The 72089-nt window shown below is 38.7% G+C and overlaps 6 non-coding genes across 6 annotated transcripts; all 6 read left to right on the top strand.

Annotated features, from left to right (window-relative positions):
• Positions 1-40476: 40476 nt before the first annotated feature.
• On the top strand, positions 40477-40550 carry trnat-ugu. Its single transcript has one exon. It is a non-coding gene; the product is annotated as a tRNA-Thr (tRNA).
• A 1157-nt stretch (positions 40551-41707) lies between these two features.
• trnat-agu lies at positions 41708-41781 on the top strand. The gene has a single exon. It is a non-coding gene; the product is annotated as a tRNA-Thr (tRNA).
• Positions 41782-41896: 115 nt separating this feature from the next.
• Positions 41897-41970, top strand: trnat-ugu. The gene has a single exon. It is a non-coding gene; the product is annotated as a tRNA-Thr (tRNA).
• A 1155-nt stretch (positions 41971-43125) lies between these two features.
• Positions 43126-43199, top strand: trnat-agu. The gene has a single exon. It is a non-coding gene; the product is annotated as a tRNA-Thr (tRNA).
• Positions 43200-43314: 115 nt separating this feature from the next.
• trnat-ugu lies at positions 43315-43388 on the top strand. The gene has a single exon. It is a non-coding gene; the product is annotated as a tRNA-Thr (tRNA).
• A 1156-nt stretch (positions 43389-44544) lies between these two features.
• On the top strand, positions 44545-44618 carry trnat-ugu. The gene has a single exon. It is a non-coding gene; the product is annotated as a tRNA-Thr (tRNA).
• Positions 44619-72089: the final 27471 nt, after the last annotated feature.

Below are 72089 nucleotides of genomic sequence, written 5' to 3'. Positions count from 1 at the left end.
AGAGACTTTTGGAAAACAAGCTCTTTGTGAAGGCAGAAAAATTTGAATTTCACCAACCATCTGTCACTTTTTTAGGGTTTGTGCTCGAGGGCGGGCAGGTTAAGCCATCCGAAGACAAGATAAAGGCAGTTCTGGCCTGGCCGACACCTGAAAACCGCAAACAGCTTCAGAGATTCCTTGAGTTTGCAAACTTTTACAGACGCTTCATAAGAAATTACAGTCAAACAGCTCTACCTCTCACAACTCTGACTTCTGTAAAAAAGACTTTTCAATGGACACCTGAAGCCCAGAACGCTTTTGAAAAATTAAAGAACCTGTTGTCTAGAGCTCCCATCCTTATCCAGCCAGATCCCTCTAAGCAGTTTATCTTAGAGGTGGATGCATCAGACTCCGGTGTTGGAGCTGTTTTGTCTCAGCAATCTGACTCAGACCAAAAGATTCACCCCTGTGCTTTTTTGTCACATAGACTCTCACGTAGAATTATAATGTTGGAGACCGAGAACTTCTTGCAATCAAACTCGGCTTGGAGGAATGGAGACACTGGCTCGAGGGGGCCGAGCATCCAGTTTTGGTCTGGACAGACCACAAAAACCTGGCCTATCTCCAATCAGCCAAACAATTTAATCCACGTCATTCAAGATGGTCATTATTCTTCTCCTGATTCAATCTCACTATCTCTTACAGACCTGGTTCCAAGAACGTCAAGCCCGATTCTCTCTCTCGTCTGTACTCCGCTAATCAACCTGAGACACCCGAGCCTGTTCTTCCTGCCTCCTGTACTGTTGGAGTGGTTTCCTGGGAGATCACTGATCTCATCAACTCTGCCCTAGCCTTGGAACCTGACCCAGGTAACAGCCCTCCAAATAGAATCTATGTTCCATCTTCCGTCAGATCCCGACTGATCCAGTGGATGCATGCTGCTAAATTTTCCGCCCATCCTGGAGTGAGCAGAACTATTGCCCTGATTACAAGACGTTTCTGGTGGCCGTTGTGTTCTGCATGTGGGTTTGATATTAAACAAATCATGACAAATTGTGTATAAACGCAATGTTGCATTTGACACCAAAGTAGTTTAATATAATGATGTAACACCAGAAGTAGTTTTAGTAGAGCTAGTCCTTTGATATTCATATTGTGCTGTAAATCTTTATTTTTTGTTTTTACGAAAATAAACAATGGCCAAAAACAAATGTATAATCCTAAAGATTCAGCGTTGCTCTTGGTTCTGGCCTCAAAAAAAACGGCATTGACTCAATCACTGAACCTGACTAGGCATATATTTCAGGCTTTCATACATGCTATATTTGTCCGAGACTATTCTTCTTGTTGTGCGCCTAACTCTAACAAACAACAATGAAAAAAAAAAAAATTCTTAAAGAACAACAAACAGTGACTCATAATCTGAAAACACTTGAAGGGCAGATAAAGAAAGCGATGGTCAGACTGAGGACTCAAGACAAGTTCTCTGGCTCCTCCTTTGACATGTAGCAGATGGAAATGGCATCTTTCCAGGTAAGCCTCGTCTGTCACATCAGCTCACTGTGGACGCGGTGATCCATGTTGCAGCCTCTGCCCCATCCTCATGCCCCCATGGTTCATCACTTTGCTAACCTTCTCATAACTCAGTGCTTTTTCTCGCTCCCCGGAGCTGCACACTTTTTGCACACAGAATTCCAAAGATTTAATCATTGAGCTTGCTGGAAAAAAGGCTAACTGATTTATTCATTCTTTATTTAAAAAAATATATATATCTATTTTTATATTTTCATTTTCCAATTTATTTTGTTTGTATCTCATATATAAAGTAATCATTTATGAATTTTTTGGGGGAATAAATCATAATATTAGGATGTACACAGTGTAGGTTCATGTCACAAGCAAAGGCCCAAATCTGGGATAATTTGCTTTATGTTGAGTAAAATGATTCGGTTGCGTTGATTATTAATGCTCGGTCTTTGTGTCATTCATTAGTTTAATTTAGCTATCAAAACAAATACAATCCGACAAAAAGGTATTTACTGCCTCCCAGATTTCCCCCTCTTATTTTCAACTTGCATCTCAGATTGTGAAAGTACATTTTGTTTTAGACAAAGATAATTTGAGAGGAAATACATAATCTAACTTAAAGGTTGTATATCCAGCTTTTTTAAACCATTCAAAAGTCAGCTATAGGCATAAATATGGAAAAATGTTGCCATTAGAAGTAAAAAGCATAGCTGTACAGCTTGCTCTCAAATCAAAAGTGTATTTTGGATTTCTGCCTCCCCATTATTAAAACTCCCCTGGATGGTATGGCGGAAGGGCCCAAAACTGCAGGCTCTCCCCTTCCCCTACCCGCGGACCCCTGTGGATGCATTTAGAACTATAGTGGCAGTTGATTCACTACGATATTATCAAGGGCGATGGCCTCTGGACAGTGTTAATGGACAAATTAAACACACTCATACACACACAACTGATGCTCAAATACCAGACAGACTCACCCAGGACTCTCAGCCTACAAGGTTTTTCTTCTGCTGAAATGTTGGTGCCATGTTATATGTGCTTTTTTTGAGCTGAGGTGTTTTTTGATATCTCAAACTATACCCTGTAAAGGTTAGAAGTGTGAAATATGCTTTTTTTCCCTCTTCCTCCTCAGTGTGGCTCCTATCTTTCCACACAGAAAAACGACAGCACCCTAAGGGAACCTCCTCATGGCGGGGCCCTTTACAGCCAAAAGAATGCAACAAATGGCAGCATACTTTGGCATGCATGGCCTCAGTAAATCATTCCTCCATCCAGCCAACTATCACCCCAATGTATATGATGAACGGTTTGTACTGAAATTGAATCTTGATTACAATTCTAATTGTAAGTGAGTTTTTCGAATACATGCAGAACACACTGAATAGGTAGGTTAGTGGTTTCAACAACATTTATTTAATGAAAGCAAGGATTATGCAGAGATTTCTTCAAGGTGTCAGGGAACATAGGGGTCATCGGAAGCTCTGTAAAAGAGAGAGAGAGTTACGGGGGACCGAAACAATGATTCAATTAACAAAACCAGTGGAAGAGGTGGCTGCCGCTCAGGGACTGCCGACAGGTGGAGGGCAGGCAGGTTTCCGGCGAACGGACCGTGGGGCGCTGGCAGTGAGCTGTAATATGCATGTTTCCATGGAAGGCTTGATGTCGTAGTAGGAGCAGAGCCCGACAATGGGAGCCCAGCTGGGCTCAAAACTTGAGTGGTCATAGAGGGACTCCGACACGGAATTTGGAGCTGTCCACCTGAGACCCAAGAGACTGGGATTAGTCGGGGACGAAATGTTGCAAGATAGAGATAGTGAGTTGCTACCACATGGGAATAGTGGCTAACACTATTTCGATGATGTGCAGGCAGCCGCTTCTTCTTAAGCCATCCCCACCGCCACGCAGATGGCAAACACCTGAGTTCAGCACCACCTCACTAGTCAGCAGCTACCTGCGAGACCGCGAAGGAAAGAGAGAGAGGGAGAGGGACCTACACCCTGACAACATGAAATTGATTGATTGATTCATTGATAGACAGAAGAAATGCACAATAGGGGATTATCTCCCCCTCCTCATAATTCCTAATTCATTAAATTCTAGCCTCATTCAATTTCCCTGTCCTTAATGTTTTAATGAGTGACACGTGTGTCTAAACTTAGTAGACAAACACTAAAATCTGGAACTCAGTGTAAAATACATGTGAAAGGTCACTTCTCAAATAAAACCATTGCTGCCTAGATAAGGCAAGTACCAACCTAATACAACATTGTTGAATAGATCCACACTCTTATGATACCCTTTGAGGAACACAACAAATTGAAGCTCCATAAAAACAGTCTACACACAACACAATTGTCTGAATCATTAAACTCTATAGTTGTAGATGGCTTCAGTTGCGGACAGATTGTCTAAAATGGGTATTGTCCCCAGATTATGTGCGATAACGAAGCACATATAACCTAACTTGAAAAAACCTATAATGTCCTGACAGAACAAAAGCAAGGTGGGAAACTTTGCTAAGCATTTCAGTTGTTGTTCATAAAAATCTTGTACACAACGGTACAGAAATGGAATCAAACATGCACTGGGAACAGTACAAACTAAATTTGTGCACAGACGACTGCTGCACTTTATAGGAACCAAATGGCCCCTAGGAAAGGACGCTCAACCCCATACTCATACTGGATCCCCAACAGGGCACCATGAGGGACACCATCAAATGCCTTCTCTACATCCACAAACCACATGTGGACCAGCTGGGCAAACAACACTAGGGAGTTAGGCCATTAGGGGAAGTGTGGTCCATCCATAGTTGTATACACCATCTGGTTCCCCTTGTTATTTCTATTTTAACACACTTTACTACTTATATGGTATAAACTATGAGGCAACATGTAATGCTCTGCCCTTTAAATGTTGGCCAGTAAGGATGGTCTAAAACAAGCTGGTAGCCTATTGAGCATTTTGGAGACTTTGATGGATCTTGTGGAGCAAACACAACTATATTTCTGTTTAGAAAACAGACCAGTGCTTCAGTGAAAGACCCCTTGAGCATGTTCACATTTTCCTTTTGAAAGCATCTCGGTGTCTAAAATCTCATGCTTGTGTGGGCCCACTGTGTCCCACTAAAGCACTGTAGATGTGACTCATGAATAAAGCTGCCATTTGGCATCTGGTTTATTTGTGAAGGCCCTGCAGTGTACATCACATTGACGTCAGTTTTAATGTAGTAAAATTCTCCAGAGATCACTTAGATAACACGGTAACCACGAGCCAAAGTACATAAGTACAATCGGTGGAATACATGAACTGCTGCTTAGTTCCCTGCTGGCTATTCACCAATGGAGGGAATTGAATGCACTTTTTGCTGAAAGCTGCAGGGAAATGTGTGTCTGCGACATGTGTCAACTATCCTCTGTTATGTCGTGAGCAAAGTTCTGAGAGACTGTAGTAGAGACTGGAGCTGATAAAATAATCCAGGGGAGATTAAAAAGCAGCATTACTCTTTAGAAAAAAAATAATAGTTACATTAGATTAAACACATTTGAACTGTTATAAAAAGTAGTTTAACCTTATTTAAAGTCAGACCTAAATGTGTCCTACAGATTGGGAAGGTTCTAAACTGAAATAAAACTCACAAAAAAACATGAATTAATTAATCAAAGAACTAACTCTTCTACCCGTGTGTTTCGAAAGGCCACTAGGCATACAACAACAATAATAATAATAATACCTTTTTTTTTCTTTTTTAGCCAGGTTTCCATTTGGAAATGCACAATGTTGAACTTAATTTTAGAGATTCTGCAGGCTCTGTGGTCTTCAACACCTAGAATTAAAGTTTTTGCCAATGAATTGAAGTTTTTGGAAGGTGCATGTTTATGCAGAGGGGCTGGTGTATTTCACAAAATAGATCACAGCAAAAGTAAACAATGAAATTAAATTGATAATCTGGGTGCAAATAGCTCATTCTATAGGACAATGTTTCATCCATTTTCTCCCACCTAATCCTTGTTATGGTCACAATGGGGCCAGTGCCTATCTCCAGCAGTCAATGGGCGAGAGGCGGGGTACACCCTGGTAAGGTCCCCAGTCTGTTGCAGGGCAACACAGAGACATACAGCCATGCACACACAACCTCACACCTACGGACAATTTAAATAAGCCATCTAACCTACCAGTCATGGTTTTTTTTGTCTGTGGGAGGAAGCCAATATATGCGGAGAGAAGGGGGAAAAAAAACGCAAACTGAAGCTAACCCAATTTAACCCAAAACCTTCTTGTTGCAAGGCAACAGCACTACCCACTGCTACACCATGCAGGCCAACTATGTTTTAATAAAAAAAACCTGGAACATTTAAAAAAGGTGATTAGAAGGCTTTGAAATCAATGCCTTAGAAAAGTGGCTGAAAATGCGGAAAAACTGTGTCTTAAAAATAATTTCAAAGAAATTTCAACTTGAAAAGACTCATTGTAACAATGGTTGTCACTGCATGAAAAGAGGGATTTTCGTCAATATGCGGCACTTTAGATTGTCGTGGAACTTCAGGTTAGCGGCAGTTTACGACAATTTGCAGGCTTCGCCGAAAACTCCCGTAAATTGTCAGAAATTGACGTGGACTCTCTTAGGCAGTGTTCCCCCCATGCCTCCCCCCTATGGAATTCTAGGGGAGGCTTTAACATGTAAATGAACATGCTGTGAGCTATACAAATGCAAATCAGGGTTGCAGGGGGGGTTTTACTCCAAGTGACATTTTTCTAAAAGGTAAGAATATAAAGAGATCAGGCTCAGTATAGCCTCTTACATTTTAGCTTGAATTGATTTATTTAATTAAAGTATAGAGACCAAAACAGATCTTTAGCTGACAGAGCAATACATTTAGAGCAGTAATTATAAAAAAAAAATTGCATTTAAGATAAAAAATAAAATGTTGTCTGTCAATATGCTCAATTCACAATTACTTAAGTGGAAAAGTTTCAAGAAATGAGTCTGAGATGATTCACTTTATAACATGGCGCATTATCCTGTTGGAAGTAGCCATGAGAAGATTGGTACACTGCGGTCATAAGGTCCGGCCAGGTCAAGATCCGCAATTGCAATCGCACCAAACAGGAAAAAGAACATCGACAAATTCCGGTTCGTCAAATTAAAATATAGCAGCAACAGATCGGTGACTAGAAATTATAGCACAATTCTTACATATATATATAAAAAAAAAAAACTAACACCGTTTATTTAAATGATTGGATCCAAACTATCTGTTATTCACCAACGAGGAAGCAGATTTCTCATCTCCATCAAAATATTTATTTTATACCGAGGGACTTAAACTTTAATCAAATCCATTCAAAAGAAACTTCTTATTACAGGAATGAAAAGAGATGCTGAGTTTGGAAGTAGTGAACAAGTTCATTAAAAAAAAAGCAGTTTTGAATTATCCTTATCCCCGTTACAAAAATCTACAAAAATATATATATATATTTGGGCAGAAACTGAACATATGCTGGATGATGGTGGGATTTTTTTAATATGTCATATTAAATTAAGCGCTCACAGGGTTCATACAGGAATGAGTGACTCTAATTTAATGCTATTTTAATGCTATTTGAAATGATTTTAATGCCATCAACAAGAACCATGTACACAAGTTATTAGTGTACATGAAATATGAGGCGCTGTAAGCAGAGTTCCATGACTCCTGTATGTATGTAAACACACACACACACACACACACACATATATACGTATATATATATATATCCTCTAGCTTTTTCTCCGCCTGGAGCGATATAATATATCTGACGAAATTGTTTTTATAAGCATTTTTTATTAAAGAATTATAAATACTTCGATAAACATATTTAAATAATTTTAGTGCCAATTAAGGCCTTGATTTAAAAAAAAAAAAAGAAGAATGATTTTTAAATTATTTTTATTGATCCGCGGACACCCTGGTTCATCTCGCGCATGCTCTCTACGATCTCCAAGAAACTCAGAGCGGCGGGGCTGGATCCACAGTGGAGGATGTATGATTTGCTTAGTGCAGGCGGTCAAGAGCGGAGAATGGGGGATTTCGGGGTAAAACTCCTCTTGGACGCGTTGGCGACTCTGCATCGAACAAGACGAACTCAAAGAAGAGATGCTAGCGGTAAATATATGTTCGATTACTGCCTGCTAGGCTAAAAGCAGCCTAGCCTAAGCTACGGCTAATAGCGGCTAATAGTAGCCTTGCAAGAACAAGCTTTATTAAAGTGTATTTTTTGTGATTCACAGGAAGCAGTACGCCGTCTTCACAACTCGGAGACTAATTGCAGGCGCTATGAACCGGAGCAAGGGTAAGATTTAAAGAATATGCTTTCATTCTGCGGTAAAAGGAAATGGATACCGATCATAGCTGTACATTTTGTTTTCACAGACCTCCTATTTGCTCGGAGCCATATCAGCAGGTCCAGATTTGCACGATGTTGATAAAGACGACATTGTGTGTAAGTGACTTGTTTTAATATTTTCTCCTTCCTTGTTACTGTGACTTGCGTTTGATTTTTTATTCATATCACTCTCATTTAATTGTTTTCCAGCTGCCTGTAAGACGTATTTTCAGACGGTACGCAGGAGCTTCAGATATACGCAGCCAGCCAACACGCTGCGTGCGGAGGCTATCTGCTCGGAGTCGGGCCAGAAGAAAGAGGGTAAGACTTTATTTGGTGACTATTTTTCAGGTGCATTGATAGATGTGTTGTGTCCATACGCAGTGCGCTGATTCATTGGTTTTTTTTTCAGCTGCTGAAAGCGAGGCAGAGTGTGCTAGCAGATGAGGAAGTGGAACTCTGGATGGATTGTACGGTCGCCGCCATTTCGTAGGCCGGATCTCACTGAACTCTGTGTTAAGCTGCAGTCCCGGTTAGAAGCGATGCCGAAGTACAGGGCCACGCACAGTAGGCGTCTGCACATCGGACCTGCCTCGGAGGGAATGCTGCCAGTTACCTCCAACCCCGAGGAAGCAAACGGACCGTTCACGGACTTTTAATTTTTAGAACCGCATGTGTTTGGATACGCGTTGTATATAGTTGTGTGTGTTTTAATAAAGCTCTTTCTTTGCATAAAAAGCTTCCTGGCAAATCTTCATTTCCTGTATAAATTCATTCATGTCCTTGATGGTAGCATAATAATTGTGTAGTAGTGTAGGATAACATAAATACACACCATATGAATGAATAAATATATGAATGAATAAATATATGAATGAATAAATATATATATATATATATATATATGAATAAATATATATATGTAAATTTATATGTAAATATATATATATGCCAACCAATCACGAGCGACTTTACTTGTTTAAAAAGAAGTGGTTCCGTCCAATACTCAGTAAGAAAGTTAAAGCCTGGCCTGGCCACGTGTGGTTTTGCTGCCAATCACGAGCGATTTCATTTGTTTGAGAATAGTGGTTTCAGCCAATACTGAGTAGGTTATTCAAGCCAGACCTGGCCAGCCGCGCGGGTTTGCTGCATTCATATGCTAATTAGGGCCATTAGTACAGCTGATCGCTCTCCACATACGTCAGAGTCCGTTTCCGACAATTTGTGGCACGACAAACGCGGACAAGCACGGGTTGCAAATTGTCGGAAACTGACGAAAATCAGGCAGATCTGCGGGAGTTTACGGGGTTTACGGGGACGAAAATCTCACTTTTCATGCAGTGTGTGTGGCTCGTGACTTTGTACATAATCACCTGATGTATGTATATGATTTAGTACTATTTAGTCCAAGCCAATCCACAAGGTTGAGATAATTCAACCAGATCATACAGATTGGTTCAAAGTTTTCTATTCAAGGAAAACTAGTTTATTTCATCGACCCATTGACTGTTTAGCATTCCCTCACACCAAACATGCTTGTAGTGACAGTGAAGAGGGAAAAACTCCTGTTAAACAGGAAGAAACCTCCAGTTGCCTTTGGCTGTGCAGCTGGGTTGTTTGAGTGCATCAAAATGGCCTTTCACTGAAATAGCTGAACACACAAACTGAACACACAAACACAATATATATATATATATATATATATATATATATATATATATATATATATATATATATATATATATATATATATATATATATATATATATATATATATATATATATATATATATATATATATATATATATATATATATATATATATATATATGTGTACAATATTTTTCTTATCAAAAAAATAGGTCTACACATCAGGTCTACACATAGCCCGGGAAAAACAGTGCCAGACAATAAAAAAGACAGAAGAAACAACCCGTAATGTATTTTCATCAAATTGTTCTTATGTGATAAAATTCTCATATTCGTAAAATGCTGTGATAATTTATCTCTGAATTACCTCTCCTAAATCTTTTTTGGAAACAAGAGACAAAACATTAATAAGTACAGAAGTTGAGTTCAGAAAACTATTTGAACAATAGCTGAGTAATGGAATAAACTTATAATCTGGCCCTGATCTCCGTTAGGTCTAAGTTACTTTAAAGGAGAATTAAAGAGCTTAACATGAGCTTGGACATTTGAGTTTTTCCCCTAGAAACCTTTTTTTGACAGGATATTTGAATGAGTGAGAGAGGGCGGAGACATGCAACAAAGGTTGACAGGCCAAGATTCTGGACACTTAGGATATAGGAAGTAAAAAGTACTTCTGTCTGAATATGACAGAAGCTAAAAGCGCCACAAATTCATTTTTAAAAGGGACCATTAGTTATGGTTTCTCCACCATCACATATCATTTTTAGAGACTTATTTAGTATTATTACCTTGTTGGCCCCTCTCTAAAACCGCCCATGGTGCCACCACAGACATAACTGTGATGGTACTTCAAGGTAGAGATATTAAAGGGAAACATGTTCGAAATCAGCACAATATGTCTGATTTCTTTCTAAGTGGAGGTCTCAAAACAAAATAGAGGTGAGAGAATTTTTAGCCTTGTCACAATATTCACTCTGAGATATTACTCAGGAGAGAAATTTTAGATGAATGAGAACGACTTTGGTCTCTATTGGTGCTCATTTATATCCAGATGTAATTATGAAATACAGTAGCATATTTTTTTTACTCTGACTCCAGCCTTTCACTCCATTACAGGGTCTGACAAGGAGATGATGCTTCTCTTTAGATCTTAATGTCCACAAATCATGACAGAAAGAATAGTTTAGTACAAAGATTGGTGTTTAAAAAGGAATTGTAGGGGACCAGCCAAGGGCATATCAAGGTAAGTGGGGAAATTTCGATTTGCTACTACTGTAAAGGAGATCTGTAAATAATTTAACCTTGTTGAACTCACATTGGAGAAATTTACCTCTGCATTTAACCCAACCCCTTGGGAAGCAATGGGCTGCCATCTTGGGGTGCTTGGGGAGCAGTGTGGGGCTTAAAGGAATAGTACACCCAAAACATGATTAGCCTTCATTTTCTACTCACCCCCATGCTGAACAACACTCTGGAGTACTTTTTTGATATTTCAACTGCATCTGGAGATCTGGGAGGCTTCTTGCTGTCTGCTGACATTCAAATAATGGAAAGAAGCACTTTCATCTGGTTTGGTCTGCCGCAGTTTCCGTAGACTCGTGAACGCGCTTTTAGGAAATCCTATACACTACTGTTTATGCTCTAAAAACATTCTAAATGACTTCGTTTCGAGTAAATTGTGGACGCTACCCACTCAGGACACTTGGAACACATTGGACGAGCAGTATGGAGGAATATTGACACGTTTTTTGTGTCAGCAGACAGCAAGAAGCCTCCCAGATCTCCAGATGCATTTGAGATATCAAAAAAGTACTCCAGAGTGTTGTTCAGCATGGGGGTGAGTAGAAAATGAAGGCTAATCATGTTTTGGGTGTACTATTCCTTTAAGGGTCTTTCTCTGGGACCCAGAGTGTAGTGGGTTTCAAACTCACAACATCAGCATTCCAAGATCTATGCACTAACCACTAGGCTGTCACCCCTCACCCCCTCCAATATTGCAAAGCAATATTGGAGGGGGTGGGGTTATTTCTCCTGTGTACATTATATATTTTCATCATTAAATCATTTTAAGCCTATTAGTATTTTGTTTCACATAGACATGCTACCCTGTGTTTGCCACATTATTATTTTGTAGTGTTTAAAAACAGAAAGATGTACCACAGAATATATTTACAAATCATCAATTCCAGTATTCAGCATCAAGTAAACATTTTTTAGAGAATGGGCAATGCAAGGAGTTCTTTGGATTTTCTGCTTTTTATCTAAGGGTGATGTAACAGCTGTAATGTTCAACAATTTTCTCCAATTCCTCAGACTGTCTCACCTTGATGCACTAAAATGAAACTCAAATCAAGCCAGTCTTTTAATTTTTTTTTTTAATTTTTTTTTTTGCGGATTTGATTTAACAAAATTGGCTTAATTTGTTTTCAGTTCTTCAACAATACAGCTCAGTGGCATAATTACTATGGATATTAAATATACATTACTCAAATTATACAATTAAGCTTTGGGCAAATTGACACAGTCATACTTTACATAAACATGTAAAGCTCCTTCATAACACAGACTCCTCTGTTGACTTCTTTTTAACATAGAGCGAATCAGAGATAAAATCCTGGCTTATATAAAGAAACAACTGGAGGGCAATATTTGATCAAGTCAGACAGCTCCCTGCCTTGCTAATATTCAAAGGATTCTGTTGCGGCAGAAATGAGAATATGTAATGTATTCCCATGTAACAAAACAAATAGAGCAGAAGCCTGAGAGCCGGAGCGGGCACAGGCAGCTACCAAGCATCATATCCCTTTCATGTTCCCATCAAGGTCCCTTCATTGTGCCGCGAACAAGAAAAATACAATCAAGTGTAATTTCTTTCTCTAATTCTTACCCTCAGAAGACACATTAGGAATGCATTACTTTGTTGGATATTTTCTTTTAATATATGGAAACTATTCTAACTGGAGTTACTCTTTTATCATAGGTCACACTCCACTGAGAAAAACAACTCTGGAAGAATTTTCAATATCTTCTTTTTAAATTAAGGAATACGTATAGTTTGTTTGTTTAGTTTGATTTCTTTGTAAAAAAAAAAAAAAAAAAAGTTTCTACATTTGCTCTCAGAGCCGCATGTCATGTCGAGCTGACTGAAGTGTTTGTTATGGAAATGTAGAGCTCGTCGCCTTTGAACAACTACACGGTTCATCAAGTGGAGCAAGCAAAAGTTTGATTGATACAGTATAATGCTGATGCTGGTATCAAGGGACCGAAGAAATGAAGACAAAGATTACAATAAACAGGTTTTCTTCCCATGGGTGTGCTGTGTCAAAAAACATAAAAAAACTATTTTATTTATAGTTGAAAGCACATAATTATATATATATATATATATATATATATAAAAAGACCTGTGATGTAATTTCTCTTACTGTCAGACATTTCAATGGGACAGTGGGATTATTAACTAAATCCCAGAAGAGAGATCTACTTAAAAAAAACATCATTACTTTTATTATTGGCATTAATTGTTCTGAAGCCACGTTTATAAAGATATGTAAAAAAAAAAAAAAGTGCATATTTTGTACTTTGTATTTTCATAGAGAAAAGAGAAAGCTTTATACATTGCAGTATTATACTTAAAGGGAATTTTTTTTAAGTTTTCTTTCTTGAAGTGTAATTATCATAAATTACTACATGAAAGCCGTGTATCATGCAGGTTATCATTTCTGTAGAGGTGTATAGGGTGAGAATGCTGTCAAAAGAAACATATGACTTAGTAAATGTTAGTCTGCATGAATACATTTAAGATTTTGTTCTTTAAGCAGGGGGACTTGTCTGGCACTGCAGGATGTGAGTCCCTCTGGGGGTAGTGTGTTATTGGTGGTACCCTTTGTTCCTTTAGTCCCTTTGCAGGTCATTCATCAGGTCGCTTTATGTGGATCTGGTATTTCTGCTCAATGTTGTAATGATGGCCGCAGATGGAGGGAGCTTATCAGTGGTGTTGTATGCCTTCTATTTTCTTCCATTAGCTCCTAAGGTTGGTTCAAACAGATCTGCTTCCAATTGTAGACTCACTCCTCCCAACCTGGTGCAGGCCTATAAACGTCTTCCCCATGTCCTTCCACAGTTCTTTTGTCTAGGTCACTGTTGAGGTTTGAGCCTGTCTGTTTGAGGTTGTGGACAGGTGGCATTAATCCAGCTGTGAAGTAAACAGCGACAGAAGAGCTTCTTTAAAAGACGTTTTTCGACACAATTTACCTGTAAAGTCTTTAATACTGCTACAATTGGATTTTCAGATTTTTTTTTGTTATATCTCTCATAGTTGAAGTGTCTCTCATCTTTCTAAATAGGAGAACTCGGTCAATCAAAGGCGTCTGTTCAGTTGTGTTTGTTTCACTAATGCCTGATGCTAAAGCTAGCTTACCTATTTTTTAAATGTTATAGACTTTACCTTGAATTTAGCAAATAGTGGTGGGCTATGCTCCAACATATACAAATATATAAACTTAGTTAACCAAGGTATCCAATATAGCCTGCTATAGCATGATATACCCTATGTGAAAGGGTTAAACTTCTTTTTGCCTCCTCTCCCTTGCCCATGCAGCTACTGTAGGGTCTGCTTTGACCCGGATCTCAACTGTGGTGGAGAACCAAGGCCAGGGGGGGACCCAGATCTCCAGAATCATCAAGGATGGTTCATTGTGGTAACCTTTCAGAACCAAACTGCTACACATTTCTCTCGAGTTTCAGAACTTATAGAGCCAGACTGGATGAGAAGCCTGCCCTGCTTGGAGCCTGAGACAAAGAGGACCCTGGCTGTGAGCCACTGAGACAGAGAGAGACTGCTTTGCAGTTTAGCCTGCCTGTTAAACTCCAGCTGGATGGAAACTCAACCTTTCCAAATGGACAGAACAAAAAAAATGTTTTTACTGATGAGTAAAGACAACACTAACAGAATGGACGGCATGCTACGCTATGCTACAGGAATATGTGTTAAGCTGTTGCTGAAGCTTGTACAAAGGGTTTAAACACTGATATAACATTAGTGTTCATGTGTTCCTCAAATGCTCATTAAATTTCCATTACCAAGTATGACCAAGAGTCATTTAGAGGAACCCTGATGTTTATTCGCTGCTAGCTATTTCAAAAAGGCTAAAGGATCATTAACTAAAGGTAATTGGTTCTTGATTAGGTCAATAATTTAATAAAACATTATTTGCCCAAATAATATTTTATTCACAGCTAATTTGATCATATCCCAAATTCTTCCAGGTAAACTTTGGTTTCAAACTCAAAATCCATCTTAAACTGTAATATGCTTTTCAGCCCTGTTTCCCTTCCTCTCTGTACATTATAGTTTAGTTTAGTTCAGTTTCACTAGTTGTAGTTAGGAGTGTTACATTGAAATAGTTTTCACCTGGAGCTGAATGATTTTTGTTAATAAACTCTTATTTTTTGAGCAGAAGTTGTGGTGAATTTATTCCATATATTTGGAGAATTAACTGTTTGACCATGATTAATGCTTGAATCACTCTTTCATTTATTGTTGTAACACACAGCTAGGAGGGTGTGTGTTCATAAACAATATATAGCAGCCAAAATAACATCTGATTAAATAAGATATTTTACGACCCCTACCGGGGAGGGCAATAAACATCTTAAAGTATCAGAAATATAAATTCCCAGCTGGCTAGGAATAGAATAGAATATAAAATCTGAACATTAATATGACATCCTACCTCGATGGGCATTGAACATAAAATCACAACATGGACGTGTTTTGGTTGGGAGGAGTTAATTGAGTCATGAGGAACCAGGCAGGAATTGCCTTCCATCAGAGCAGTGCTCTCTAACCCTGAAATCCCATATCCTTACTCACCAGCGTTCCTTGGTGTTATTTTTTTTTTTAAGGATTAGGGGAAAAAACTGAAGAAAGTTCCCATCCCTGCATCAGAGCTCTACCTGTTTGATCTGAGAATGGTTTTCCATGCTTGCCTCAAAAATAGCATCCGTAGGAGTTTGGAGATGCAATCCACTTCTTAAATCTATCTTTGCTCTCCTCTAATTTGTCTAGAAGTCCAGCAAATGTGATCCTGCAAATAGGCATTTAGTTGTAAACTCTACCAGATTCACATTGCTTTTTATCAACTCATGTTCTGCCTGAACAAAAATAGAACCCCCTTCTACTGTAGAGAGGCAGCTGGTGCGCCTAGCATGCTTTGGACACTCTGATTAATGACTAGAATTGCTGACTCCAGTGGATACAATTGGTTTGACTTTTAAGCATCACTGATCTTAACACCCTTAATAAGTTTTAACATCCATGCTGTTATTTACAGGTCTGCAATTTGTTTTTTTTGTTTTTTTTGGGGGGCAGTTTTGTTTTATAGGTCCAAATGTTTCTGTATTTCTGTAGCTGCACATTCTCTTCTGTTATATGGTAATATGTTTTTATTTTATTTGTTTACTTTTTTGCTTTAATTTACAGTAAATCCTAATTATTTATTCAATACTTTTTACAGTGGGCTGCTCGGGTATGCAGTTTGTAGCAAGGTTGTGTTGCAGCAACAAGATTCTAGGTTAAGTTTTTGCATGTTCTCTTCAGGTATGCATTGGTTCCCTCCAGGTACTCTGGCTTCCTCCCACAGTCTAAAAACATGACTATTAAGTTAATTGACTTTTCTAAATTGTCTTTAGGTATTTGCATGGATATGTGTTCCTCTGCGATGGACTGGTGACCAGTCCAGAGTTTACCCTACCTTTTGCCTATAGTCTGCTGGAAATAGACAGTAGCCCCACCATGGTCCTGATGGATTAAACACGGGAGGATGGTGTTTTTCAGTTATTTGATTGTTTTGTATTTTTATTATTATACAAAATCAACAAATCAGAATTTCTCCCCTTTCTAATCGGTCTAGTCTATTTGATAGAGTATGCAATAGTTTGCTTTTATAAAATAGTAACAAAAAAACTAGACATAGTCATACGATTCAGTTTTTTTTTTTTTTCTTTTGAAGCTTTTTTTGTGTTTTTTTTTTAGTTTCACTTGCATCTTTAAACAATCTGGGAAAGCCTAAACTTTGGTTAGGTTACAAAATATGTGCTGAGGTTAATGTGTTATATCTTTTCAAGGCAAGGGAAGGGAAATATGGACCTAAGATATTTTTTAGCTCATATTTTTACATAGACTAAACGCTTGTAGCACAAGCAATACATGCTAGATGCCAAAAACCACACACAATAATCGAACTTGAATGCTTACTTGAAAATATTTCAAGTCAACATTTTACTTATGGTGAAACTACTGATTATTTATTTATTTTCATAATGTGTGTGATTTTGAGATTCATGTGCAACATTTGAGTTTGTAATAATTTTGTTTTAGCTCCACGTATTTAAAGACAACCCCCTCCTCTAGCTCATCCTCATTTTTTCGACACTAGCAGTGAGGCGTTGAACACAGTGAGTGGGTACCATCTGTCAATGCAACATGGGTAATTATAAAACCAACGTTTTAATATGTTGAGTTTATTGTAGCTTGTTATCAGCAGAAGGCATGCCTCTGGATTTATAATTGTTTTGCAACTTACTTGGTTTAAAAAAGTCACTTTGCCTTCACATCCTTCTGAAATCTAAATTGAAGGTTTCAGGCAATCTATGCCTGAAATCTTCAATTTACTTTAAAGTGTGTGTTTTTATTGTTAAACAGATGCAGTCTGAAAGAAGATCAGTCAGTTAGGAGGGGGGTGTCTGGAATTACTCGCAGACGTGTCTAAAAAATGTAGTTATATGTCTTTGAGTGTTTCATTCAAAGGAAGAAATAATTTCTGTGAACAAAAAAATATTTGTTACCCTTTTCTTTTTAGGTAAAATGAGCAGATGTGGTTTGGAAGTAAAATCTCCACCTTCAATTCAATTCAATTCAGTTTATTTCTATAGCGCCAATTCAAAACAAATGTCATCTCAAGGCACTTGACAGTTCAGCTGATCATACAGTCAAACAAGTTGAAAAACAAGTTGATTGCAGGACTCATTGACTCGAAGGCAATCCCTCACACTAAGCATGCTTGTAGCGACAGTGGAGAGGAAAAACTCCCTTTTAAAAGGAAAAAACCTCCAGCAGAACCAGGGTCAGTGTGAGCGGCCATCTGCCGAGGCCAACTGGGGTTGAAGGAGACAGAAGCAGAGAAACAAAAAGAAACTGTAAAAGGCGGCCCCGTCCAGGAAACACACAGCAAGGCAGACAAGCTTCAAGTCAACTACCATGTCAGAGGATGAAGAGAGCACATCCAGCAATTCACAGTCAGGGAAACAGGACTATACTGCAAAATAGGCCAATCTCCACCATCTATAAACAAAGGTGTTGATGGGCACAGCACAGCTTCTGCTACTAACATAAAGTAACATTTCTTAGAAATCTTAGAAAACAGCAAAGTTACTCAAAACCATAAATTGATTTAGAAGTTTCATTGCTGTATTTCTTATTTTTTCTTTAATTTCCATTTACAAAACATTTCTATTTCATGATCACTCTTGTACAAATCGAGAATTACTACCAACAAAATAACTTGTGACTACCGGGGATCCATGTACGGTAAGTAGGTTTGTTGTTATGGCGGACCAACTCTCCCATATTTAAAAATAAATACAGAAATAAATAAATGCTCAATAAATAAATAAGCATACAATTAATTGCCACCAAAAATACAATAAACAAAAAAATGTAAGTGGAAATTAAATTATACAGTGAGACATAAATGTATATAACTGTTTTAATTAGCTTCTTTATTTATTTGCCTTTGTAATATTTACCTTATTTATTTTTTTGTCCTTTATAATCTTCAACTTTATTTTTTAATTACTTATATTTTTAAGTATTTATTTATGTGCATGTTCTACTATTTTTGTCTGTTTTAGTCTTCCTTTGTATTTTTTTACCCTAGTTATTTCTTCACCGCTATTTTTTTCTGCCTGCCCTTTTTACATTTCTGTAAGCATTTTTGCCTCATTATGCAAATGAGGAGGGGGTGTGTCCTAGAGAGTCAACTTCTGCTAATTGGTTAGTTAGCATTTTACTGCACTGGTCGAATCTACAGGAGGAGAGGGGAGTCTGAAGTCTGCTCCAACACCTCTCAGCTGCAACTGCCATTAAAGCTGCTTTTTGCACGGTTGCAGGTGGACTCATCACTGGTCTAGCCTGCTACTTTTTCCACCTTTCTCCTGTGCTATGAGAGTAGGTCAGCCTCCTCTGTTGTCCCACCTTCAGGGGAGTACATTTAGGAGGTCTATGGCTGTTGAGCTGATACCAGGGTTTTTATTTTTATTTTTTTTCGCCTGATGTTAGATGGCAGGGCCCTAACTGCAATGCAGGAGGCCCTTAACATTGGGTGTGGACAGATGCCGGATGTGTAACCTGACATTGACTCCCTCATCTTTCCTCTAGAAGAGGCCCTCCAGACTGGCGCCTGTTGTCTGAGACCGCAAATCTGCCTCAGAGCCGATCTGCTTTTCTGGGCCTACAATTTGGGGTTTGAATAAAGAACAAGGCTTGGTGTTTAAAGGTATAAAGACATGGTGCAGTTTCTGAGAGGTGCCAGATGATTGCATCTTCTGAAGCACGCGGTGGCTTCTATATGGGATCTGCATTTGGTGCTTGAGGTTCTTCTTTCTCGGGGAGCCCTTCTGCACCTCTGTGTCCAGTCAAAGCATTTGAGGACTATGTCCGATCCATGGCCTGCAGAACCAAGCTGAAGATAAGTATGCAAACCTGGACAGGAATGTGATGTGACCTGTAATACAGTGGCTTCTATAAAAAAAAATGTTCTGATGCTTTCTGGAAATGGATCATTTCAAGTAAGCCAGATTATTTTCTTTAAAGGTTGCATTTTAAGTGGTATTTTCCCTTTTTCCTTCTAACCAAACCACCCAACTAACTTTGAATTACCAGAACGTCACAAAAAAGATTTGGAAAAGCACCTTTTGATCTTTATTACTTATTTTAACTGTAAAAGTGCAGAAACATCTATGATCAACAAACTAAAAGTGAACAAAGCTGCAGTTATTGGAGATAATGAATTATTGTAAATGATTTTATAAACACCTTTAAAAAAAATGATTCTGGTGATTGACTTCACACAGAAAAAGTCTAGCTCAGAAGTGCCGGTAAAACGGACAATATCCCTTTTCCATTTGTGCTAAGTCATACTTAGTCATACCATCTTTATATTTTATCACAACTTTAGGCAGACTAAAACAAATAAAAAATTATCTGCTTATTCACAAATCAATCAAAACGACTCTTTCTAGATAATAACAAGTGGTTCCAGATGAATAGTTAGAGGTTCCACTGAAAAAAATGCAATTCTATTTCTCACCTTTAGAATGGCGTTAAAAGGCTTCATGTACCACTGATGATTATACAGTTATTCTTGATTTTCTTTAGTTGTGTTTTTTTTTAGGCAAACAATCCTTCTGAAAACACATTGTTTTAGTACTGATCTTACTTTTTGATCCTTCTTTAAAAAAAAGAAATGGTATCTACAGTATGAGTATCGTACAGTATATGTAAATTGTCAGTCTTCTACATCATGGCAACCACAAAAGAGGCTTATATTGGAAGTGCATGTTGTGCAATGGCTAAAGACTCCAATAATCCAGAAGAAGAATGGATAGCTACTTGAGTTACATCTGACTTAGACTGTGCTTAGGAGGATGGACATTTATGCAGCTTAAATACATCAGAACTCCAACAACAGATTGCACCATTGCGAGCCAACAGAGGTGACAAACTCTACCGGGTAGGTGTCAAAAAGTCTTTAAAAAACTGAGCAGAAGTCCAGTTGCCTTCCAATTTGCGCCTGATTTGTAGTTTGCCATGTCAAATATAGGTCTTAAAAATACTTGTTGAGCTCATCGCCACCAAGTCAGAATATCCACTCTAGGTGGATTGGTGTTGTTGTGTCTGATTACTGTGTTGTAAATTCTCATAGTAATAACAAATGTCTCTTGGGGTTGCTAGTCATATCCTGACAACCGTAATATTTCTATATGTCCTTTTTTTTTTTTGATGAGGGCCTTTCAGCTTTTTTTGTTAATGATATAAACACAAAGGGCCGGATTTATCAAGATCCAATTTTGCGTGCAGTAATTTGCGCTCGCAAACTGGAATTTTGCGCGAGGGGCTGAACCATGGTTTGCGGGTGATTTAACAAGAGTGATTGCGTAACTGGTGGAAGGTGCAAAACTGTTGGAGACGCCCTATTTAAATGATGGTTTTGCGCGTTTTGTGGTTTGCGGCAAAGTAGTTTGTAGTCTGTACAAACTAGTGCATTAAGAAATTTAAATCTTACAGTGACCCCCAACAAAAAAAATAAATAAGTAAATAAATATATAAATAAGTAAATAAGTAAATAAATATATATATATATATATATATATATATATATATATATATATATATATATATATATATATATATATATATATATATATATATATATATATATATATAAATTGGCAACCTTTATTCCCTAAGGTGGTATGTGCTGCAGTAAAAAAACAAAAAAACAAAAAAAAAACAGGTGTTTTGTATTGGCCTGTGACTGTGGATGAGATTCCCGCAGCATTTGGCACGTTGCTCCACAGGCGCAGGGGGAGAGCCCCGACCCCGTCGGACAGCACTTCTGAAAAAACGAGATTGGGAGATCCCAGCTCTCGCTGAACCGTACGCTGGAATGACCCAGATGCAAAAAAGTGCAATGTTGCAAGGAGTTTTGTGATATCTGGTATTGCGTGGGTCCTCCTTGTGGCTGGCTCCAAATCCATTCGGAGTTCCCCCAACAGCTCCAAAATGGCAATGCTGGATAAACGATATGTTTTGATGATCGTTTCCTCGTTCATTGCAAAAATATTCACACAGAGTGAAAAAATGCGTTCTCTGCGTCTCCTTGCTTTATTTCCATGTCTCCTTCTTGCGACAATAACCGCTGCCATGTGTGCGCAATTACGCATACAGACCATTTGCACCTTCTTTTGAAACGTGTTAAATATAGAGTCAGATACCGTTAGCAAAATTGCGTTCAAGTTTGATAAATCACTTTGCGAGTGCTAAATTAATATATTTACATGTTCTCCTCCCACAAGACGCACTTTAGCGTGTAAACGCCCCATATTGCATATTCATTGCAGAAAAAGTACTAAATGGATAAGAGGCGCTATTTAGCACGTTTTAAAGACCAAATCCTTTTAGCACGCTGTTGATAGATCAGTTTGTACTTTTTTTAGCGTGCGCAGTGAAATAGCTCACGTTTTAATACACGCAAACCTTTGATAGATCCGGCCCAAAGAGTTTAAAATATATAAAAGCAATACATCATAAAGTCTATAATAAATAACCTATACTAACTTGCGAAATATTTTTCTAACATCAAACAAACTTCAAAACTTTGAATTGGACTCTAAACTGGCAGCACGAAGATAAAGGCGGTCAGATCTTTTGAGGTAAAAATATACAATCCATAATGATTTACTTGCTACCTTTAACTGATGTGTCATCTAAAGTTTTTATAACATACATATACATTTTCTGTAATTTCTGTCACTCAAGATTTTTCTGGAGAAGGTTCTGTAATTGAATGGTGCTGAGATATGCAGACTATTGCAGCTATAAAGGCCTTCATGGTTTTCCTTTACTCACCATTCTTAGATAGGCCCCACAGCTGTCAGATTACTTGAAGTTACATTATATTAAAGCTTCAAAATTTACATTTAACCACAAATTTATACCAAAGCGTTAGTTCTTAGAGTATTAGTGAAATGTATTACACAAATTAAAATAGTGACGTTAGATAAAAAGCCAAGCTTAAGGCACCCTTTAATTATCACAATCCATCTTCTGGACCAAAATAAATTAGCAGCAAATCTTCCTAAAGATGACAAGTCAGGGGAACAGCAAAGTTAGTGGGCTTTGTCCTCTGGTTAAATGAATTTATGCATGGTGACAATCCGTCAAACACAGTCAAAGATTAAAACCCACTAAACCCCCCTGCAAGCATTAGATAGTTTAATGAATAGATCTGGGATTTTGGGTTTGTTGTAAGGACTGGAAGCTACTACAAGGCCCTAAATGCATTCTTAGGTTTATAACAACTTTTTTTTTTCTTTTGTTTTTGTTCTTTTATGCAACATTGTGTCAATTCATGCATAGACTAAAGGCAAAAAGGTCTATAGATGGGGTTTCCATATATCCATTCTCCAGGCGGAGGCAGGACTATGAAGTCAGAATATTGGCAAAAGTTCAGACATAATAAATACTCTAATGAGCAGTTTTATTGAAAACATACACACACATAAATTACTCTATATGTGCATTTTTTATGTTTTATTAATTCAGATTCAATTCCATGAGCCCCCCAATATTTCACAAGCAGGAGCACTGCCAAAACAATCTAGAAATAAGTAAACATTTCTTAAGTTTAGTGTATTAGCTATAGTTTTAGTAGGTAAATAAGATCTCATTAAATAATATGCCCTTGAAACAAGACAATGCAATTGTTTATCCTAATATAAATGTAAATGTTCTTGTTCCATTGGCAAAGTGTGTATATTACCTCCTAAAATTAAGACACAATGCTTTTATTTGAAGAAAAAGTTACTTTTTAGATTTCAGTTTTTTTCTAGTCAATACATGTTCATTCTTTGCACTTGTGGCTTGCCTTTCACGTGCCTGTATATTTTAGCCCAACTTATGCCACCTTAAGGGCAAAAGCAAATGGGGAAAATAAACTGCCAGTGATTGTCTTATTTGCAGCAAATCCTGCCTGTTGAAATAGAACTTTTTTCTTCCTGACTGTTGTTGGTAACGCAATGTTGAACTTTTAGTTTAGTCCAGTCTGTGATGCTATCTCCTCTTTTAACTCCTCCTCAACTTGGCCAGTTTTCTGTATTTCTTGGTTTTCCATGATGCTTTCCTACCAAATATCTGAAGCACTCACAGAAAATCTGGAATCATTCATGCATCACAAAACACATAATTTCTCTCTGTGTTGAATATATGACCTCTGAGAAAAGTTGTGTGTTCAACGTTTTGATTTGGGGTAAAAGAACAAACCAGAACAGAACTCTATATATGTCTATATAAAAAGGTCAAAGTAGGGCACACTTTATCATGATTGAATCTTTGGCCTCAAAAGTTTATAAAGGTTCTTTAGGCAGTGCCTGCACCTTGACAATGAGAGTTAAGTTATTCACAGAAAAAGAAGTCAGGTAAAAAAGGCATCAGTTTTAATTTCCATCAACTATGGCAGGGGCAAACCATGAGAGGCAAATGACCTTGTCATTTAGACTGCCTGGCGAAGACAGCCATATGTGTCAAGAACGTAAATTGCCTTGACAGACCAGGGCATGTTGCCCAGCAAGAAGGGCAATTGTAACCAAATTTCTTGTCAGTAAAAGCAAAAGCAGGACACAACACTGACAACAGCACAGCCTGAGTAGGAGATGACCTAAAAGAAATTGGACAGATAAGGTGGAGATTTTTTGACAGTGTGGACAGTGGTCCAATGAATACATTGCTAATAAACTTTTATATTTTCATTTATATTAAGTAGAAAAGACCTGATTTTAATACATGTACCCCTAAACCCATCTATGTTCTCGGCTGTTTGTCCTTAGCCTTTCGGCCTCTAAGAAAATTTTAGGCGTTTTTGGCCTAAAATATTTGTTTAATGTAGCATCAGTTTTCTGGCCAAAACTTACATAATATTTCTTTTCAAGGCTTTTTTAATGTTTGGAATTTTTAATGCATGGAAAGACAGATCTCTTTGCATGAAAATTAAAGGGAGTGGCGGCCTAGTGGTTAGCGCACAGAGTTTGAGCTCCACTCAAACAGCCTGCAACTCTGGGTCTCTGAGCAAGACACTTAACCTCAGACTGCTCCCCGGGTGCCCCACAATGGCAGCCTACTGCCTCCCAAGGGGATGGGTTAAATGCAGTGGTAAATTTCTCCAATGTGAGATCATCCATCCTCCATCCATTATCTGACACGCTTTATCCCAAGTGGGGTCGCGAGGGATGCTGGTGCCTATCTCCAGGTGTTTACGGGTGAGAGGCGGGGTACATCCTGGACAGGTCGCCAGTCCATCGCAGGGCCAATGTGAGATCAATAAAGTTCAATTATTATTATTAAAAACTACAGTCTTTTGTTACGATTTTGGAATCCAGAGATGGTGAAGAGTAAAATACAGTTAACCTAGCCTCTTTTTTTCATTTCTATATGCAATTGTGTTTTTTTTCTAGTTATACAATACATGTAAAGTTCACTAGTTTCTCTAAAATAACCTGGAATGCAGGGCTTGCCATGGCCACTGCTAGCCAACCATTGGTAACCCCTGTGGCCAACCCTATGAGATAAGTTGTTGTTCCAATATGAATGTAATTCAACTCCATTGGAACAAGCAGTTTTCCTCTAAACGAGATGGTGGCAGCAGTGATTTTCTCAATTGGAATGTCCTAACTAATTAGGTATTTTAATTGCATAAATATAGCAACGAGAAACAAAAACATATATAGCAATTATTTTTTCCTATTAGTTAAAGATGACAAACAGAATTCATGTTAATTTTGCAACTAGTTTTTGTGTTTTATGGAAATGAGGCAAAAGATATCTCCGCCATATACAGTGTTTTTATAATTAGAAATAAAGAATGACTGCTCAACCTATTTAATGTTTACATTTCACAGAACCAAAAATGTGCCTTGCTATGACATAATCGGCCTACGAATCTAGCCTTCAGGGGATGCAGCCCCTGAATTCAAGCTCAGCATATATATGGGAGACAAACAAAGACTGGGGTAATCAGCTGATATGGAGCAGGTGTGGTTGGAAGTGACTAGAAGGGAGCTAGGGGAAATGAGACAGGCACAAGGGGGCAACAGAGAGTGACAAAAGACAGTTAGAAAACAACTGAAATGACACAAAATTACAAAGGAACTAAAAATAAACCAAATCGGGGGCAGAACCCAGATACATGTTATGTCAAGTAAGGTAAGGTCAGCCTTAATTCCCTGTAAAAAAAAAAAAAAAAAAAAAGAAAAATATCCTCATAATTGAATGATAAAAGTATTATTGTCTTAACTGACTGTCTGGAGCAAATAGATGCAAATAGAGGAAATAATGTGTGACCTCAGTGAGAGGGAGGAAAAAGGGGAAATGAATCCAACAAAGGGACATTATGTGTGCCTGCAAGAGCTACTGTAATCATAAAGGAGAGAGAAGTATTTATATTCCTACAGCTGTGATCACCAGCTGAGGCGTCATGTTAACCCTTCTATTCATATGAAGGCCAAGAACATCCATCAAAATTACATCACTAATTAACACCTGACCTATTTTTTGTTGCATAAAAAAGAAGCTGTCCAAATGTTATTAACTGAGAATATTAAAGGGGATAAAGTGATTCTATTTTGATAATTGCTAAGATGGTGACAAAGTAATAAAACTAGAATGATCTGTGATGTATGTGTAACATGTGTATGGATGTAATTATTAGGACTTTGAATACATAGTATTTGTTAAAGTCTTCACAGCCAAAGGGGTGATAGAGCATATGTACACCAATCAAGCAATCAGGAAATATTGATCTCAGATGCAGACCCACTCATACTCCATATGTGGTTATATTTCTAGTTCTCTGAACTGGACCACCATATGCATTATAAGGTCTACATCCTCTTTTGAACAATGAAGGGGGTGTTACAAACAAATTTCTCGGGGTGCATTTAAGAAAGTGTGGCTTTTATTAGGTGGTGAATATTCCTTTGCATTCAATTGGTTTAGTGAGTAAAAGGAGCTAAGTCCTGGTCAACTTTGCTTAGTTTCTACATCACCAGGGATGGGGGAACAAGACCAACAAACCATCAAGAGTAAGGAAAACACTTTTCTCTGGGATATAACAAAGCTAAGTCTGAACTCCTCAGCCTTGTTCTTAATCCAGATTTTGGATCAGACATCTGTGGAATATTCAAAAGAAGTATTTTTTTTTGTTTTTTTTGACCTGAGCAATGGAGCAGAAGCCTCTTTCCCTGGGATTTGCTATTTGAATTTCAAAGGAATTGTTAATTGATTTTTTTCTCTAGTGAAATAATTTTCTTAATTATTATCCAGGATTGCCAAATTCATTTTTAAGAATGTATTATTGGATTTTTTTCTTGATGGATTTATGTTCCTTTACCGATGTAATTGTCAAAGATAATTGTTTCATTTCTGTGGAAAAAGATCACCCTCACCAGTAGCCAGAGAGCTGATTAGGAGAGTGCCCTTAGTATATTGACAAATTAGGATTATCCACTTTGCTTAGGATAGAGGACAAGTATAAGTTCCATCTCTTCTGAAATTCAAGTTGTCTGCTCCCCAGTTTAATCTAAAAAGCCTCTCTGAAAATTATTCATCACACAAATGGTGTCAATGGCAATTACAAATATTAATATTTTTCATTTAAAATTCAGCTTAATCTTGCTGCTACTTATACCTCTTACAATAGCAGACGTATTAATACAGTATATTGAAATATATTGGAAAAAGGGGACATTTAGAGTGATCTTACTTAATTAGTTTTTCGATGGTGTGAAAAAGATATTTTGAAATTGGAGGTCTTCACAGGTCGCCTGTAGCCAAACTTATTAAAACAACACCATTGAGATTTTTTAGTCACTTAAACTGGAATGACCTAAAATTAAAGTGTAAGGACCTCAGAACCTTGGACCCAATATTCAGACAGACAGATAAGGACAAATTAGAAACAGTGTCCATGAAGGAATTTCCAGAGCTGCAGTCAAATCCTAACCCGGTTGACAGACCAGAAGATCAGAGAGCCAAAGAGGTACCAAAGCCGAGGTCAGTAACACAGTCCAAGTTCGGTACACAGTAGAATCCAGCAACTCAATCCAAAAACAAAACTGAGAAGCAGACAAGGGCAAAGCAAAAACCCGAATATCCATAGGCAGAAAATGGTCAGAATCAGAAAACATTAACTTCAAAGCTAGAATTACTCTCACAAAACCACTTGAATAATCTGGTACTGATTTATAACCCATAGTTGATGGGATAATCTAGGCCAATAAGACAAGTGAGCAGAAGCAAATTAAACTGCCAACAATGAAGGGCGAGACCATAACAGCAAGTGCTGTTGTATGAGGGCTGCTGTGAACCAAGGCAATAGGTGGTTAAAAGATGGTTCCTTACTGCTAATCAATTGGTCTTGTTGAAAGGGGTGAAGAAGGTATTTGGGCGAGAGTCGTGTTTGCCCAACCAGGTAAACCACTCGAAACCCACTCCCACAGACTGTCACTCTGGGTCTCTGAGCAAGACTCTTAACCCCAAATTGCTCGCCGGGCACCCCACGATAGCAGCCCACTGCTCACTGGTGATGGGTTAAAAGCAGAGGTAAATTTATCCAATGTGAGATCAATAAAAGTTCAATTATCAATATTTATTAAATATGGCTTTATGAAAATCTAGGCTGTCTGTCTAAAGCTATGCTAGTTCATTTTCCTATAGGCAAAGTGTAATTGTAATAACTCTGCATCATTAGGGTTCATGTCAGGATCCATTAATAAGGGTCATTAGTTTAACATTTACTTTGTCATATAATAAATAGATTTGGAGTACTAACACCTGCAGTATTGCTTAAAGGGGGGGGGGGGGGGGGGGGGGGGGACACTTGGACGATTTGATACTTTTAAGGAAATCCCACCTCGTGAGAAAGTTCTGCTTTCTTTGCCTCAGTGAATAACAAATTGTGTGGAATGGACTCAACTGGTTCATTGGTAGTGCAGAACTAATACATTGCATGGAGATGAATAGTTGACTTAACATATTGCACCTCTGGTGTAGCTATAAACAATATCACATCCTGTTCTTAGAATTAACTCCTAAATAAGGCCTCCCTTGGTAGGCACCCAATGCTACTTGTATCCGTCTAGTAATCTAGTTGGAGATTAGAAAAAGCATGACATGGAGGCAATAGAGCATAAAATAGCAATTGAGGGAATATATGATGGGAGGACAGTGAAATATAGAGAACATGGTTGTTGGCCTTTCATATTTTAATGAGGGCTTTAATGATGTTCAGTGGCAGTTACACAAGAACTAGCCGGGGGCATTCAAAGGGAATATCGTTAACTTTTCCTGACATGTCCTGTAATAAAAAAGTAACATTCAGGAAAAAAACTTGAACAGCTTTTTTGATGTACTTTAACATTACTAGATTAGGTTTCTGAGGCCCCCAATGGATTAAATAGGGGTATGATTCTTCTTTAGAAATGTGTAATCATGTTGAAACCAGATTTTTTTTTTTATCTCTATCTGAAATCCTTTCAGACCATACATTTCATTTTTAGGTCAGTCACTATTACTAAAGTTGTTTCAATTTCTAAAAATAGAAAAAGGGGCTTTTCATTCTGGTGTTCCCATATCCCAAAATGTTTGCTGAACTTCCTATTTAAATGTTAGATTTGGATCAAACATTTTGGGCCAGTTTTTCCAATCAGAACCCATGGAACATCAGGTCTTGCTTTCACATATTTTCATTTTACAGTATTTATTGGAGTCATCAGGCAGCAACAAAGTTGCACCAAAATCATCCATCCATCCATCCATCCATCCATCCATCCATCCATCCATCCATCCATCCATCCATCCATCCATCCATCCATCCATCCATCCATCCATCCATCCATCCATCCATCCAAGAGAAAAAGGATAAAAGGACCAAAATGCAGAGACGAGGGAGGCAGAAATGGGTTCTTGTAGGTTTAATGGTTTACTAAAATCCAAAAAACCAGGAGACGTCAGGAGAAAACATGGATGGGGAGCCAATTAACAACAAGAAACCAGCACTGAAGAACTGCACAAGGATAGTATGTATGGGATACAGAACAAACACTTGGGTAATATGCTGAGATGGAGCAGGTGTGGATGAAAGACACTATAAGGGAGCTCAGGGAAAGGAGACAGGCACAGAGAGTAACCTAAGACTGTTTTAAGTCGTGGGGAAACGGCCATTCCAACTGTTGCAGTTCCGAATTCTCCCGAGTGGTGCACGACTTTACAAGGGTAAGGGGAATCTGATTGTTCTTTCATCAAGAGGGTGGGATTGTAGTGGTGAAAGCTTCACAAGCAAGTTTGATTGTGATGGAAGCATACATGATTGTGATGGAAGTTTGATAGGAGAGTTTTGTGTAGGAGGTCATGGATGAGTCTCCTCCATCATACATTTTTTATTTAGAGGATGAAAGTAGGGATGAGGATGTTGTGGAAGAGAACGCCAGGGCGGCAGAAGCTTGGTTTGGTGTAGAAGGCTTCCAGCCGTACATGTTTGAGCCCTTGCCTCACAACACTGACAGTTCTGTTAGCTCTACGCCTGCTGAAGACACAGACGTCCATCCCCGTGAACACTGGGACATAACTCAGTGGTAAAGTAAATGATTCTTATTCCTTAATTTAACCGTTGAGTATATTAGGTGCAACATATCAATCAAGATGCTTTGACAAAAAAAAAAAGATTGACAGATGACCAGATGATATATGATTGGCTGAATTTAGGTGTACAGCCTGATGTATAACAAACTAGCCTGCATAAGATAACGGAAAAAAAAAGATTAATTTAAATTTTCTACATTTTGGGACAATATCATCTGATAAAGAGTATGCAAGGGTGTAACTTTGCAATAAACATTGGTGGGGATGCTCTAAGGCTAGTGGTTGATGGACCTACAGCTATTCAACCCCAATGCTTTCAATAGGGTTTATATTTTCCAAAAATTAGCTCAAACACATATTTATTGAACGCTTTACTATTGTTGAGAGGACAAGAGTACCACAATATATTTGTGGTATTTATACTTATAGACAGATGCCTGCCTTTAGTGTATTATTTTATAAAGGGCTCAAAAACATTAATGTATAAAAAATGACGAATAACAGCCGATGCCAACATTAATATATCATGCATCCCTAGTATGGACACAACTTCACTTCCATCAATCCATCCAAGCATGGCTTCCCTTTAAGCTGCATCAGTGATTATCCTCCTTCACAAGCAGCAAAATCTAATTTGTCCCATATGTCATTGACAGCCAAAGTCTATATATTGAACCTTATACTTCAAATATCATTTATAAACTGATCTTTATTTTTTGTGCTTTCATTCTTGCAGGTCTCTTATACTTTAATTTTAAGTCTGTGTCCTGTGAATCTGTCTGTCTCTGGGTTGGCTGGCACAGCTATTTCTGAGTCTTGTTGAGCTACAGGAGAGATATAAGATACAAAAAATATTTTTTGTATTTTATTATAGCATTGCGTATTTTTTCTTGTAAACTTGGGGATACATTTTTTTGCATGTTGCACATCCCAGTAAATCTGTTTCACCTTTAAATCGGCAGCTGTCCCTAATTGTGTCTCTGCTCTGCTTAAAAACAGATTTATTACCTGTCTACCAATATAATGATGCCTGAGAAAATCATTTTCCAGATCTCTATAAGCTCTGCAGTCTGATTCTCTGTTCAATAAGAAAACAACAGATATGTGTTTATTTTAATCTATTACTCTGAGTAATGGTCCTCTGAGAAGCCCAGCTTTTTTAAGTTGTACAAATGTACAATCTGTTGCCATTTTTAGCTGAAAAAGCTCCATATGTGTAACTAACAGGTTTTCGGTGGCATCTCTGATTTTTTTAACCAACTAGTCTCCTAACTTTTACTTAAACATATATCATTGTAGTTGCCGGTTAAAATTCAGAGTGCTGCTGCAAATTTATGTTAAAACGGCTTGCCATAGGGTCAGACGAAACTGGCTGTATGTTAATTCGGCTTGCCATTTGCGGTATCTCTTGTCATCCTCGTAGCTACTCTGTACGCATTGAATAACGACCCCAAAGAACTGGTGAAGATTCTCAGTCATCCAGGTCATAGTTATTTGTTATGTGGGGTTATTCGGTAAAAGTTTAAAAAACAATCCACTGGAAACAAAGTCCAGTGGATTGTTTTTAAACTTTTACCAAATGACCCCAAATAACATTAGGTCACAAAGCGCAGATAAGACGATGTTTCACCGAGAGGTGGGAGTGGAGAGCATTTATGTACATGTTTAAGCCAGAAAATTTGACATTTAAATATGATTTCCCTACAACTGCAAATATGACACAAAATGGAAAATGAACCAAAGATCAACAAAACAGAATTACTGATAACTGAAAACTAAAAACTTAAGTCCCAAAAGGGGAGAACACAACAGAATATTTTTCAGAAAGAAACCCTGATTGATTGTTAGAATGGTCCAGTCAAAAGTTTGATGAGAACCTTTTTCAGAACCGACTGGAAGAGGAAAAAATCCTATGTTTAACAGATGATTGTTGACCATTATGACTGTGTTTAAGCTATTTGGCTTAGAACAGTGAACAGAATATCAGCTTGCAGGCATACAAACAAGTACACACATACCCTAATAAAGGGTCTTTTGGGCTGTATTAATCATACACCACTTTATAACCATTTAATTATTTGTGTGACTTCCAATAATACATACACTAAGCTTTTAATTTTAAAACACAAGACGTTAAAAACTTAAGGGGGATTGAGGATTTTGCAAACTATTGTTTTTTTATTGGCATGAAGCTTTTCCAGCAAAATGTGTTATATCTCTACTTTTTTACTGTTTTATTTACTGTTACAATAAAAAGTATGAGATATTTTTCAGTTGTCCTTTGAATTTTAAGCTATCTATGTTAGCTAGAAAAAGTAGACATAAATCTTTCCTTTTATCTGCAAGAAATACACTATATTGCCAAAAGTATTTGCTCACCTGCCTTGACTCACATATGAGCTTAAGTGACATCCCGTTCCTAATCCATAGGGTTCAATATGACGTCGGTCCACCCTTTGCAGCTAGAACAGCTTCAACTCTTCTGGGAAGGCTGTCCACAAGGTTTAGGAGTGTGTTTATGGGAATTTTTGACCATTCTTCCAGAAGCGCATTTGTGAGGTCGCACACTGATGTTGGACGAGAAGGCCTGGCTCTCAGTCTCCGCTCTAATTCATCCCAAAGGTGTTCTATCGGGTTGAGGTCAGGACTCTGTGCAGGCCAGTCAAGTTCATCCACACCAGACTCTGTCATCCATGTCTTTATGGACCTTGCTTTGTGCACTGGTGCACAGTCATGTTGGAAGAGGAAGGGGCCAGCTCCAAACTGTTCCCACAAAGTTGGGAGCATGGAATTGTCCAAAATGTCTTGGTATGCTGAAGCATTCAGAGTTCCTTTCACTGGAACTAAGGGGCCAAGCCCAGCTCCTGAAAAACAACCCCACACCATAATCCCCCCTCCACCAAACTTTACACTTGGCACAATGCAGTCAGACAAGTACCGTTCTCCTGGCAACCGCCAAACCCAGACCCGTCCATCAGATTGCCAGATGGAGAAGCGCGATTCGTCACTCCAGAGAACGCGTCTCCACTGCTCTAGAGTCCAGTGGCGGCGTGCTTTACACCACCGCATCCGACGCTTTGCATTGCACTTGGTGATGTATGGCTTGGATGCAGCTGCTCGCCCATGGAAACCCATTCCATGAAGCTCTCTGCGCACTGTTCTTGAGCTACATGAAGTTTGGAGGTCTGTAGTGATTGACTCTGCAGAAAGTTGGCGACCTCTTCGCACTATGCGCGTCAGCATCCGCTGACCCCGCTCCGTCAGTTTACGTGGCCTACCACTTCGTGGCTGAGTTGCTGTCGTTCCCAAACACTTCCATTTTCTTATAATACAGCTGACAGTTGACTGTGGAATATTTAGGAGCGAGGAAATTTCACGACTGGATTTGTTGCACAGGTGGCATCCTATCACAGTTCCACGCTGGAATTCACTGAGCTCCTGAGAGCGACCCATTCTTTCACAAATGTTTGTAAAAACAGTCTGCATGCCTAGGTGCTTGAATTTATACACCTGTGGCCATGGAAGTGATTGGAACACCTGATTCCAATAATTTGGATGGGTGAGCAAATACTTTTGGCAATATAGTGTATGTCACATGTTCAACCCCAACAAAAAGTGAGGTGCGTATTATGTTTGTGGAGAGTTAAGAGAATAGGCTGAGGATAGAAAGAAACCTGCAGTTTCTTTACAATTTTATTTGCTTATTTTGGTCAGATAAATGTCATACCACTAGCAAGTTTGATTCAGAGTACTGTTGGGTTTTTACCAGATAAAACATGACACATACCTTTCCCAAAAAGTTAAACTTATTTCATATCAGTGAACAAAAATCAAATTTTACAAAAATGTCATATTTGGTCAACAGTAATTTTCACTGTTGGGACTCTACCTCTTACGTTGGTGATTTGTAAACACTGATCTTCATGTAGGTGAGGCCTACATCAGAGAAAATGTGCTCTGTTTTCATTTTACCACTTGGATAAAATATGTTGTCTTTCTGCAGGCTGGCCAATGTTGTTGAGGTCAACCACTGTCCCATGTTCTCTATTTGTGCACTATAGCTCTCCCATTGTGGTTTACTGAAGCTTAAAGTCTTAGAGATGGAACCATAACCTCTCCAGCCTTAAAGACATTACTGATGCTGTTTCTCATCTCTTCTTTAAAAGTTTGTTTGTTTTTTCAAACTGGGGTTGCAAAAATATCTTTTAGTGAATGATGCTTTCAAATAGGTTCAAATGAAGTTATTTCTTGTTGTCACAGGTCTGGTAGCATTAAGGCACTGGTTTAGCTTCTAGGACTGAAAAAAAGAAATTACATTCTAGGTACAGTATAAAAAGTTTTCCACCTAATCACCTGATAACATATAACATACAGTTGTGGTGGAGCAGGAACATATCATAAATTGTCAGTACACAGGCCCTTGAGTACTGGAATTGCCTATTGCTGATTAGCCCCTTAAATATTACCTAAATAAGCAGATTGAAAGAAATTACTATTACTTTTGTATCAAATGTAGAGGCATTGAAAATATTGGAAATGATTTATTTTGTACTTCTAACTGGATTGTTGATTTTAGAAATATTGAGACTGAAGTAATTGTTATTTGTTTCTTTTTCTACTGTAATGATGGTGCTCATCAAACTCAGCCTAGGTACATGTTTGACAAAAAGAAAGTGGTGGGGAGGGTTCCTATACTTAGAACTCAGGAATAACAATGTCTCATAACAACTTAAAAAAACTGTACTGTAATACAACATTTCAGCTGTCTCCTTCCTTTCAGTGTTGGTGGTTTGCATGCTTTCCAATGAGGATAATTTTTTCCAGCTGAAATCTATGAGCAACAATTCCTGAAGGAAAAGCAAATGTCTAGGGCTAATTTAGAAGGAGGAGAGTTCCCTTGCTATCTGCCAGCTGCTACCAGCCCATTAGAAGAACATATTGCAATGAAATGTCTGCAATTTGAAGAGCTGTAGAGGAAGAATTAACAATACACCAATAGGCAACAAAGGATTGAGCAAACAGATTTGCTCTGCTGCTGGCCCTCTGATGATCTTGATAACCTCTTGCCTGCACACAAAAGGCATAAAGACTGAAAGCAATTCCAAAAGCAGAAGGCCATAGGGGATGCTGGTGACATAGCTTTGAAATCTGATCATGCCAAATAGTCTGTAAAGGCATTAGCAACAAGATAAGCTAGGGAACAGGCTAACTGCTTCGCAAATGATATGATCTCTGACATAATGGAAGGAGGTTTCTGCACACAGATACTGGTGTAAACAAGAATCTCAGAATGTGCAATGTTGTATGTCAATCAGCATTTGTATTGGTCATACTTGCTTGTTTTTAAAGACACAGCACTTTGTATTCAAGAAACAGGAATATGTAGTTGCACATAAAAATATTCAACCTCCAAATGTCATAAACTGATAACAAAACTAAATTTAAAAATTTAGAGATTTAACTGAAAAGATGTGAAATCAAGGTTCCTTGAGTTTTTTTTGAAAAACTTGGCTGCACACGTTTGAAGTCCAACAGTTGAACAATACAATCAGCAAACTTTTTGAGATGTTGGTACACCAGTACTATTATAACCAGTAATGTCTTTCTGTCTGTCTGCCTGCCTGCCTGCCCGTCCGTCCGTCTGTCTGCTTTTTCAAAATAGCTTTTAATGGGAAGTCTATGGATGATAGCCACACCTCCTGTCCGTGGGTGTAAGTAGGTGATGGTAGGCGCTTGCAGTCGGCGTACCAGTTGTCTTGGGCAGACGTGCATTCTGGGTTGGCTTTGGTCCGGTCCCAAACTTTACGGCATGGATGGAGGTGTGACCTGACGGATGGAAAGGCCAAATCTGGGAAAGAGGAGGGGAGAAGAGAGGGCTTGTATCCAAGGGATGCCTCAAAAGGGGACAATCCAGTGGCAGCTGAGATGTGTGAATTGTGACAGTATTCAACCCAGGCGAGATGCTGACTCCAGGTGGTGAGGTTGTGGGAGCAAATGAAAACCGGAAGTGAGAAAGACTTTAGACCCTACGCATTGGCAGAAGTCACGCCAGACCTGGGAAATGAATTGTGGGTCGGGGTCAGAGACGATTTCAACAGGGAGACAATGTAGTTTGAATATGTGGTTGACTAATAACCTGGCTGTCTGGTGATTAGAGGGGAGTTTGCTGAGTGCAATCAGGTGGCAAGTTTGGAGAATCTATGGCTGATGGAGAGGATGACAGTTTTGTGGCTGGATGGAGGGAGACAGGTGATGAAATCCAGGGCGATGTGAGATCATGGGCGACTGTGCGTGGGCAGAGGGTTGGAGGAGACCGGTAGAGGGTCTGCAGGACCCCTTTTTGCGGGCGCAGATTGAGCATGCTTAGACAAACTCTGATACGTCCTTTTTTAGAGACGGCCTCCAGAAGTATTGTCTGAGGAGAGTGATGGTACAGCTTGAGCCAGGGTGGCTGGAGAACTTGAAGGAGTGCCCCCAGCGGAGGACTTGGGAACGAACTGCAGATGGTACATAAAGTCGTCCAGGATCTGGCTCGTTCTCCTGTGCCCTTCAGACCTTCCTCTCTAGTTCCCAGGTAAGGGCACAAACAATGCAGGATGGGAATGATGGGTTCAGGATCTATGGACACAGAGGTGGTGGAGTACTGTCGGGATAGTGCATCAGGCTTTATGTACTAAAAACCTGGGCGGTAGGTAATAGTGAAATGGAAGCATGAGAAAAACAATGCCCAGCGGCTTTGGTGAGAGTTGAGTCGTTTGGCAGATTGGATGTATGAAAGATTCATACAAAGATTCAATTCGAACCCATCAGTTCAAATTATGACATATATATATATATAAATATGGAGAGAGAGAGAGAGAGAGAGAGAGAGAGAGAAAGAAAAAGAGAGATAGATAGATAGATAGATAGATAGATAGATAGATAGATAGATAGATAGATAGATAGATAGATAGATAGATAGATAGATAGATAGATAGATAGATAGATAGATAGATAGATAGATAGATAGATAGATAGATAGATAGATAGATAGATAGATAGATAGATAGATAGATAGATAGATAGATAGATAGATAGATAGATAACAGTGGCCATTAAAATTTCTTTAATCTGGATGATTGTCACTGCTATCTTGGAATTAATCTAGATTAATCTAGATTAAAATGGCTCATTTGAATTCTGCCAACGTGCTTCCTGGATCAGAATCAGAATTTATTCATTAATCACTTCCAGCATTTTTTTTTCTTGCTGTGCAGCTGTGTACAGAAGAGAGACAAATAAGATTATAAGTACAAATAAGATATAACAATAAAATAAGATAAGGATGATATGTGTGTGCTACCTAAATAATAAGTAAAAGTAAGTATTTTAACAGGTTTCTCGGGCCAGGTGCTGCATTAGACCAGGGGTTCATCTCCGGTTTCCAAAATCATCTCAAACTGCTTGAGAAAGCTTTTCTACTATGATAACTGGTGGTGAATGTAAATAATATTCAATAAGACTTTTTTGTTTAAAAAGTGCTTATTTAGATAAACATTAATTCTGAACTGTAGGCCTACATAATAGCTCATGAGGAACGGTTTTCAGTCAGTAGCTTTGTGTCAGTCAGTCCAAGCTTTATTTCTCCTTTTCCACCAGTCACTCATGCCATCATTTTAATGTCTTTTGAGGCTGGAGTAGCTGCCAGGGCTGCTGGACAATGTCTAGATGGGGAAAACATCACCATTTTACCTTAGTTTTGTGTTGGAGTGTTGTTTATGTTGGTAGTCTCTTCATGCTAAGCTAACATTAGGTTTTGAAGGTTTAGTTGTAAGTGTTAACATCGGCACCAAGGAGCAATGACACCGTTATTGGAATAGACCTCGAGGAGCAGAACCCTTCAAGTGAATTTTACTTGGGGCCCACAAATCCCTGGAAATGGCCCTGCAGATAGCTACAAAGTTTCTATCAAGGAAAACCAGCTGATAACATCCGGTCATTAACTTTGCAGGATACATTCCTCCTGGATTAGCATGTGGCAACAGTGGATATTCACTCTCATTTTCTCGATTCTAAAGCATTTTCTCACACTCAGCATGCATGCAGTGTTAGTGGAGGGGAAATACTCCCTTTTAACAGGAAAATACTTCCAGCAGAACCTAAAGCTGTGATTTCAAGAAAAAAGAATTATGCATAAGAAATGAAAAAAAAAGTTAAGCAGACAGGCTCTGAGCCAGTTTGTATGTCAAAAGGATGAAATACAGCACATAGAGGTAGTCACAACAAAAGCTGAACTAATAGCTACATGTATAGGAGAGAAGAAGGGCTAAATACTAACCTTGTCAATCGTGGAGTTCTATGTTAACCACACTTAATGTCACTTACCTCAGTCAACTCAAAAATAACAGTGATCAAATTAGTTCCTTTGTAAATATATAGTGTTTTAAATATTTGTACTTCCTTTTTCAATCACCAGTTGGAGCTTATATAGAAAACCTTGTTGATTTGTGGTGAATTAATTTGTATCCACCATATAGTTTGAGCACATGCGCTGATAACCTCTCGAAACCATTAACAGAAAATTCAGTCAGTTGCTCTCTGGTAAAGCTGTGCATGTACGCTTCCATCAACAAAGTTTTTTCTACCCTGGTTGAGCTTCTATTAGAGGATACTGTGTGGGAGCTGCAAATTCCCCTCGGTACTACAATCTATATGAGGTTCAGTGAGTTAGACAAGCTGTTTTAATCTTCACTGAATAAAATATGTAGGCTGAATTGAGGCTTTCCATTGGCATAGAAGGAGAAACATTTTTGCTAATTTTTTTAATTTAAAAGCCCTTGAGGAATTTCTCTGGCACAGCATATTTTCCTTTATTGCATTACATCCCCTCATATCGATCTTGTAAAACAACTTGAGCTCCTTGACCTCATTTCACAAACAGATGCTATGACATTGTGGGTGCAAATTAAAATTCAAATCAATCTCTTAGGTTGAAAAAAAAAACACTGAGAGGGAGTAACAGTGGGAGACCTGAAAAGCAAAAGGTGTCATCTTCCCCTGTGGAATTTTAATGAAGTAAATTCTTTTTCTTTCCACTGGGAGAAGAGGAAATAGCAGCAGCAATTAATCAGCAAACCATGTCATATGTCAAAGAAGGAGGAGGACTCACATCAGTGCAGAGAAAAAAAAAAGACTGCTACAGCAATTATGGTTGGTATTTTGAAGAATCCCAACAAAGCTGCTGTTAACAAGGGAGGGATTCTATTAGCGTTATAATCCATGGGGCGAAGGTGGATCACAATACCTGAGAAATTAAGAAACAATGTTACAGAAAACATCAAGGAAACTATGTGCCCACTGTTAGAATTTGAGGACTCCAAGTTAAATTGTAAATTGGAACAATATTGCTGAATGAATACAGGAGATGTTGGACTATTTGCACTAGCTGATATAGCTGCATTTTTTTCATTTTATGTATTGGACCAAGGCATTTTTATTGACATCTCCAACAAATACACCAATTCAAATAAGTATTAGGGTTGTATATGTCAAATATCGCCATATTTCATGGGAGCATATATTAAAATATATCTGACAATACATTAAATGTAAAAAAAAAAAATATATATATATATATATATATATATATATATATATATATATATATATATATATATATATCAATCAAAAAACATCCATTGTATTACTTTACTTTAACACTTAAAACTCAAGACACAACTTGGCCCTGCCATATCCAAGAGCCTGCTCTGCAACATCTACAGCAGAGCTATATTATTTTCTCACACTCAGAAATCACAATTTTCGGTAATGTATCAGGATAAATCGTTTCATGGCAAATGAATTGTGATACAGATCCTATTGCCAAATTCAGGCCAGTTCAAACCAACTAATTAGGCGAAGCACAACTGCTTGTGTCCATTTATTTAAATTGGTGCTATATAAATAAACTGACTTGAAATAAAATTGCACTAACAAAATAAATATCTGAGCAGAAATGCTTTGCAAAAATTCTTTGAATATATAGCACAAAGGTGGAGTTGTTGATTTGTGGATTATTCTTAAACAGCTGTATTCATTGAATTCATTGAATAAAAAAACTTATGGCCAAAGTGCCTATCTTATAAACAGGGAATCCTGGCTTCAAATCAGAGCAGAGAAGAGATCTTACTTAAAAATGTATCTGTGCCACATAGCGGGAAAAATGAATTTGACCTCTAGCATTGATACTATTTCATGCTCTTGAGTGAAAGATATTGCAAAGTTTCTTGTGAATTTTTTAAGGGGTTGGAATGTGCTTTGTGACTTAGCTGGTCAAAGCGCCTGTCTAGTAAACAGGAGATTCTGGGTTCAAATCCCAGCAGTGCCTGACCTGCTGTTATGGAAACTTGGCTGATTACTTTTTAAGCATCCTGTTATTTACCATCCTTTTTTTGTGTCAGAATTTATTTATTTCAAAAACATTTCAAAATCTATAAATAGAGGGCGCTGTTGCTTAGTAGGTCAAAGTGCCTGTCTTGTAAACAGGAGATCCTGGGTTCAAATCCCAGCAGTGCCTGAACCCTTGTCATGCGAACCTGGCTGACAAGTTTGGTAAGCATTACATTTCTTGCCATCTTTTTTGTTTTGTTTCAGGATTTATTTGGTTCAAAAATATTTCATCTTCTGTATGCAAATGGCACTGTTGCTTATTTGGTCAAAGTGCCTATCTTTTTAAATAGGAAATCCTGACTTCAAATCACACCAGTGCCTTTTAAATAAGCATCCACTTTGCTGGTCATGATGTTCAGTCTTCTTGTAAAACTTCTTTAAGAACCACATCCAGACATATCATCTGCCTCAATATTTCTGAGTTTGTCCTTCTTAACCATGTAAAACTAAATGATAGGAACCTGTTTTCTCATATGGCGGCACACTCAAACTTATCAACACTCTTTTCCTTGCCCTGCACTTTTCTAAAGGGTGACACAGCAACAAAGTTGTCATGTGCAAAGTACAATGTACTTCTGGATCTCAAACAATTGAATTGTAGCTGATATCTCGTAAGCTAAGCTGCGCTTGTTCTCTGGATCATGCCTTTAAAGCAGCTGCCATTTAAACTTACCATGAACTTTTCTCTCAATTTCAAAGTAGTTCTGGACCAGTGCTTCTGTATCCGTTTTTATGTAAGTGCCTTGTCTGTTCCTACACCGAGTCGGTCGTGCCAGAGTCTTATTAACCCTGAGCATCCCTCTGACTCATATCATGGAAAAAACACTACCAGTAAATGATTTTCGCCTTGGAGTTTCATTACAGATGATTACCTTCTGAAATTCTTTGAAAATTGATTCAACTAACTGCTGGGTTAGGGTGGTAGCAATGCATTTCTTGTCTCATATTGCCGGGCTAACTTCTCAAAGGTTAACAACTAAAGACATGTAACTTTGTGACGCTTTGGCTCGGCATAGACCTGAGCTGTCGCTGGATCATTACAGTACACTTCTTTGAAAGAGTGACAAGGCAAAATGGTCACTATATAAGATAGTTATGTCAGGATGTATTAGCTTCTGACTGTTAAAGCGAAGAGATCTTACTTAAAAATGTATCTGTGCCACATAGCTGGAAAAATGAATTTGACCTCTAGCATTGATACTATTTCATGCTCTTAAGTGAAAGATATTGCAAAGTTTCCTGTGTGAATTTTTTTCAGGGGTCGGAAGTTTATTTTCAAGTTTAGGCGCTGTGGCTTAGCTGGTCAAAGTGCCTGTCTAGTAAACAGGAGATCCTGGGTTCAAATCCCAGCAGTGCCTTACCTGCTTTTATGGAAACTTGGCTTATTACTTTTTAAGCATCCTGTTATTTACCATCCTTTTTTTGTGTCAGAATTTATTTATTTCAAAAACATTTCAAAATCTATATATAGAGGGCGCTGTTGCTTAATAGGTCAAAGTGCCTGTCTTGTAAACAGGAGATCCTGGGTTCAAATCCCAGCAGTGCCTGAACCCTTGTCATGCAAACCTGGCTGACAAGTTTGGTAAGCATTACATGTCTTGCCATCTTTTTTGTTTTGTTTCGGGATTTATTTGGTTCAAAAATATTTCATCTTCTGTATGCAAATGGCACTGTTAATTATTTGGTCAAAGTGCCTATCTTTTAAATAGGAAATCCTGACTTCAAATCAAACCAGTGCCTTTTAAATAAGCATTCACTTTGCTGGTCATGATGTTCAGTCTTCTTGTAAAACTTCTTTAAGAACCACATCCAGACATATCATCTGCCTCAATATTTCTGAGTTTGTCCTTCTTAACCATGTAAAACTAAATGATAGGAACCTGTTTTCTCATATGGCGGCACACTCAAACTTATCAACACTCTTTTCCTTGCCCTGCACTTTTCCAAAGGGTGACACAGCAACAAAGTTGTCATGTGCAAAGTGCAATGTACTTCTGTTCTCAAACAATTGAATTGTAGCTGATATTTCGTAAGCTAAGCTGCGCTTGTTCTCTGGATCATGCCTTTAAAGCAGCTGCCATTTAAACTTACCATGAACTTTTCTCTCAATTTCAAAGTAGTTCTGGACCAGTGCTTCTGTATCCGTTTTTATGTAAGTGCCTTGTCTGTTCCTACACCGAGTCGGTCGTGCCAGAGTCTTATTAACCCTGAGCATCCCTCTGGCTCATATCATGGAAAAAACACTACCAGTAAATGATTCTGGCCTTGGAGTTTCATTACAGATGATTACCTTCTGAAATTCTTTGAAAATTGATTCAACTAAGTGCTGGGTTAGGGTGGTAGCAATGCATTTCTTGTCTGATATTGCCGGGCTAACTTCTCAAAGGTTAACAACTAAAGACATGTAACTTTGTGACGCTTTGGCTCGGCATAGACCTGAGCTGTCACTGGATCATTACAGTACACTTCTTTGAAAGAGTGACAAGGCAAAATGGTCACTATATAAGATAGTTATGTCAGGATGTATTAGCTTCTGACTGTTAAAGCGAAGAGATCTTACTTAAAAATGTATCTGTGCCACATAGCTGGAAAAATGAATTTGACCTCTAGCATTGATACTATTTCATGCTCTTAAGTGAAAGATATTGCAAAGTTTCCTGTGTGAATTTTTTTCAGGGGTCGGAAGTTTATTTTCAAGTTTGGGCGCTGTGGCTTAGCTGGTCAAAGTGCCTGTCTAGTAAACAGGAGATCCTAGGTTCAAATCCCAGCAGTGCCTGACCTGCTGTTATGGAAACTTGGCTGATTACTTTTTAAGCATCCTGTTATTTACCATCCTTTTTTTGTGTCAGAATTTATTTATTTCAAAAACATTTCAAAATCTATATATAGAGGGCGCTGTTGCTTAATAGGTCAAAGTGCCTGTCTTGTAAACAGGAGATCCTGGGTTCAAATCCCAGCAGTGCCTGAACCCTTGTCATGCAAACCTGGCTGACAAGTTTGGTAAGCATTACATGTCTTGCCATCTTTTTTGTTTTGTTTCGGGATTTATTTGGTTCAAAAATATTTCATCTTCTGTATGCAAATGGCACTGTTGCTTATTTGGTCAAAGTGCCTATCTTTTAAATAGGAAATCCTGACTTCAAATCACACCAGTGCCTTTTAAATAAGCATCCACTTTGCTGGTCATGATGTTCAGTCTTCTTGTAAAACTTCTTTAAGAACCACATCCAGACATATCATCTGCCTCAATATTTCTGAGTTTGTCCTTCTTAACCATGTAAAACTAAATGATAGGAACCTGTTTTCTCATATGGCGGCACACTCAAACTTATCAACACTCTTTTCCTTGCCCTGCACTTTTCCAAAGGGTGACACAGCAACAAAGTTGTCATGTGCAAAGTGCAATGTACTTCTGGATCTCAAACAATTGAATTGTAGCTGATATTTCATAAGCTAAGCTGCGCTTGTTCTCTGGATCATGCCTTTAAAGCAGCTGCCATTTAAACTTACCATGAACTTTTCTCTCAATTTCAAAGTAGTTCTGGACCAGTGCTTCTGTATCCGTTTTTATGTAAGTGCCTTGTCTGTTCCTACACCGAGTCGGTCGTGCCAGAGTCTTATTAACCCTGAGCATCCCTCTGGCTCATATCATGGAAAAAACACTACCAGTAAATGATTTCGGCCTTGGAGTTTCATTACAGATGATTACCTTCTGAAATTCTTTGAAAATTGATTCAACTAAGTGCTGGGTTAGGGTGGTAGCAATGCATTTCTTGTCTGATATTGCCGGGCTAACTTCTCAAAGGTTAACAACTAAAGACATGTAACTTTGTGACGCTTTGGCTCGGCATAGACCTGAGCTATCGCTGGATCATTACAGTACACTTCTTTGAAAGAGTGACAAGGCAAAATGGTCACTATATAAGATAGTTATGTCAGGATGTATTAGCTTCTGACTGTTAAAGCGAAGAGATCTTACTTAAAAATATATCTGTGCCACATAGCTGGAAAAATGAATTTGACCTCTAGCATTGATACTATTTCATGCTCTTAAGTGAAAGATATTGCAAAGTTTCCTGTGTGAATTTTTTTCAGGGGTCGGAAGTTTATTTTCAACTTTAGGCGCTGTTGCTTAGCTGGTCAAAGTGCCTGTCTTGTAAACAGGAGATCCTGGGTTCAAATCCCAGCAGTGCCTGAACCCTTGTCATGCGAACCTGGCTGACAAGTTTGGTAAGCATTACATGTCTTGCCATCTTTTTTGTTTTGTTTCGGGATTTATTTGGTTCAAAAATATTTCATCTTCTGTATGCAAATGGCACTGTTGCTTATTTGGTCAAAGTGCCTATCTTTTAAATAGGAAATTCTGACTTGAAATCACACCAGTGCCTTTTAAATAAGCATCCACTTTGCTGGTCATGATGTTCAGTCTTCTTGTAAAACTTCTTTAAGAACCACATCCAGACATATCATCTGCCTAAATATTTCTGAGTTTGTCCTTCTTAACCATGTAAAACTAAATGATAGGAACCTGTTTTCTCATATGGCGGCACACTCAAACTTATCAACACTCTTTTCCTTGCCCTGCACTTTTCCAAAGGGTGACACAGCAACAAAGTTGTCATGTGCAAAGTGCAATGTACTTCTGGATCTCAAACAATTGAATTGTAGCTGATATCTCGTAAGCTAAGCTGCACTTGTTCTCTGGATCATGCCTTTAAAGCAGCTGCCATTTAAACTTACCATGAACTTTTCTCTCAATTCCAAAGTAGTTCTGGACCAGTGCTTCTGTATCCGTTTTTATGTAAGTGCCTTGTCTGTTCCTACACCAAGTCGGTCGTGCCAGAGTCTTATTAACCCTGAGCATCCCTCTGGCTCATATCATGGAAAAAACACTACCAGTAAATGATTTTGGCCTTGGAGTTTCATTACAGATGATTACCTTCTGAAATTCTTTGAAAATTGATTCAACTAACTGCTGGGTTAGGGTGGTAGCAATGCATTTCTTGTCTGATATTGCCGGGCTAACTTCTCAAAGGTTAACAACTAAAGACATGTAACTTTGTGACGCTTTGGCTCGGCATAGACCTGAGCTGTCGCTGGATCATTACAGTACACTTCTTTGAAAGAGTGACAAGGCAAAATGGTCACTATATAAGATAGTTATGTCAGGATGTATTAGCTTCTGACTGTTAAAGCAAAGAGATCTTACTTAAAAATGTGTGCCACATAGCGGGAAAAATGAATTTGACCTCTAGCATTGATACTATTTCATGCTCTTGAGTGAGAGATATTGCAAAGTTTCTTGTGTGAATTTTTTCAGGGGTCAGAATTTTCCTGGTAAGTTTAGGCGCTGTGGCTTACCTTGTCAAAGTGCCTGTCTAGTAAACAGGAGATCCTGGGTTCAAATCCCAGCAGTGCCTGATCTGCTGTTATGGAAACTTGGCTGACTAGCTTATTAAGCATCCAGTTATTTACCATCCTTTTTTGTGTCAGAATTTATTTATTTCAAAAACATTTCAAAATCTATATATAAATGGTGCTGTTGCTTAGTAGGTCAAAGTGCCTGTCTTGTAAACAGGAGATCCTGGGTTCAAATCCCAGCCTTGCCTGAGCTCTTGTCATGTGAACCTGGCTGATAAGTTTGATAAGCATTATATTTCTTGCCATCTTTTTTTGTTTTGTTTCAGGATTTATTTGGTTAAAAAATATTTCATCTTCTGTATGCAAATAGGCACTGTTGCTTATTTGGTCAAAGTGCCTATCTTGTAAACAGGAAATCCTGGCTTCAAATCACAGCAGTGCCTTTTAAATAAGCATCCACTTTGCTGGTCATGATGTTCAGTCTTCTTGTAAAACTTCTTTAAGAACCACATCCAGACATATCATCTGCCTCAATATTTCTGAGTTTGTCCTTCTCAACCATCTAAAACTAAATGATAGGAACCTGTTTTTTTCACATGGCGGCACAATCAAAATTATCAACACTCTTTTCCTTGCCTTGCATTTTTCCAAAGGTTAACACAGTAACAAAATTGTCACATGCAAAGTGCACTGTACTTGTGGATCTCAAACACTTGAATTGTAGCTGATATCTCATAAGCTATGCTGTGCTTGTTCTCTGGATCATGCCTTTAAAGCAGCTGCCATTGAAACTTACCATTAACTTTTCTCTCAATTCGAAAGTAGTTCTGGACCAGTGCTTCTGTATCCGTTTTTATGTAAGTGCCTTGTCTGTTTCTACACTGAGTCAGTCGTGCCAGAATCTTATTAACCCTGAGCATCCCTCTGGCTCATATCATGGAAAAAACACTACCAGTAAATGATTTTGGCTTTGGAGTTCCGTTAAAGATGATTACCTTATGAATATAGTAAGCATTACATTTTTTGCCATATTTTTTTTCAGGATTTATTTAGCTCAAAAATATTAAAATTTCTTTATGCAAATTGAGCTGTTGCTTACTGTAGTTGGTCAAAGTGCCTGTCTTTGTTTTATTTTATTTTTTTTTTTTTTTGGGGGGGGGGGGGGGGTTCTATTGTCTGTTTTCACTTTGTATACCCTGTGATCTAGATCTGGAGCTTATTGTCTTATAAGAAGACAAAAAAGGAGACCAGAATTAGAGGATGATGGTGACCACTTAAGCCATGGCTGTTTGTTGTGGATGTATCTCATGTGTTACATCTACCACTGCCATGTTTTTTTTTTGGATCATTGTGTGAAGAATCATATTCACATGCAATTTAAATTGAAATTTTTTTTTCGTAGAAATACCACAGTTGCAAAAAGTGTCATTCTTAAAGTTACAAATAAATCTACATAGTTTTATGCACATTTCTAATGGAAACACAGCTACAGACTGGAGCTGCTGCAATCAGATGCAGAGCTTACACATCGAGTGGGGATGACCACTTACCAAGAAATGAAAAATTATCTGCCCACCATAATGTAAATAAGAAAAAGTTGTGAGCTGAGAGCAAAAGTTCAGCATTCTTGATTTTCCTTATCCAAATAAAAGCCAAGCAGAAATTTCCATGGGCTTTCTTCTTTAATAAATAAAGCTAATTCAAACTTAAGACAAAATAAAAGTTAATTGGAACTAATGTAAATGTTAAAACTGTGAAAAATAACATATTTACAGTGTTTTAAAAACTAGTGGATAAAAGAGTCTCTTTGCAGGCAGATGCACAATATAAATTAGGCCTATTAATAGAGGCGATGGTTTGAATCAAAGCTTTGTTTCATTAGATTATTTGGGTGCAATGACATTTAAGAGGCCACTCAAATCAAATGAACACCCACAAAAAAAAAATGGGAAACCATAAAAGTATTCTTTGTGCACATTCAGGTATATCAATACTGGAACTTTTCTCTTATTCTTTTAAAAGTCAAAGGACATCCAAAGTTTTTAAGTGAAGTTTTTTTTTCTATTATTGTATGTTAAGAACAAAAATTTCTTTCTCATCATTCAAAACTGATTGAATCATACTTTTGAGTATTACAATGGACATTGCTAATAGAAAAAAGTTGCACCACAGAGCTTAAAGATTACTCAGAGTCCTTTAAAATGTCTCACATAAAAATGAACAAAGACTGTATATAAACATATACAGTATGCTAGTGATTCAGAGTGATAAATGCTGTATTTTAATCTGTTAGCTTAGATTTCTTCATCCAATCCTCTAACTATCCACTAGTCTACTTATCCCTAGTTCATCCATCCTTCTAATACTGTCACATTCACTCAACAAATTTTGCTTCTCTTACTCCAAACAAAATTTTTGACTCATCCTAATTTTGGGAGAGTTGTTTTCAATTTAATACAATGCCTCAGAGAACCTGCTCCATTATCTATTCAGCGCCAAAACTTGTCCTTTGATTAGACTATCATGATTTGGTGATCCATAGTCCTTCCTTTAAGGATGCTATATACACCAGGAGAACCAAGACATGTTTTCTTGTTTTCAAAGTTGAAAGAGGGAGAAAACGGTTTGGTTTGCCACATAGTATCCATCTTCAATGAGAGTCCTACCATAATGGTGCCATGATACTCAACGCCATTCCAGTATCAAATTTGCCACATTTGCATGCTGCCGCACACCTGGCATCTATCCATCCATCCTTCCATTTTTTGATTTGCTTAATCCCAGCTGTCTACGGGAGAGAGGCGGGATACACCCTGGACAGGTCGCCAGTCCATCGCAGGGCCACACCTGGCATATCACCAGTAATTTGCATGGTGGGGCACAGCAATAAGGTGCATAGACTGACAAGCTCCATTCTTTATCATATCTTTCAATAGAAGGAGCCTCTTTACTCTTCTTGACTGTTTTAACTCAGCATTGCGGAGCTTGATTTGGAGTAAAACAGAGTGCCTTATTCATGATGGTAGTCTGAAGAGTGGTGTTGACATCCCTCAGCCTACTAGATCTTCAAGAGATTATCCCAATTTTGGTTGTCCAGGATTGAGCTGTGGCTTGATCACATTCACTTTAACCTCTCAAAACTCACCGCAACCATTTTTTACAGCCATATAGCATTTACAATGTTGCGGTACATTGTCGCTCATGTGACGGAACTATGCAGCTCTGAAGACACACCCCTCCAGCGTAAGTTTTAAAACCACTAGCTTACCATACTTGTGTCCTATTTCGTAGCAACCGATATCTGGACTGCGTTCGCTGGACCTAGTCCGACAGCCTTTTTCCGGCAATTCAGAAGGAGCTGAACGCAGTGTTTTTGCACTGTAGTCAGGATACGCAGTGTATCCTGAATTCTGTTGCAGCAGATACAGAGCAGAGCTAATCCAGCTCTGCTAACCGCCGTTGTACGCTGAAAGAAGCCGCTAGAAGCCTCCGGACCATGACCACCTGTGAGACAGATGGAAGGTGGAGCGCCACTGAGGTACTGCTACAGGCTGCGGCTACGTGCTAACCGATGTAGCTAAAGGGAGACGTCCCGCATGCAACCGTGAGTTATAAAATTAACCCCCTTGCAAATCGCGTCTTATTGTTGCATCGGATAGATCCAAATCTCTTTGAATTGCTGTTGGATGGACTGGATGGAACACGGGCCTAAAGAAAACCAGACTGAGCCAAAGGCCTCCACTACACTGAACCAAAAACAGTCACTGCATTTCCCCCATCCTTTCCATCTGATTCTTAATAATCGCTCTGCTTGCGTGAACTACAGGTAGAATAGATTGGCTGTTTTTATTTGAAATAGGTTTTCTGATTCAACTGCTGATGATTTTAAAGGTTTCACTGAATCCTAACACTCACTACAGACCGAGCAAGTCACATGTTACTGAAGCTAACTACCCAATCCAGAGCTAACTCTCTCTTTGATTCAGTAGGACCCGACCAGAACCAGAACCCCTGGGGGCCAGCTAAGCTAACGGGTCTTTCAGCCCCATCATAGTTAATGCATTCATAAGTCAATATTCATTTTCCACCATAAACTGAATGAACATTCCCTCTTTTCACTGCAGTTAACATCTGTATCAGGGTTTATTTACATTTTATCTGCTGCTATCATAAAGGACACTTTTAAATGCATTAAGCCTTAAAGTTGAAACATCACAGAGTTTGAACAAACTCTTAAACCCCTCTTCCCCTTTTATTTATTTAAATTTTGTTTATTTTCAGTAGTTTTTAGGTGGAATAATACTTGCTTCATAAATATTTTGTGGCAATCAAAATGCTTCAGTGTTATTATATGGTCAAATAGTTCAGTAAAAAACATTTGGCACAATTTGGAACATTTAGAGAGGTTATGAGATGCTGGTAATACAACATTTCCAAAGCCACACAGCTCTGGAACTGTTTTTGCTAGAGTCTGAAATATTCTGCACTTGTGACTGACATGATGTAGAACAATTGTAATAATATATTGAGACATGCCTATTTTCAAGCATGTTTTTATTACTGCTGTTCAAAAAATACCTATTATTTTCTAGAATAAAAAAATAAAACTTTGAGTCATGTTTAACTGATGCAGGTTAGGCTGTGTTTTACTTACACTATTTGGATATGCTAAATAGGCTAGGATTACTTCAAAATGGGTGGGTGTTAAGAGTATATGACCAGGACCTGCTGGGGTTAGCCAGGAAAACAAAGGTAAGGTGAGGTGGTGTTGTGGGGTTCAGGGTTTAGAGGTGGAAAATAAAACCTAGATCCCTTGCAGAGATAAACAGGAATGGGGCTAAGTGGAGAAGAGAGCCAGCAGGTGGCTGGGGCAAGCTCTGGAAACTAACAGCAGGGATCCAAGGGTGACAGTGCTAGGTTGGAGCAAGTTCTGGACAGAAATTGCTGACTGGAGGCCCAATAGAAGGATGAATATTGAATGATTTAAGATTCCTCTGGAAATCTAAATTAAAACTATTTTTTTAAAGTCACCTACAGACCTTCCAAGAGCATTCTGTGTCATACTATGTCAACATTAGTTTCTCTGTTTTTCTTTTTCATTTAAATAGAGCTTAGACTCCACTGTGGTACCTCACCCTACCCAGTTCAGACCCTGATTTGTTGTTGTGACATTATATTATACAAAATTTCTGATTTTTAAACTCCAGCAGCTCTGCATCTATTTCAAGTGTAATGTCACTCCCATGCCATCTGCTCCTGTAGCCAAAGATATAATAGAATTAAACTTTATTGTCCTTACACTGTCACAAGTGCAAAGAAACAAAATTAACTCTCTGCATTTAACCCATACCCTTGTGGAGCAGTGAGCTGCCATTGTGCTGCACGCAAAAACAAGCTTTGGGTTAAGGGTCTTGCTCAGGGACCCAGAGTGGCAGTCCATGGGAGTGGGGCTTGAACTCCCTGTTTGCTTTCAACAGACCTTAAAGGGGAACGCTGTTCTTTTTTTTTCTTTTTTTACATTGGGCCCTTGATTTAACGTTATTACATCATGTTCTACTCACTCATATGAGTTTTGTGTCATTTGGAGCTGTTCTGAAGATATTCAGTTAGGTTTTATCCAAGTAACGTCTTCCTATGGGCAACGACTTGAAGGCACAAACTAAACTGTTCATAATATATTCATTATGCCAAATGTGTATATCGTCATCCGCGTGCCGGACTGAAGTTGTGACAGGCAGCCCGCGCCACATGCGGCTATGCTGCGGCTATAATTCGGCTAGCTAATCTGAATTGTTCAATTCCATTTCGAGAGCGAGATCTTCTGTGGTAGTAGCACTAGGCATCTTCCAGGCATGTGAGTAAAACTAGCAGCAGTTCAGTGGACAAGATGAATGAATTGTAGCCGGTGCGCGCAGATGACAACATTCACACTCCGCTTTGTTTTGAAAAAATATAAATATAAAAAATATAGCCAAGGATGTCTGGGGGACAGTGATTCGCCTACATGTTATGAATGCTGGCGTACCATAAAGAATACATGATCAACAGTTTAGTTTGTGCCTTCAATTCATTGCCTATAGGAAGACGTTATTTGGATATAACCTAACCGAATATCTTTGGAACAGCTCCAAATGACACAAAACTCATATGGGTGAGTAGAACATGATGTAATAACGTAAAATCAAGGGCCCAATGTAAAAAAAAAAGGTGTTTCTCTTTAACACACTTTACTAAAGATTGATTTAGAGCATGTACAGGAAGGGGCACAGAGTGCAAGCCAACCAGATGTGCAGGAAGTAAGCTAAAGGTAGTGGATCAGAGAGAAATAAGTGCTCATGGTGTGCTCTAGCATTATTTTAAAATAAGGCATCATAGGAATGCTTCGCTGTGGGTGGGACTCATCCACTAATATAATTCATAAAGGAAACACTTTAAATGAGCACAAGTGGCACGTTCTACCACTTAAACCACCTGAGTTCAACTGTGTGACTACAGTGTTAAATTCAATAGATATGTGATTTACCTTGGCTTTTTAACCTAAACTTCTTGATTCAAATCCTGACCATTACTGTATACTGTACTGTACAGTAATCAGACACCAAGCAATTAAAAAATAAAGCCCAGTTGATATGTCTAGAACATGTAGTGAAACAGACAGGGCTCAAAGAACATTATAATATATTTGCTAAAGGAGTATGAAACAAGTCTTGGTACTCAAGGAATATCTAGAAGCCTTTAATCTTGCCAGAAAATACCTTAAAATCAGCCTAAATCATAGACTGGTTCTGGGCCCTGGGCCTTCTTTAAGACCCAACACCTTTGACCTTTGCTCTGACTTTAGCTTGGAGGGGTTAAAATATACCATGCCAATAGGTGGTGGGCTTTGTGTTTACATCAACAGCAGCTGGTGTAAGAATGCTAAATTCGTCGCGAGTTCTGCTCTCAAGACATTGATTTTATGACTGTTAACTGCAGACCTTTCTATGTGCCCAGAGAGCTCAGCTGTAGAGGTGGTCAGCAGCACCAAATTCCTGGGGGTGCACATCACAGACAACATCACCTGGGCTGTAAACAACAACTCACTGGTCAAAAGGGCACAAAAGTGCATGTACTTCCCGTGGAGGATGAGGAGAGCCCACCTGCCCCCACCCATCCTCACCACCTTCTACAGAAGCACCATAGAGAGCGTTCTGACAAGCTGTTTCACTGTGTCACTGCATGAAAAGTGGGATTTTCGTCAATATACGGCACTGTAGATTGTCGTGGAACTTCAGGTTAGCGGCAGTTTACGGCAATTTGCAGGCTTCGACGAAAACTCCCGTAAATTGTCAGAAATTGACGTGGAATTTCTTAGGCAGTGTTCCCCCCATGCCTCCCCCCCATGGAATTCTAGGGGAGGCTTTAACATGTAAATGAACATGCTGTGAGCTATACAAATGCAAACCAGGGTTGATGGGGGGGTTTTACCCCCCCCTGCAACCCTGGGTAAGAAAATCTCTGATACAAAGAGATCAGGTATAGCCTCTTACATTTTAGCTTGAATTGATTTATTTAATTAAAGTATAGAGACCAAAACAGATCTTTAGCTGACAGAGCAATACATTTAGAGCAGTAATTATTTTTTTTTTAATTTGCATTTAAGATAAAAAATAAAATGTTGTCTGCCAATATGCTCAATTCACAATTACTTAAGTGGAAAAGTTTCAAGAAATGATTCTGAGATGATTCACTTTATAACATGGCGCATTATCCTGTTGGAAGTAGCCATCAGAAGATTGGTACACTGTGGTCATAAGGACATAGGTCAGCATGCTAAATTGGTTTTAAGTGGCCCAAAGTGTGGCAATAAATATACCCCAAATAGATGGTAGAAATAGATCAGGCTCAGTATAGCCTAATTATAGACTCTTACATTTTAGCTTGAATTGATGTATTTAATTAAAGTACGCTAGATTACTGTGTATGCAAATGTTATGTAAAACAAATACACAAAATAATTTACTTCAAAAATTAGTTTTAATCAGAATCAGTTGGCTGTAATGGTTAATTTTTTTTTTTAGATTTCCACTTTTTTTTTTTTTTGTTGTTATTGAATATAAAAGAAAACAATAAAAATCTCAAATAACAAGTCAATAACAAATATTTCAATACAAGAAGAAATATCACAACTCCTGCTTTTGAAAAATAAAATTAAATGCACAGGCTGGAACAAAGTATAAAATAAAGTAAAATAAATAAAAATAAATAAAATAATAATAGTAGTTAAAGTAAATTAATCAGTGGGGACTACCAACTGAAATTCTTCAATTAACTCAAACAATTTAATTGCATTTAAATTCTGCATCTTTCTCAGACATCTTTTGAAAAGGGAAAGTTCATTTTTGAGAGCAGAGATTGAGAGGGAGCATTTTGCATAGCGACATTTATGGATATAATACTTTGTTACAATTATTAGAATATTGATTAAAAATTCCAAATTTTTTTTCTTTAATGGATAAACCAAATTGAATGTTTTGCCAGGAAATAAAATCTAAATTTATTGTTTTAGAAGACAGAAAGGTTCGAAGTTGATCCCATAAGTTTAATACTTCTTTACATTCATAAAAAAGATGTTTAGTTGTTTCCAATTGAGTTGTACAAAAGCCACAGTTCTCAACATTAAACTTAAATCTCTCCCTTAAAAACTCATTTGAAGGATATATGTTATTTATTATTTTAAATTGTAATTCTTTATATTTAGGAGGAATTGGGAATTTCAAATAATTTGTCCTAATTTTGACTATCATAGATTTCTTAAAATTTTGTAAGAGAGCTGTGCTTTTTGTTCTTCCTGGGTACATATTATTTATAGAATATTGATTCAAAAACTTGTTGTTGCATTTATTATCTCTAATGTCCACCTGCTCAAATTCAATCTTATGGAGACAAACAATTGCAATTGCAAACAATTTATAGGTGCATTACCGCCACCTTCCAGAATGGAGCGACGCGAGCTCTTCTCGCGAGTCCTTCCGTATAACAATGACGTCGTATGTGATTGGAGGAGCCTGATGAGCCTTCGGCCCCATCGTCCAATCACGTGTGAGCTTTTGTGCACTACGACTTCTCACGAGACCAGCATATTAGCAGACATGTTTGTGTTACTACACTCAGAAGAGCTTCATCTCCAGTTACCGTGTTTGTATTTTGTTGTTACATGAACAATGGCTGCACGACGTCTCGCGTTCAACTCGCCTCCAACTGCTCTTAGTCCACAACTTTCAGCCAGCCCGCAGACTGACGAGAAGAAACTGCTGATTGCTATCAGCGGACTGTCTCGTCAGGTTGCCCAACATACTGCCGACATGAATGAGCGCCTCACTCAGCTGGAGAATTCCCTGCTGCCAGGGCTCTGCAGCAGTCGAGCAACTTTGCGGGATATACAAACTCGAGGAAGAGAAGACGGGTGCACAACGCCACGCTAGCGGTAAATATATGTTCGATTACTGGTAGCTATGCTAAAAGCAGCCTAGCTTAGCTAGGCAAGCTAAAGACAACCTAGCCTAGCTAGGTAAGCTAAAAGCAGCCTAGCCTAAAGCTTTATTAAAGTGTATTTTTTGTGATTCACAGGAAGCATTATGCCGTCTTAACAACTCGGAGACTAATTGCAGGCGCTATGAACCGGAGCAGGGGTAAGATTTAAAGAATATGCTTTCATTCTGCGGTAAAAGGACATGGATACGGATGGATACCGACCATAGCTGTACTTTTTTTTTTTCACAGACTACAGTCGCCTCACAATGAGGCGGTGACCTCCTATTTGCTCGAATTTGCACGATGTTGATAAAGACGACATTGTGTGTAAGTGACTTGTTTTAATGTTTTCTCCTTCCTTGTTACTGTGACTTGCGTTTGATTTTTTTTTTTTTATTATTCATACCACTCTCATTTAATTGTTTTCCAGCTGCCTGTAAGACGTATATTATGAGACGGTATGCAGGAGCTTCAGATACACGCTGCTAGCCAGCACGCTGCGTGCGGAGGCCGCCAGGCTATCTGCTCGGAGTCGGGCCAGAAGAAAGAGGGTAAGACTTTATTTGGTGACTATTTTTCAGGTGCATTGATAGATGTGTTGTGTCCATACGCAGTGCGCTGATTCATGTTTTTTTTTTTCAGCTGCTGAAGGCGAGGCAGAGTGTGCTGGCAGATGAGGAAGTGGAACTCTGGAAGTCCGCCACCGTCGACCTCATGTCCGACGAAGAAGATGGCGTCGTCGGCGGTGTCTCTGGATGGATTGTACGGTCGCCGACATTTTGTAGGCCGGATCTCACTGAACTCTGTGTTAAGCTGCAGTCCCGGTTAGAAGCGATGTCGAAGTACAAGGCCACGTACAGTAGGCGTCTGCACATCGGACCTGCCTCGGAGGGAATGCTGCCACTTACCTCCAACCCCGAGGAAGCAAACGGACCGTTCACGGAGTTGTAATTTTTAGATACGCATGGGTTTGGATACGCGTTGTATATAGTTGTGTGTGTTTTAATAAAGCTCTTTCTTTGCATAAACAGCTTCCTGGCAAATCTTCATTTCCTGTATAAATTCATTCATGTCCTTGATGGTAGCCTAATAATTGTGTAGTAGTGTAGGATAACATAAATACACAGCATATGAATGAATAAATATATGAATGAATAAATATATGAATGAATAAATATATATATATGAATAAATATATATATGTAAATATATATATATGCCAACCAATCACGAGCGACTTTACTTGTTTCAAAAGAAGTGGTTCCGTCCAATACTCAGTAAGAAAATTAAAGCCTGGCGTGGCCACGTGTGGTTTTGCTGCCAATCACGAGCGATTTCATTTGTTTGAGAATAGTGGTTTCAGCCAATACTGAGAAGGTTATTCAAGCCAGACCTGGCCAGCCGCGCGGGTTTGCTGCATTCATATGCTAATTAGGGCCATTAGTACAGCTGATCGCTCTCCACATACGTCACGGTACGTTTTCGACAATTTGTGGCACGACAAACGCGGACAAGCACGGGTTGCAAATTGTCGGAAACTGACGAAAATCAGGCAGATCTGCGGGAGTTTACGGGGACGAAAATCTCACTTTTCATGCAGTGTGTGGTGTGGAGGCTGCGGCGTCTCAGACTGGAAGAAGATGAAAGAGTGGTGAGAACAGCAGAGAAGATTATCGAGGCTCCTCTTCACTCCATTAAAGACATTTTATCTCAGCGCTGTGTTTCCCGAGCCCGTAACATCATAAATTACCCCCACCCCCCCACCATGGACTGTTCTCCCTGCTGCCCTCTGGAAAAAGACTTTGAAGCATCTGATGTGGTTCCAGCAGATTCCAGAACAGTTTCTTCCCCACTGCCATTAGACTGCTGAATTTTGTATAAAATGGGATTTATAACAAATAAGGAAACCCTAAATGTTGGAAACTCCTCCTTGTTGCCTTTGCTCTTGGGGTCCCTTCGGGCGCCTGGGGCTTTGGGTCTCCTGGCGCTGGACTCATTGCTCTGGGGGTACGCCTCTTTGGCTCTCCACAACCACTATTGAGCATTTTTTCTATGGATAAACTTTACTTGCACAAGTGCACCCTCACAAACAATTACAGGTGCTAGGCTCCAGGTACTCAGAGATTCTCTTCCAAACAGAAACCCCACATTCACATCTTCAGGTAACACAGAGTACATGTCAGATTTAATAATATTACTTTAGCGATAGTTTCAAGGTGTTGCTTTATTGTATATCTCGTATCATGTCTTTCGGTTGTGCTGTTCTTTTTTCATCTCGGTACAGGTGATGAAGCAGACTGAAAATGTTTTATCATTATCTTCTTTCTATCTCTTCTTTCTTTCATCTTTTCTCTTTTTTTATTTTTTCCTTTTTCTTCTTCTGTTTTTCTGCTCTATTTACATTGTAGTGTCCATATAAACTGTAAAACTCCCTGCATAATTATAATAAAGCAATTTATATGCATGAAACAAGTGGAGCAATATGGCTGGGCAGCCTCCAGGTTCACCGCGGCTGCTGGCAGGTGTTTTTCATCTAAATAATTTTAACTGCAGGCACCAGGATACCGGTAATAAAAGCGAACATATTCCGTCGGCAGGTTTCAGGATTTTAAGTTAATTTAGGAGTAATCACAGCGCTGTGTCATCTGAGATGTGTCTGTCTCACGGCCAGCACCCAGGTTTGATTAATACTTTGTAATAAATACATGAATAAAGCACAATCATACTCAGTTTTGCCCCCGCTGTATTTTTAAATACGCAGTAGAGCTATTTAAACGTAGTAGAGGACATGTACCTGTATATAAAAAACGCGCCCTATAGTCCGGTGCGCCTTATTTGTGTGTTAAATACAGAAATGGCACACATAACTGAGAGTGCGCCTTTTAGTACGGTGCGCCTTATGGTCCTGAAAATACGGTATTCCTTGAATTATTTTTCTAAATTCTTGCAGATATTGAGTTTGGTCTTTATTGACTAATTCTATGTTTTTGAATGGCATGTATCTGTCATATTGCAGGTTGTTTCTAATGAATAATTTACAGCAGAGTATGGAGCTCCACAGGGTTTATCATCTCTACAGTACAAGTAGCCTCTTTTATGGAATATGTTTCACTTTTATGTTGTTGCTTTTTAAATACTTCCTAATGCATCATTTTGTTGCCTCTGTTTTCAACAGTTTGGACAGTTACTATACATGCAGCTCTTCCCACCCATGAACCCCAAAGATAAACGTTCAGAGCTGCTTATTTATTCCCTGTGCATTTGTGGAGTTAGGTGTGATGAATGGTGTCTCAGATAAAACGCCCTGTGTTCTCCCCGAACATCAGGGAGCCATTATCACTCTGTTCTGTGCTGGTTGAACACACTTTTTGTTTGTTTGCTTCAGACATCATATGGAAGACCTAACGCACTCTGTTCCATCACATTTAGTCAATGTGGTCAAATAATGTGGCATTTGTGTGAGCCTGAATAATCAAAAATAAGTCATGTTTCAAACATAGCATGTTAAAATGGCAAATAATTTACCATTAGGTTTATTAATGAAATGGAAAACAAGAAGACACAGTGGTAATGACATGTAAGCTGCTTGATTTTGTGTAATTTCAATATTAATTCCAGAGGGTGAGTTTAAAAAAAAATAACTGTGCATAATTTGATCAGTGGGGTTCTTAATAAGACGGAGAAGGATGCAAAAAAAAGCCTTATTTAAGGATTGCGGCAACACATGCTGTCCAAGTGTGGTGTTGTGCACTTGTCTAGGAATTTAACAATGGTGGTTGAATCCAGACAACATTCATAACGTTAACTCATTAAAATGTTTATTTAAAGAAGGGGAGCATATACAAAATGCAGACAACAATAGGCTGCTTAGTTAAGATCTAGAATGTTTTAAATCTACTGTTTAACTCTTTCTAAAGTATAAAATACAACTAAAAAATACAAATAAAAATCAGTCAGCCAAAGATCAGCCCAAGGTTGGTGAGATTTCTCATGTAGTCGTCCAGGATCAGAACAAGCAGTGTCAGAATCAGAAAATAAAATGCAAAACAAAACAAAACACCAAAAAAAAAAAATAAATAAAAAAAATAAGAACCACAATCCTCTTGTTTAAGGAAAAATGGTTTTGTTAAAAAGTTATGGTTTACAAAAGAAACAACAGTCTAAGGAGAGGAGCAAGATTTGTACGGATGAAACCAGATTGTTCATTTTGAATTGAAGGGGCCACATACACTGAATTAAAGCCAAAAGCAACAATGTTCCCACATCATAAGAACTTATAAAAAACTTATTACACTAAAAAAGGTTAAAATCTGAATTGAAAACAAGAACTTCAAATTTAAATTTATTTGATTGTTACAAGGTCTAACACCAGCAGTTAGGAAGAATCTGTGATGATTTTTTGGCACTTATGGCACAATTGTCTTTTACTCAAAAGCCTTTTAGTTCTGCAACATCTTTCTACATAAGGTGAGGGTCACTGACCAACAGACAGCCATTAAATTGCACAAATTATAATTCTAAAAACAAATCTTTTAAATGGAAACATTGCAGTTTGCAGGGCACTTTTCAAAATAGTTTTTAATCATCTTCATTATTTACAATATACTTTAGTTTATGTTTTCATCCTTATATAAGAGTTTTAAACTGAAATGTTATGGATTTGGAGTTGATTGAATTTTTATAATAAATGCTCATACTTTGGATGGAAGTTATTTAAACCATAATGTATGTATGCTGAGTTAAATTTCTATAATTTTAACTTCAATCACACTTTCTGTCGTTGTCATAACTCACAGCTAGTTGGATTTGTGTTCACAGAATAGCATATGACAGTCTGGAAGTTATTTTATTAAATAGAAAGTTACAGATCACTTTATTAGATAATAATTTTGAAGCTTTTATTGTTAGGCAATCCTAAGAACCCCACTGCAATCAAACTCTGAAAGCCGCCGTAATGCAGTCAGGAAAACACTGTTCTCACAGCAACAACCAAACCAAAACACATCCACCAGTTTGCCGGAGAACATTGCAAATATTACGTTTAAATACACCTAAACTTCTCTTCAATAAACTGCATCCACTGCATGTGATGCTTTTTCTTTTAGCTCATGTTTGTAAGGTTTGGATAGAGCTGCTTGAGCAGGAAAACTCATTTAATGAAGTCCTCTCTGTGTGTTTCATAAACCAATCTGAACACCACTAGGAGTTTGGAGATATTTATTCTGTATGCAATTGACAATTTCTGTACACTCTGTGTCTCAGCATTCATAGTCCATATTCAGTGCCACAGCATGACAGAAAGTCATTGGTAAATAAGTATTATTTGGGACCTCAGACTATTCTCTCTACTTGAAAGTCATATGTAGACAGCATGAATTGACTCTCAAAAAACATCTGGTCACATTATTATCTAAAAGACATTTCAACAATACTGGTGAACAAATATGTATATATATTAAAAAAAAAATAACAAAAAAAGACATGTAAGTCCTACAAAACTGGTTGAATTAACATCAGATAAACATGATAGCACAAGCATTTCAAAAGGGGTCTTCACCTATTGAACCCCCAGATATTTGATTTTGTGTACCCATAACCATTAGTGAACCAGATGATGCATCAATAAAACCGTAAAGAATGGCTGAGAATAAAGACCATCCCATACCATTTTTTTTACACAAATCGTGACTGAATAAATATTTTAGTACAAATATTGATGTTTAAAAACGAATTGTAGAGGACCAGCCAAGGACCCATCAAGGAATTCGGTACATTTTGAATGGGTACTACTGTATGATGCTGATGAAAACAACGCTGACAACGCTATTTTTTATGACTATAATGAGACAGTGAACAAAAAACAAAAACAAAAAACTGGCTCTCAGTTGACTAAAACAAGACAAAATGTGCACAAGTTTTTTTACCGTCTATGTGAAGACTTGACAAAATGTTAATGATCACCTGTACACCAAACAAAAAATTTTATATTTCGGTGTGTCTCACATCTATTTGTTTGTCAAAAAATGAAGAAATGACGTTAAGTGTGCTCCATAAATAAACTTGAACTTTTGTTACTGTAAAAAATATTGTGATTTATTGCTAGACAGCAAGTGTAAGGGTTTAGCAAAATCTACCTACTCATTCATGTTCTGTTGGCAAATTATGATTTGTTTATTATGTTGGGTTACATGTGCTTTGTTATCACACATAGTCTGGTAGCTTTATGCCCTTTTTCACCCCTGCTTGCCTCTTTGGTCCCTCAAGTCAGCAGAACAGCAGCTCCTGCAGGTACTGGTGTAAGAGGAAGCTCAGAGGGGTGATGCCTTCTCTATCGCTGCTTCTTATTTATGGAATAGCCTCCTGCTGCACAAATTTTGAAACACTGCTCAAAACTTACTTTTATCTGCTGGCTTTTAACACTGGCAGGACTTAGCTGTTGTGACCTTGTTTATTATGTTAAACAAAATGTTATTATTGTCTTATATTATATTTTTATGATTTATTTTATTGTTTTGTGTTTTATTATTTTTAGCTATGTTAAGCATTTTGTTTTCACCTGCAGCTGTTTCAAAGCTCTCTACAAAGAGCTGATGATGGTGATAATGATGATGATGATGACGAATATGCCGATTTCTTTAGACAGTCCCTCTATTAGATTTTCTGTCCTCAAATGAAGCTGTATTAGATATTAGTGTTTCAGGATTGTGAAAATCATGCCAATTGTAGACATTTATTACTGCACTGATGGTAACTGAAACAGAGGAGCAGCAGTCACCCCTAATCAGTAACTTGGGGGTAGTCTTGTGATTTCGCTAAATCGCCAAAAGCACGGAACTCAGCTTTCAGGTGTGGTGACAGAGAAGCACTGAGGCTAGAGAGCAGAACCACACCCAGAAAATCTGGGGTCTTTTCCACAACGCTAGCAACAACAGGAGAATGTGGCAAGGCATACGGGGATCACGGACTACAACACACCCTCCCCTCTGATAGATGCAGCAAATGCTGACTTCCTAAGGGCTCTGTCACAACATGCTGATTTAGATAGTGTATGCCTCTCCTAAAATGCTGGTATACGCTGAACTTTCTATCTTGGGTTTATACATAGAGTAATCATAACAAGTCCAGAACTTATGTCCAATGACAACGTAACTTATGCAGCGTAATGCCCATGAAATGACGCTTGTTCATCATTACACATTGAGCAGCATCAGTTAAAGCAACTTCTTTAACAACTTCTTTAGAAGGTTTGAGGCACTAAACAGCACTCCAGCAGTGAAAGCTGTTCCACACCAGGGAGAGGAGGCACTCAACCTGGACATAGCTAAAGTGAGGAAAACTTTAAGGAGAGTCAACCCAAGAAAGGCCCCAGGGCCTGATAACATACCTGCGCGGGTGGACAAGGAGAGTCAAGGTCAGCAAGCTGGTGTCCTCACAGACATTTTTTACACCTTGCTGGTCCAATCCATAGCGCAAGCATGCTTTAAGTCTGCCACAATCATTCTGGTTCCAAAGAAGCCTCAGGTCAACCCACTCAATGATTATCAGCCTGTTGCAAAGACTCCTAACACGATGAAGTGCTTCGAAGGATGGTTAAAGAAAACATTGCCTCCAGTCTACCCCCAACATTCGACCCATTTCAGGTCACCTACCGACGGAACCCCTCTACTGAGGATGCCATCTCCTCTGCTCTTCACCTGAGCCCAGCACAACTGGAGGAGAAGAACACCCACGTGTGGATGCTGGACTTCAGTTCAGCTTTCAACACCATCATCCCACAGCATCTGATGGGAAGACTGGAACAGCTGGGCTTTAATACATCCCTCTGCAATTTGCTGCTAGACTTCCTCACAGACAGACTTAAATCAGTTCAGGTCGGACAGAATACCTCTGGTGTCATCATCATAAGCACAGGCTCCCCTCAGGGCTGCATCCTGAGCCCCCTGCTGTTCACCCTGATGACACATGACTGCGTCCCCAGGTTCACCACCAAGCACAGTGTGAAGTTCACAGATGACACCAGGGTGGTGGGCCTCAACAGAGACAACAACACCCAGGACTACAGAGCGAAGATGGAGCAGCTGGTGGACTGGTGGAGAGATAAGCTTGATTCTGAACATCATCATGGACTTCCGAAAGAACCGGCATAACCACGCTCCACTGCTCATAAACAGCTCAGCTGTAGAGGGGGTCTTTAAACACAACCTCACTGGTCAAAATGGCACAGCAGTGTATGTACTTCCTGCAGAGGATGAGCAGAGCCCACCTGCCCCCAACCATCCTCACCACCTTCTACAAAAGCACCATAGAGAGCGTTCTAACTATTTGTCTTACTGTGAGTTGTGGAGGCTGCAGTGCCTCAGACTCTATGAAAGTGAGGAGAATAGTAGGAACAGCAGAGAGGATCATCAGGGCTCCTCTTCCCTCCATAGAAGACATTTCATACCAACGCTGCGTGTCCCAAGCCCATAACATTATCAATGACCACCACCATTGACTGTTTTCCCTGCTGCTCTCTGGGAAGATTCTTCGCAGCATTCAATGCAGGTCCTGCAGATTCTGAAAGAGCTTCTTTCCCAGTGCCATCACACTGCTGAATGTTGAAAAACTCAAAATCATGTCACAGACTCTGCATCAAACTGACCAATGTGTTTTTTTGTTGTTTTTTTTGCACCATGTTTTTTTTCTCCGTTTGCATTTGATCACTGCCCCACTTTAACAAAATGGAAACGTCATGAGAGCTTTACAAAATTAAGTTTTGTTTTGTATACACTCTGTGTGTACAAAATTACAATAAATGTTGTCTAAGTTTAAGTTTTCTTGCTAGTTTAATATCCAAATGTTGTCAACAGAAGCAAAAATCCTAAAAACAAGATACAGAAAAACTAAAATCCCGGAAATATCAGGGAAAATATACAGCCAAGAAATGACAAGGAACCAGTAAAGAGTGACTGCACAGCAGCAGTATATATGTGAAAAAGAAACAATTGGAGGACTAACTAGCAGACGAGGAAAAGGTGTGGACAGACGAATCAGGAAGGGAGAACTGGGATGGAGATTGACACAAGAGGGCAACAGAGGGTAAACAAAAATACATAAGAACTCAAATACAACCAGAAAACAACTCAAAATGGAAATAAAACTAACAAAATTCAAAAAGAAACTTTAAACAGCATCAAAACCATGAAAGAGTCAGTAAGATGGAAACTGGATGATGCAAAACCACATGAACAGAGAATGATGATGGAGGAGAGATCATCACCCGATGATACAGTGCTCATTTCTTGGCTGTATCAGCTTATACCTCTGAGGGAAAAAAAAGTGTTTTTTCTAAATATAGTAATGTTTTGCATTTCATCAGCAGAAAAACAAGTTAAATATTTCCAAAAAAGCATGTATTTTGTCAAATACATGTTTAGACACACAATGAGATGCATTTAAATCAAATTCAATTAGTGATAAATCACTTGACCGAAAAGTAGTAGAGTTTTTTTATCTCAGTTTTTTAGTGTTTCATTGTATGAAATTTTTGGAAATCCTCCACAGATTTTCAATAAGTTTGAGTCTGTCATAGTTCTGGTTCTGTTATGTTTTCTTTTGAGTCCTCAGTTTTACTTTGCTCCATGTTTTCTGGTTTTAGTGGTTTAATTCTTATTTTGTTGTGTTCTCTGGTTAATTTTCAGTCTTAAGGTTTTTATTTGTTGCCCTCTGCTGCTCTCTTGTGTTCTCCTTTTCCCTAGCTCCTTTCCTGTCTCCTCTGATCACACCTGCTTCCAATCTCCTCGTTAGTCCTCTCTTTTGTTTTAGTCTCCCATAAATACACTCTCTGTTCAGTTCCTCAGTGCTGGTTCTTCTTCTAACTTCCTCCAACTCCGTCTCTCTGAGTCCTCCTCCTCGTGATTGTTTTTCCCCCAGATGTCTCTATGGTTTCGGGTTTGTTTGACTTTGTTTTCATGTTTTGATTTTTGGATTCATGCTTCTGTGTTCAGTTTACCCTTCATTAAATCATCTAGAAACTCACATCTGCCTCCCTGCCTCTGCGTTTGGGTCCTCACACCACAATCAAATCCTGACAGAGTCTAATTTAGGCAACTATAATAGCTGTTTGATATCTTCTGCAACCAAGCCTTCGGGCACTTGGAGATTTGCTTTAGATCATTGTTCAGTTTGAAGGTCCACAGATGCATAAGCTTCCTCTGCCTCAGAGGTGGTGTAATATTTTCACTAGTGATGGTGAGATGAAGCCTCATGAGGCATTGAGCCGTTTGGCCAAATTGCTTCAACGATCCTCACAGTTGATGAGGCTTGATGTGAACATGTCACCACCTACTGGTGGAAAGCAGAACTACAGTTTGTCATACATTCTGTGATTTTTTTGCAATTGTTTTTCTTTTTTTCCCCCGTTTAAGTTCCTTTGAAATTGTTAATGGTTGGTGTGTATATAAAAAAATCTTTTGTAATTTTTTGAAAGTGTAAAATTTCTTAGAACTGTTGGGATCTGGAGCTGTACCACCTTCCTCCAGCAGAGTGCGCCGTGGGTCCTCCTGAGCTGAGCCTCCAACACACCTGTGGCGCATCTCATCATCAGAGGATCCTCCAGTATATAACCTGCCTTCAGACCTTGTCTCAACGCCGCAGTGTTCATCTAGTTTGGTTAGCAACCTGAGCCTAGTAAACCTGAGAATCTTGCTATCTCTAGTTGAGATAAGATTCTAACTCTTCCTTGTTTTTGCCTCACAGGAATCCTGTCTCTTCGTGAAGCTCTGGATGAGCTTAAACTGCCGAGCCTGCCCTCGTGAGCCAAACCTGAAGACTCTTCTCTGGATTCCCCTGCAGGTCTTGGTTAAGAGCTGGAAACCCAAAACAAGGTCTGCCCTCAAAGTCAGAAGTAAGACGCTGAAGCAGTTATTGGACTCTGCTGAACAAACAGTCTCTGGATCCAACAGTAACCTCTCTCAAAGAGAAACCCGGACTCCTTCAAGGTATTCTTCAGCAAACTATAAATCTCAAAACTCATCAGTCCCTGTGCTAACTGAGCTATCATCCCTGCAGACGCCAGTGAACCTGCCCCCAGGCCTGAACCTGTTCCAGTTGCAATATTCATGTGCTTGTGTAACAATAAACCTTGTTAAACTTTTCATCAGCCTCCGTTTGTGTTCTGCATATTGGGTGTACTCAGTAACCAATCATGACAAGAACAATCATTTAAGGTGCACAGTTTTTCAGCCCTTTTAAGTGAATAAACTTAAACAGACAGTGAAAGTGTTAGTGCAAATTGGGCAATGATGAGCAAAATGAAAGGTGTTAGTCATTTATATTCAATCATGATAGTTTTTACATGTTTTTTTGGTTTTAATCAGGTTGGAAGTTGGCTAAACCGACCTAATTTACCCAATCTATATTTTCACTCCGGCAAACCAATGCAAATTAGTCTCATCAGCCAAAAAATTATGTATAATCACATCTTTCAGAAGTCAAAGATAGGTCTTTAACTATCAACCTCTAGAGTGAGAGTCTGAGTCTTGCAATTGAGACCACCTATGTAGATAACTGTGGCATGGAGAAAATACTACTTAATAGTGACATGTTGACATTAACTGTGTCCGGTGGCTTGCTCAGAGTTTGACCATTACATTGTTTATTCTAACCAAAATAGTTTTAAACAACTAGATTGGTTGTTTTTTTCCAACCAATCTATTCTTAGAATCTATCCAAACTCTATCCAACTGACAGCAGCTGGTCCAAACTCCATAATCTTGACTAAATACTGAGGCTGTTTAGATGCCTGTCAAAATTCTTGCGCTTCCCGAACCACTTCACGAAGCGGTCATGTGGTATCACGGTAGCAAGGCCTCGGACGTCATAAATTTTGGCCCCTCCTCTAAATGAAACACGCCTCGATATGTGCTTTGGGGAAACGCCCCCTCCATTACTTGACACACGCCTCAAAGCCTCGGGTCATCTCATAACATCACAAATTTTCACCCAGGCTTGCTCCTTCACAATGCGGGTGTGCTCTAAAAATTAAAGTAGCTCCAGAGCATCACTAAGTCTCTGTAATGATTCAGGGTACAGATGGCATTATTTTGTAGACTATGTATTATTCACTTTTATACTACATAATTATTATCAGTTTAACTTGATTACCATTTTGTTTTGTTGAGAAAAAAAATCCCCTCATAAACCACTACTGGTCAGCTTCTCCCAATCTTTCCTCCCTCTTTTCATACTAGCATGTACTTAGAAAACATACCTAAATATGCATGCAGCTAAGCACATGTATCGGGTTTCACTTTTATGGTGGGGACTTTCCATTGAAATTATTTGTAGGCAATTTCTACAGCCTAAAGTCTGATTTATACTCTGAACTAGGTCGTCTCCGTAGTTGCCGCAGTTTATGCAGACATCCCCTCCCCTTCCGCTGACACTCTGCTGTACCTCTCCCAAATTGTAGGTGACCACAGACAGAAGGCCTCTGTTTGGTCAAATCTACATCCGCTCTACACTATGCATATTTCCTGTCTGGTACCTTACTGCCTTATTTTGTTTGTATGACTGCCATTGTGGAAAACGATTCATAACGTTGGACCAGATAGAAGATCCCCGCTCTTTTTCGCCCTAACATCCCTCCGTTGTCGGACAAACTTGCCCCCACTTCCTCACTGCCTCGGCTGTATCTAGACCCACAGCTAGTTTGTGATTGTCCCTCTTGGGTTGTTGGGTATGCCGGCATCATAGCTACAACAAGCTCACTGCGACACACTGATGCGGGGGTATAACCAGCCCTTAACTTTAACTCTTACCCCAAACCTAACGATTACAAGTACATACTTTACCCTAACCAAAACTCAATTCACACTATAGTCCTAAGCCTAACACCTGAGCCTAAAATAGTAATCTTCCACAAAGGAACCTATTGGAGGAAGTGTTTATTTAATCAATGATGAAAATGACAAAATAATTTCCTTGACGCTCCTTTTTTTCATGAGGATAATGGAAACTGACAGCTAAATATGGATCTTTGATGACAAAAACCTGATGACTCATGGGTTTTAGTGTCATGATTTTCTTTAGAGATCTGACCCACATGCAGTAAACCACTAAGACAACCAGGGTAAAAGTTTGAACAGGTTTATTGATAAGGACAGCGGGGGTTGGAATCAGGAAACTCAGTGTGCTGGTGAACCGAAACTGGAAGAGGGAAGTATCAGTGGTTAGTTTAGGATCCGTGGGAACTTTGAGCGATGGCTGGAGAGACAGAGAAAACAGGACTTACGTTGATAGAGAAGACCTCTTCTCTCAGAATCCAGTTAGTGTGGGTTGATCCAGAGGTAGAGACTCGTTGGAGGGCGGACAGGTTTAGACTTGGTTGGATCCTGAGGAGCTATTGAGCGGAATGTCACTTGGGTATCCAGGAGGACTTGAACAGAACTTGTGGAGGTTAATCCCCTGCTCAGTGTGAGACTCAAACAATCCTTCCAGGGGAAGAAGGCCAAACATCTAGCTTGCAGGAAGGCCTCCTGCCGAAAAAGGCAAAGACAAAAACAAGGTTAGGCTCAGCGAAAACGAAGAGTCAGTTAGACTCAGCAGAAATCAACCTGGCTAAAGTACCAAAACTGGCAAACACCCTGGTGTCAAGGTAGTGACAGTCCACCGCTCAAATAGTCCTCAGTAATGAGCCAACCAGCCGCAGGTGTGAGGGAGGACCAACGAGAAAAGGGCGCCACCTGGTGGTGGAGGGAGAGAACAACACAAAAACACAACCCACACAAACTGGATTCCTAACATTTAGTTTCCGAACAAGACAAGACGTTACTAACTAAAAATTTTAGCGGGATGTCAGTCAGACGTTTAAAATGCATCATTGTGCTGTAATCTGCTAAGCAGTATCAGCCATGCTGCTGCGTCCTGTTTGGTCATGCAGTGCACATTCTGCATCACAACAGATGGACCATGGCATCAGCAGCAGATGTGAAAATAATCTAAAATGGTCTGGTACTGAGTGCTGAACTCTGACAAAGTCTGATCTTCCAGCTGTACTTGAGCAGGAATGCGTCTTTGTGCATGCTTAGAGTCTGCACTTTATTTTCCACAATGATGGTTCGCTCTCAACAGCACAGCTCTTCCTGCTTCTAAACTAAATGGGGCTGATCATCATTCGCCAAGCGTAAAAAATTTGTCTGTCTATCGAAATTTTATTTCTTCCAGTTCACAAGAGGTGATACTAAACCTCCTTTCATTTCTCTTAAAAGGAATCCCTAAATTATATCCAGAGAAAATATTTCATTGTATACTGTTCATTTTTTGGATAAAGAGCCAGGTAAAAGGTGCAGAGATCTTTGAGTATTTATCTCTCATTGTTCTTGTTTCTATCTATTAACATATGATGTAATTGTTTCCTTGTATTGTTATTAAAACATTTACTATCTTTCCTTTAAATATATTTTTGTTCGACTGAATTTTTTTATATCAGACTCCTTTGAATTTAAATCTATTTTGACACCTGAGCAGTGGTACTAAGGGGCAAATTCTAAGAAATAAAGCAAAAATTAATCTAAGAGCCATGTTTTCAGACTGTGTGAGAAAGCTGGAGTACCCGGAGAGAAACCACTCATGCATGGGGAGAACATGGAAACTCCAAGCAGAAAGACTAGGATCAAATCAAGATCTTTCGTGCTGCATGGCAACAGTGCTACAAACTGCTCCACCATGCAGCCAGTGCAACATTAAAAACATAATTTCCCAAAAACCTTTTTATACACTGGACGATGAAAAAAAAACCAATTTGAATAGCTCAATATGACTGATATTACATTTGATTTCAATGGATCACAAAAAAAAGTCTCTTAAATGAAAATGTCCTACTTTAAGTGAATAAATCCTCTCATGGAAAACCAAAAATTCCAACTTATTAGGGCAGCTTTTTGCAGCTATAGAATACTGCAAACACTATTGAGTTCCAAACACCAGCTTCCCCCTTTTAGAGGAATACTGTGCAAAGGTTTGAAGTTTCATTACATTCTTGGGTTTGTGTGCTGCTTCCACCTTTTTGAAAATCCACCACAGATTTTCAATAACCCTGAGTCTAATTCAGGCAACTATAATAGCTGTTTGATATCTTCTGCAACCAAGCTTTTGGGCAGTTGGAGATTTGCTTTGGATCATTGTTCAGTTTGAAGGTCCAAAGATGCATAAGTTTCCCTTTCCTCAGAGGTGGCGTAATATTTTCCCCCAGGCCTCCTCCTTCACAATGCAGGTTTGCTTTAAAAATTTAAGTAGCTCCAGAACATCACTGAGTCTCACCAATAATTCTGGATACAGATGACATTCTTCTCTGTGAGGCTTTATTCTTCCTGCTCTAGATATATTGCAGACCCAAAGCCCAGATTAGTACCAGTCTTGTGCATTATCCCACAGTATAGAATTCGACAAAAAACTTTGACAAAATCATTAAGTTGTGAGCAAATTGATAAGTTGTGAGCAAATTGAAGACAACTTTTCTTGTGATTTCGTGCCAATGTTTTTGTCTGTGTTTCAATTTAGGAGAGAATGTCTACTGTGTTAAGTTGGTATGCAAAAACTCAATCATTGCTGCCATCTTTTAAAGTCAGTTAAAGGTATTTGACCACATGCCTCCTCCGGGATATTGTGACTGCTAAAATGTTTCTTGGTACATTCATGTGGCATGGCCAGCAAGTCTAAGAAAGTGTTGTTGACTCCTGCCAGATCTGACCAATCTCAGGGCAGGGGGTGCAACTTTAAGAAGCATGAGGTCAGCACCTTATTTACCAATAATTCAGCAGCGTTTTTTTCTGCTAGGAAAACAAAAAAGCCTACACCGCAACAGAGTAATCTTTGAATGAAAATTAAAAATGTAACAGAGAGCACACCTTATATCAGTGCAGAGTTTTTTGACGGCTTGACATGTTTCATGGTCTACAAAATGGCAAACCCAGAGCACTTCGTTTGGAGTTTTTGCGTTAAATGTGTAGTCATCTGATTGTTTGTAACCTGATGAGGCTGACCAAGTTAGTCCTGCCATAGAAATCAAGCTGTGCAAGCCCTTTACAAGACTAATATGCTGAGCATATTTTGTGTCAGTGTAGCTTGCCAGGCTACCATTCAAAGAGTTTTCTGTCTTGTTTTAAAATTATTTTCCTTATTTTTTCAAGAATCTGAATTTCTCACACCATTTTCTTGGCTAAGCCATGTGTCTAACATACTAATTATTACTGGTGTCTCAGAGGTTTTGAGTGGTACACTCTAGATCAAACAAAACTCTTCAGTGCGTGAATCAGGTATGCCTAAGATCACACCTGATTGGCAAAATGATCTGAATAATTTGCTGAATCTACTAAAAAATAGTAGTGCTTCGTGAAATTTAATTACATTTGCTATGTTTGATTTGCAAAAGGTGTAGGGGGCATTGTAAACTTGGAACATCACTCACAAGGTTTGGTTTAAATGGTACAAAAAATGCTAAACTAAAAAAAAAGATAGATGCTGAATGCAAGGTTTTTAACAAAACATGATATGCTAAGTAGTTCTTTGTTAAATGTAAAGTGCGGTCAGCAAGAATAGGTAGAGTTTGGGTTAGGTAGAATAGATCATTATCTATACCTTAAACTAATAGGGGTGCAGTGATTTAATGAATTTAGCGTTAATCAATAAAAAAATAAAAATTTTTGCCTCTGTCACTGAGCGTCCATTTTGGCCCAAATATAGTAACACCTCACTCCTGACCTCCTCCAGCGGTGACGTCATGGTGCGGTAAGCCTAACGACATTCTTCCTGC

This window comes from Cyprinodon tularosa, unplaced genomic scaffold (genome assembly GCF_016077235.1).
Source record: "Cyprinodon tularosa strain WSP-4 unplaced genomic scaffold, ASM1607723v1 ctg594, whole genome shotgun sequence".
Taxonomy (NCBI): domain Eukaryota; kingdom Metazoa; phylum Chordata; class Actinopteri; order Cyprinodontiformes; family Cyprinodontidae; genus Cyprinodon; species Cyprinodon tularosa.
This window is presented reverse-complemented; position numbering and strand designations above follow the sequence as displayed.